Source organism: Aaosphaeria arxii (genome assembly GCF_010015735.1).
Source record: "Aaosphaeria arxii CBS 175.79 unplaced genomic scaffold BU24scaffold_2, whole genome shotgun sequence".
Classification (NCBI taxonomy): Eukaryota; Fungi; Ascomycota; class Dothideomycetes; order Pleosporales; genus Aaosphaeria; species Aaosphaeria arxii.
In genome coordinates, this window is record NW_022983475.1 from 1,496,497 (window position 1) to 1,560,107 (window position 63,611).

General features: G+C 48.9%; 23 protein-coding genes and 1 non-coding gene across 24 annotated transcripts; 12 read left to right on the plus strand and 12 right to left on the minus strand.

Moving 5' to 3' along the window:
* Positions 1 to 2,898: 2,898 nt before the first annotated feature.
* On the plus strand, positions 2,899 to 3,568 carry BU24DRAFT_111233 (uncharacterized protein). The gene has a single exon (XM_033520798.1). The coding sequence runs from the start codon at positions 2,961 to 2,963 to the stop codon at positions 3,396 to 3,398; it is 438 nt and encodes a 145-aa protein (XP_033387382.1). The 5' UTR covers positions 2,899 to 2,960; the 3' UTR covers positions 3,399 to 3,568.
* On the minus strand, positions 3,569 to 4,296 carry BU24DRAFT_111234 (uncharacterized protein). The gene has a single exon (XM_033520799.1). The coding sequence runs from the start codon at positions 4,152 to 4,154 to the stop codon at positions 3,738 to 3,740; it is 417 nt and encodes a 138-aa protein (XP_033387383.1). The 5' UTR covers positions 4,155 to 4,296; the 3' UTR covers positions 3,569 to 3,737.
* Positions 4,297 to 9,170: 4,874 nt separating this feature from the next.
* BU24DRAFT_111276 (uncharacterized protein) lies at positions 9,171 to 9,966 on the minus strand. The gene has a single exon (XM_033520800.1). The coding sequence runs from the start codon at positions 9,798 to 9,800 to the stop codon at positions 9,279 to 9,281; it is 522 nt and encodes a 173-aa protein (XP_033387384.1). The 5' UTR covers positions 9,801 to 9,966; the 3' UTR covers positions 9,171 to 9,278.
* A 1,047-nt stretch (positions 9,967 to 11,013) lies between these two features.
* On the minus strand, positions 11,014 to 12,732 carry BU24DRAFT_111321 (uncharacterized protein). The gene is made up of 2 exons (XM_033520801.1): positions 12,576 to 12,732; positions 11,014 to 12,521 (listed from the first exon to the last, which is right to left on the minus strand). The coding sequence occupies exon 2, from the start codon at positions 12,406 to 12,408 to the stop codon at positions 11,191 to 11,193; it is 1,218 nt and encodes a 405-aa protein (XP_033387385.1). The 5' UTR covers positions 12,409 to 12,521; positions 12,576 to 12,732; the 3' UTR covers positions 11,014 to 11,190.
* A 2,017-nt stretch (positions 12,733 to 14,749) lies between these two features.
* On the plus strand, positions 14,750 to 15,721 carry BU24DRAFT_111331 (uncharacterized protein). Its single transcript, XM_033520802.1, has one exon. The coding sequence runs from the start codon at positions 14,900 to 14,902 to the stop codon at positions 15,389 to 15,391; it is 492 nt and encodes a 163-aa protein (XP_033387386.1). The 5' UTR covers positions 14,750 to 14,899; the 3' UTR covers positions 15,392 to 15,721.
* A 4,742-nt stretch (positions 15,722 to 20,463) lies between these two features.
* On the minus strand, positions 20,464 to 23,815 carry BU24DRAFT_341301 (uncharacterized protein; the record flags this gene model as incomplete). Its single annotated transcript, XM_033523268.1, has 14 exons — positions 20,464 to 20,728; positions 20,777 to 20,815; positions 20,870 to 20,987; positions 21,037 to 21,575; positions 21,627 to 21,716; positions 21,766 to 21,939; positions 21,996 to 22,279; positions 22,330 to 22,389; positions 22,453 to 22,530; positions 22,583 to 22,991; positions 23,041 to 23,171; positions 23,218 to 23,459; positions 23,513 to 23,623; positions 23,674 to 23,815. 14 exons carry the CDS (start codon positions 23,813 to 23,815, stop codon positions 20,464 to 20,466), a joined length of 2,682 nt encoding a protein of 893 aa, XP_033387387.1.
* A 758-nt stretch (positions 23,816 to 24,573) lies between these two features.
* On the minus strand, positions 24,574 to 26,748 carry BU24DRAFT_340846 (P-loop containing nucleoside triphosphate hydrolase protein; the record flags this gene model as incomplete). The annotated part of the gene is made up of 1 exon (XM_033523247.1): positions 24,574 to 26,748. One exon carries the CDS (start codon positions 26,746 to 26,748, stop codon positions 24,574 to 24,576), a length of 2,175 nt encoding a protein of 724 aa, XP_033387388.1.
* Positions 26,749 to 27,658: 910 nt separating this feature from the next.
* Positions 27,659 to 28,705, plus strand: BU24DRAFT_458763 (elongation factor 1 beta subunit; the record flags this gene model as incomplete). Its single annotated transcript, XM_033531668.1, has 4 exons — positions 27,659 to 27,738; positions 27,979 to 28,364; positions 28,421 to 28,629; positions 28,685 to 28,705. The coding sequence occupies 4 exons, from the start codon at positions 27,659 to 27,661 to the stop codon at positions 28,703 to 28,705; spliced, it is 696 nt and encodes a 231-aa protein (XP_033387389.1).
* Positions 28,706 to 29,542: 837 nt separating this feature from the next.
* BU24DRAFT_458764 (uncharacterized protein) lies at positions 29,543 to 29,826 on the plus strand (the record flags this gene model as incomplete). The annotated part of the gene is made up of 2 exons (XM_033531669.1): positions 29,543 to 29,604; positions 29,673 to 29,826. The coding sequence occupies 2 exons, from the start codon at positions 29,543 to 29,545 to the stop codon at positions 29,824 to 29,826; spliced, it is 216 nt and encodes a 71-aa protein (XP_033387391.1).
* BU24DRAFT_489090 (uncharacterized protein) lies at positions 29,543 to 30,482 on the plus strand. The gene is made up of 3 exons (XM_033533602.1): positions 29,543 to 29,604; positions 29,673 to 29,772; positions 29,840 to 30,482. The coding sequence occupies exon 3, from the start codon at positions 30,010 to 30,012 to the stop codon at positions 30,307 to 30,309; it is 300 nt and encodes a 99-aa protein (XP_033387390.1). The 5' UTR covers positions 29,543 to 29,604; positions 29,673 to 29,772; positions 29,840 to 30,009; the 3' UTR covers positions 30,310 to 30,482.
* Positions 30,483 to 32,120: 1,638 nt separating this feature from the next.
* On the plus strand, positions 32,121 to 34,694 carry BU24DRAFT_364436 (major facilitator superfamily). The gene is made up of 3 exons (XM_033524245.1): positions 32,121 to 33,928; positions 33,985 to 34,102; positions 34,161 to 34,694. The coding sequence occupies exons 1-3, from the start codon at positions 32,481 to 32,483 to the stop codon at positions 34,395 to 34,397; spliced, it is 1,803 nt and encodes a 600-aa protein (XP_033387392.1). The 5' UTR covers positions 32,121 to 32,480; the 3' UTR covers positions 34,398 to 34,694.
* Positions 34,695 to 34,801: 107 nt separating this feature from the next.
* On the minus strand, positions 34,802 to 36,561 carry BU24DRAFT_385858 (uncharacterized protein; the record flags this gene model as incomplete). Its single annotated transcript, XM_033524892.1, has 3 exons — positions 34,802 to 34,889; positions 34,943 to 35,511; positions 35,560 to 36,561. 3 exons carry the CDS (start codon positions 36,559 to 36,561, stop codon positions 34,802 to 34,804), a joined length of 1,659 nt encoding a protein of 552 aa, XP_033387393.1.
* Positions 36,562 to 37,089: 528 nt separating this feature from the next.
* Positions 37,090 to 39,380, minus strand: BU24DRAFT_364442 (general substrate transporter). Its single transcript, XM_033524246.1, has 8 exons — positions 39,026 to 39,380; positions 38,626 to 38,967; positions 38,435 to 38,573; positions 38,350 to 38,384; positions 37,874 to 38,301; positions 37,628 to 37,821; positions 37,448 to 37,573; positions 37,090 to 37,397 (listed from the first exon to the last, which is right to left on the minus strand). Exons 1-8 carry the CDS (start codon positions 39,145 to 39,147, stop codon positions 37,197 to 37,199), a joined length of 1,587 nt encoding a protein of 528 aa, XP_033387394.1. The 5' UTR covers positions 39,148 to 39,380; the 3' UTR covers positions 37,090 to 37,196.
* A 1,329-nt stretch (positions 39,381 to 40,709) lies between these two features.
* BU24DRAFT_489093 (NAD(P)-binding protein) lies at positions 40,710 to 42,300 on the plus strand. Its single transcript, XM_033533603.1, has 3 exons — positions 40,710 to 41,100; positions 41,160 to 41,254; positions 41,647 to 42,300. The coding sequence occupies exons 1-3, from the start codon at positions 40,801 to 40,803 to the stop codon at positions 42,038 to 42,040; spliced, it is 789 nt and encodes a 262-aa protein (XP_033387395.1). The 5' UTR covers positions 40,710 to 40,800; the 3' UTR covers positions 42,041 to 42,300.
* A 310-nt stretch (positions 42,301 to 42,610) lies between these two features.
* Positions 42,611 to 42,696, plus strand: BU24DRAFT_t8. The gene has a single exon. It is a non-coding gene; the product is annotated as a tRNA-Pro (tRNA).
* Positions 42,697 to 43,468: 772 nt separating this feature from the next.
* Positions 43,469 to 45,085, plus strand: BU24DRAFT_489094 (alkaline phytoceramidase). The gene is made up of 6 exons (XM_033533604.1): positions 43,469 to 43,641; positions 43,707 to 43,719; positions 43,771 to 43,831; positions 43,894 to 44,043; positions 44,223 to 44,504; positions 44,617 to 45,085. The coding sequence occupies exons 1-6, from the start codon at positions 43,568 to 43,570 to the stop codon at positions 44,916 to 44,918; spliced, it is 882 nt and encodes a 293-aa protein (XP_033387396.1). The 5' UTR covers positions 43,469 to 43,567; the 3' UTR covers positions 44,919 to 45,085.
* Positions 45,086 to 45,244: 159 nt separating this feature from the next.
* On the plus strand, positions 45,245 to 46,686 carry BU24DRAFT_476092 (uncharacterized protein; the record flags this gene model as incomplete). Its single annotated transcript, XM_033532918.1, has 1 exon — positions 45,245 to 46,686. The coding sequence occupies exon 1, from the start codon at positions 45,331 to 45,333 to the stop codon at positions 46,684 to 46,686; it is 1,356 nt and encodes a 451-aa protein (XP_033387397.1). The 5' UTR covers positions 45,245 to 45,330.
* A 934-nt stretch (positions 46,687 to 47,620) lies between these two features.
* On the plus strand, positions 47,621 to 49,054 carry BU24DRAFT_418655 (Aldo/keto reductase). Its single transcript, XM_033527025.1, has 3 exons — positions 47,621 to 47,941; positions 47,998 to 48,572; positions 48,626 to 49,054. The coding sequence occupies exons 1-3, from the start codon at positions 47,890 to 47,892 to the stop codon at positions 48,989 to 48,991; spliced, it is 993 nt and encodes a 330-aa protein (XP_033387398.1). The 5' UTR covers positions 47,621 to 47,889; the 3' UTR covers positions 48,992 to 49,054.
* Positions 49,055 to 49,364: 310 nt separating this feature from the next.
* On the plus strand, positions 49,365 to 51,158 carry BU24DRAFT_447645 (uncharacterized protein). The gene is made up of 2 exons (XM_033530836.1): positions 49,365 to 49,972; positions 50,023 to 51,158. Exons 1-2 carry the CDS (start codon positions 49,468 to 49,470, stop codon positions 50,847 to 50,849), a joined length of 1,332 nt encoding a protein of 443 aa, XP_033387399.1. The 5' UTR covers positions 49,365 to 49,467; the 3' UTR covers positions 50,850 to 51,158.
* Positions 51,159 to 51,293: 135 nt separating this feature from the next.
* Positions 51,294 to 52,243, minus strand: BU24DRAFT_111725 (uncharacterized protein). The gene is made up of 5 exons (XM_033520803.1): positions 52,136 to 52,243; positions 52,031 to 52,070; positions 51,888 to 51,965; positions 51,718 to 51,828; positions 51,294 to 51,642 (listed from the first exon to the last, which is right to left on the minus strand). Exons 1-5 carry the CDS (start codon positions 52,139 to 52,141, stop codon positions 51,338 to 51,340), a joined length of 540 nt encoding a protein of 179 aa, XP_033387400.1. The 5' UTR covers positions 52,142 to 52,243; the 3' UTR covers positions 51,294 to 51,337.
* A 604-nt stretch (positions 52,244 to 52,847) lies between these two features.
* Positions 52,848 to 54,870, minus strand: BU24DRAFT_111794 (uncharacterized protein). The gene is made up of 6 exons (XM_033520804.1): positions 54,350 to 54,870; positions 54,191 to 54,295; positions 53,963 to 54,135; positions 53,797 to 53,913; positions 53,596 to 53,747; positions 52,848 to 53,529 (listed from the first exon to the last, which is right to left on the minus strand). Exons 1-6 carry the CDS (start codon positions 54,545 to 54,547, stop codon positions 53,009 to 53,011), a joined length of 1,266 nt encoding a protein of 421 aa, XP_033387401.1. The 5' UTR covers positions 54,548 to 54,870; the 3' UTR covers positions 52,848 to 53,008.
* A 1,428-nt stretch (positions 54,871 to 56,298) lies between these two features.
* Positions 56,299 to 58,839, minus strand: BU24DRAFT_312481 (uncharacterized protein; the record flags this gene model as incomplete). Its single annotated transcript, XM_033522839.1, has 3 exons — positions 56,299 to 57,141; positions 57,244 to 57,942; positions 58,024 to 58,839. Coding segments are annotated over 3 exons (2,358 nt in total), but the record flags the coding sequence as incomplete, so codon positions are not given.
* Positions 58,840 to 59,161: 322 nt separating this feature from the next.
* On the minus strand, positions 59,162 to 60,904 carry BU24DRAFT_405778 (uncharacterized protein; the record flags this gene model as incomplete). Its single annotated transcript, XM_033525725.1, has 2 exons — positions 59,162 to 60,719; positions 60,804 to 60,904. The coding sequence occupies 2 exons, from the start codon at positions 60,902 to 60,904 to the stop codon at positions 59,162 to 59,164; spliced, it is 1,659 nt and encodes a 552-aa protein (XP_033387403.1).
* Positions 60,905 to 61,808: 904 nt separating this feature from the next.
* Positions 61,809 to 62,838, minus strand: BU24DRAFT_418663 (uncharacterized protein). The gene has a single exon (XM_033527026.1). The coding sequence runs from the start codon at positions 62,755 to 62,757 to the stop codon at positions 62,263 to 62,265; it is 495 nt and encodes a 164-aa protein (XP_033387404.1). The 5' UTR covers positions 62,758 to 62,838; the 3' UTR covers positions 61,809 to 62,262.
* Positions 62,839 to 63,611: the final 773 nt, after the last annotated feature.

Genomic DNA, 63,611 nt, shown 5'->3' on the forward strand with positions numbered 1-63,611 from the left:
GTTCTTTGCTTACACCTCCGACCTCCGAAGGCCGCCACTTCTCCACAGATGGGCCTCCGAGGCCACTGGCGGCATGACTACCCCCGTTCCGTCATCAGGCGCCCGAGATCCCTTTAGGCCTCCCGTAGCCACAGCCGCATCGGCCCTCAAGCCATGAATGCTTGCTTGCTTCCACTTACCCCGCCCGGTTAGATCCTTCGTATGTACACCTACGTAGGTGTATCATTAATTCAAGACGACCGTTTCCATAGGAGGATCACAGCGCCGTGGTCAAGGCCTCCGATCTTCGCTTGGTGAGCTTACCTGTCCACATGGTGATGACGAACGACGCTCGACGCACGACGAACGACGGCCACCCTGCATATAGGCTGGCACACCCTGGATATCAGCACTAAAACGGTTAAAGTCATGCACATCACTTCGTTACATGGGTGCGTAACTTTTATCGTTATTCCACCGAGTAATGACCTTCCGACCTGCTGAGATTCCCGAGATTCATATCCCAGCGCGAACGTTTATTGACATTGGCAGATACCGTTATGCACAGAGACGGGTAGTGAATAGTATCGAGTGTGGCTTTCATGGGTTCGGCGCGAATCAAGTTTCTGGGCTCTTCTGTGAAAGGCTACTCATGCAGATATGGGCATCCTCATTTGTTATGTTTTGTTAGATTGACCCACGGATCTACCACAGAGGACCAGTGGAGACCACACGAAGTCGGTGTTTTCAGGGTCTATTGCTGCCTGCTTACTGGCTATGTCACTATTTGCATGAAGAACCACGAGGACGAAGGCGGCCCCGCCTCTGACCTGGCATGGACTCCACCTCCGATACCGCGAAAAAGAGAGGAACTTCCAGTTACTCCATTCGAGATTGCAGCGACCCCACTACTCAATTTGGTGAGGTGCTGATTGTTGAGCCCAATAAGGCTGAGAGGCTTTTGTTTCGGGCACTGGTACACCGAGTACAGATTTATCGTCTAACAGTGGAACGCCCGCGACCGCCATTTTCAGGGTGGGAAAACTGGGGATGTAAGCAGTAGAAAATGCAGGGCAAGTCTGACCTCCGACATGCAAGTCCTGGCTCGCACAAGCTCGGAGGCTGTTCCTACGGTGAAGACGAGTTACTGGTGTCGTACATGGCTTCTTAGGGCTTGCTTACACCAATTTACACGCTTTCGACAGGCTGTGGTGCCAGCGTGGAAACGTGAACAAGCGCGGATCCGTTCCGAATTCAGGTGGAGCTCATAGTTTCAGCTCACCTCCGATGCATCCAGTACGCTGTATGGATGGACGAGGGATCCCACAATGGCGGAGTGAGCCCTGAATTCTGAGGCATGCGGACTGGACGAGGGTTGGAGATGACAAGGGTGCACGATAGGGCCCCAGTGTAAGCCCAGTTCCAGCGTCAACAGACCCTTGCAAATCAATACCATATGCAGCATTCTTGCGAGTTTCCTCGCTCTTATGCCTGCCTTGAGCTCACATGTGGCAATACGGTGTGTTTAGAAAGCGAGAAACACGGCAATGCAGGACCCTTTGTAGTACAAACGGTAGAGGCAGTCATCAGCTAATTACCCCACCGACACAAAGGAAGGGTCCTCGTGAACAATTAGTTACACGACATATACACCATTTTCCAGAAGGGCAGTTGGAATTGACAGCTGTATGATTGACGATTACACTGGAGCTTCCGACTTTCGCAAAGGCTCTCTTCTCCAGTCTGCGACGGATGAAGCCGAGATTGGATCTATCTTACGCAGCAAAGCTATAGTTAGCATGCCCGAAGTCAGCGCACCCTGATCTTCATAATAGGACGATCAGTCATCTCGAATTGGTCAAAATCTCGAGAAGTCTTCCAATCGCAGGCATAGCCCGAATGTGCTCGTAGTCCTCCAAGCGTGGCTAGCTTAATCGCCTATCGTCTACATCTCTCGCTTACCCCGTTCCTCCCGCCCCAAAACAGGCACTACGAGAGCTACATTCGTGCCAAATCCGGCAATAATTGACTTCCCCTCCCCGACAGACAGACCCAAAACTGTGTCTGTATGCTTCCTTCTCGCTCTAGTGCAGCGATAATCACCAAGGTGAGGCGAAGCAGGATAGTAGCCCACCACTAAACAGAGAGCTGGATGTTGCATGTACGCTTGTGCCTAGTTTCGAACTTCGCCCAAGCGGCTACAGGTGCACACATACGTGATCATGTGGCACAGTCAGATGCAATTGCTACACTAGCTCGGAGATCTCACAGTGATGTTTCAAAGAGTGTGGTATACAGCCTTATATGCTAGAGATAGTCTACATCCTCTGCAAATAGAATGAGGCTGAGGTATCGGATGTGATCGAGTCATTGCATTTGATCTCCGCGCTCAAAGTCAGCCTTGTAAGGTATCAGAAGAGGCTGGCAATATCAGCGATACAAATTCGAAGCTGTATAGAGAGCTAATGTGGAAATGGTAATGACCTATCATTCTTTTACCTCATCTATAATTAGGATAAGCTTGTTCTTTTGATGCGCCTTGACAAAAGCATTTGATTAATGTATGGGAGTTCCATAACACTGGATATCTAAATGGGGTATCTGCAGGACTTCTTCTTCATTCGTTAGATGTAGGGTGAATTAATAATCTGATACCCTATTATCATTATTATTAGGCTACTTCTCATGAAGTACGCATTCCGCAGCATCCACGCATCTTCCATCTGTTGGCCTATGCAAAGAGGAAAGATGAAGGTAAAGTAGCAATCGACCAGATATAATAAGGTGAACGATCGGACTGGCTGAGCATGTCACAAAGGAACATAATCAACAAGGACCCAGATATTGACCATTGATAGCGGCGGTACTTCAGAATATAAACTATCCGTTCATAGTATTCTTCATACAAGCATAATATCCAATTAAACTGTCCTCGACTTGAATCTTACCATCTGGTTGTAGAAAACATTCTCTCATAAAACATGTGCATATGCAAATACAGAGAATTGGGTATTCTGAGTACAAGCCCTCTGCAGTATCCCACATATGTCGAGCCGTTGAACACGCAGTCGCATGAACCCTACCGTTACACAACATCCATCGATAGCTCGCAGTCAGCCCTACCCGTATATACATGTACGCACATACATCCATACATGAAAACAAACACACAAAACAAACAATATTTCCCGTCTTGCTTTTTTCCTTTCCCTGGTATACCTTACCTTACCGCGTTTATTTTCTTTTGTTGTAGTTCCCTTAAACGCGATATGCGGTTCCGTTCGTATTTGTGGGCGGTGTGGGTGGGGGTGGTTACAGGCGTCAAAACCTCAATAAACCTCGTATCGTACCGCGGCTTGCCACCCAACAATATTATCATCAAAAACCTGTTCTTTGCTCCTGCAGGGACTTTTCGCTAATGCGTCTCCTCAACGAATTCGCGATGACGATGGCAATCATTTCACGAGAGAGATGGGGAAAATCTATTAACACGGCTATAGAGAGATTCTAAAGAAGTAAGAGAGTAAGATGATCACCTAGAAGTCAGTGGAGAGGGTACGTACCTATCAGGTCAACTTGCGAAACACGTGCTCTCACCTACGCTCCCAAAACACATTTTATTTTAAAAACAGAACACAAAACTCGTATATGCAATTGAAGAAACTACCAAAATCCTTTTTCTTTTTCTTCTTCCTCAGCTCTCATCCAGTCGAAAATGCACGTCATCGATTGTGCCATCCCGTCCATGTGCAATTGAATCAATTCTCATGCCCTTCCCGTCCGGATTCGACGGCACAGAGCGAACCAGAGAATACGCACAGCCAACGTGGCTTAAACGACAGATGCAAAGAGACACAAGGAGAATAGAGAGAGCACTGGACTGGAAAAGATCTGCAATCCAAGTAGCTGTATGAGGGTTTACGAGAGCAGAGGATAATAGAACAGCTAACTATGATGATTGTGCACATATACGAATTCAACGAGTGGTTGAAGACACACAGACAGATACATGTGAGGGGGAGAAGAGAGAAGTGCGAGTCAGGTATCTTGATCGGCAATCGTTCATACAGTTGGGTGCGCTGGGGGGCACGTTCGAAGTCACACCATTTTTCGGTGCAGAAAGATGGCCCAATGTAGGTATGGGCATGTACAATGAAGTAATTGCAACACCACATTTCAAATGAATTCGTGTAGCTCCTTTCCGTGTCAGAGCTTCAAGTTATTGGGAAGATGTTGGAATGTGTCCACTGTTGGTTACAGATCTAGGTTATACTTCCCACTCCACTTGATGATGGGGGTGTTGTAGTTACAGAGATTAAAGTTCGGCAAGCCGGGATACGGCAAGACTATGAAATGGTTTCCGGGGATTTGATTTGAAAAGAGAGGAAACAAGATCAAAAAGGAGAATTAACTAGAAAAAGGTAGATAATTTCAAGTCTAATTGGAGAAAGGTGATTAGTCAATGCCATGAATGAAGCAGCAAAATATCGTCATTTGCTGGAGAAAGCATGTACTGTGTACAGTGTGCCACAGGAAGAATACGAGGTCTGGCCGTGATCGACAGAGATACATAGGATAGGATGGGATGGTATTCTTCATTGACAAATCGATTGTTGGGGAATAATCTGTACGAACGACGATCTTTGCGCTCAGACTTCGACCCAAGAGCCGCCTTCAACAAACGTGCCCCCGTGAACGATTGCGATGGGCACGACGAGCGCGATGGGCGCGATGGGACTTGAAAGCAAGTGGGAGTGGGAGTAACTGGAATTGGGATGGGAGAGGGTGGAAGTGGATTTCTGTTGCTCTCTTTAGAGACAACGGCTCCCGCCTCGGAAAGTTTAATGCCTTAACCGCATTGGGAAGGCCAAAAAGATAAGCTAGTCTCGACTTGTAAAGAACGTGGTTGGTCAACCAGCCAATACAGATCCATGGACTATCCCGTCACCCTAGATGGGACTAGTCTATTGGGAACGTACAAGGGATCTAATCTCTACCGTATACAGTATCTGGTCAGTTTAGTCGTTGAACGGAGGCATCAATAATCCTACGAGCACTACTCGTAACACTCTATGTAGGTACTTGTACAGTACTACAGTAGTTAGCAGTAGCGTGTAGTAAGTACAATGTACCTGTTTCTTTTTACTTCGGCATGGACCTCTCCCTCGTTCGTGCGCTCAGGAGACTTTTAATTCATTGATTAATTATAGGTACGGAGTATCTAAGTATTCACTATGACTAAATACTCGTAAGAGCAGAAAAATAAAGAGCATTGCTGGGATTCAAACGGCTCTCTCCGTGTATGATGGTATGAGACCGGCTACATGGCGATAGCTTAGTCTACTTTGTAGAAATACGAGGTAATAGTGGAGACCTCTCTCTCTCGTGTCGCCATTGTAGCGCCGCCGTGCGGAGCATTTCATCTTGCACACCAGAGCACGATGGGGTAGTTACGGCCCCGCTTGAGGGATTCAACCGCCGCCGTACCCTCCCATCCCCTCGACCCATATGAATGAACTGGCGGTGGATCGGATGAGACAAGGAAGACCCGTATCTCTCCTTTGGTTTCGTCATCGGCGAGATGGAAGAGGGCTAGGAAACCTTACTCCTGTTGTAGGAGAGATCAGGTGATTCCTGCAATGGTCGCGAGGAGGGTAGAACAGAGCGGATGAATCGGCGCAGACAGTGTGGAGGACTTGCAGAGATCACCAATGTAGATACACCTCGACAAGCGAATTTCTTGTCAATCTTATCGTGTTCATTCGAGGACCTACTCGAGGGGGTAAAGTTTGGTCGGAGGGCATTGCGTGGCAGCGCATGCTTGAAGGTCTTCGGTCTCGCTGGGCACTGTGATGGCTTTTCTTGTCTTGTCGAACTAGGCCATCGGTATTGGAAGTGTACTGTATGTACGGAGTAGTTATCTTCCAGTACTGCGAGACTTTTGGGTTTACGAGCAGATAATCCAAGTTCTTGCAGGTAAGGTGTTGTCGCCCTGCGCGCCACCGACGATGCTCGCGTAATCATCCAACTGTTGAGATACAACTCCCTCCTACCCAAGTTCCCTTTTGGTCCCTTCTCGAAGCGCCATTCAGTGCTTTCTCCTCAAATGTCGTACAAGGGGATCTGGTAAGTTAAGTGGGTGGGCATCGATTGGCGCTGCCTGTTGATCCCAACAACCCGTCCATACCTACACTGCATGAAGGTAAAACGGCCATCTCATCTCATTATTATTATTATTGCCGATGTCACTGGCGGAATGAGATAGGCACTTGTACCTGTCCGTAGCTTTTGAGATAAAAATTCCTATCCATACACCACACAGCATACACGCACGCCATCTAGCCTTTATTCTAAGCTACGGGTATGTAAACCTGATAATCTCCTAATACGGGGAAGAGACAGTTTGAGAGGGGCCGGGCAAGGTGCTTGGTGGCGGCGACGGCGGGCGGCGATAACTAGAGGGGACGGGGGTGGAGGGGTGTGTGGCTAACTACGTCGCTTACTTGGGAACGCATGTACAAGTCGAGCTAGTGTTAAGTAACAACAACATCAGGATGCTCACGAGGAGAGCAGCCGGCAGATGTATTGGGTACAATAAGTTTACAAGTTAATGGGGTCTCTGGCAGGGAATCATGCTGGGATGCATGGCTTACTTAGCAGAGGCACAGTGCCAAAACCAAAGCAGAACGAACGGCGATCAACTGGGTAGACGAAAAGCCACACAGTGCGTGACATAGTTAAAAACCTACGATGCGACGCACTAGTGTAGGCGCAAGATGATAAGTTGAATACTTGTGAGTATGATAAGTACCAGGTACTCGTAGTAGGCATAGCATAGTTAGAGCCAGAGATCAAATACGAGAGAGTAGCTGCCGTTTGTAGTCCGTGGTGTATCGACTTGGTATGGTCTGTTGTCGGTGGTAAGGCCGCAATCTGCTCCATCCTGTGTGCCTCGGCGTAGATCCCTTCCTTTAGTTACAATTTCCAAATACCTATCTACGAGTACCCCGAATCCACACCTAACCACACATGCAGTAGCAATGCATACTCCTCCTCTTAACTTCCCCTGTGGCCGACCAGAGTACCCTGCGTTCCCCCCTCCACCGTCATCGACCCAAAGGCCTAGCCACGCGAGGATCTGGTCCTGGACCGTCACCATCTAGGTGGAGATAGTGTCAACATAGCACATACAGCACCTTGTATGTATGTGTAAAACCATACACTGGGAGCACCTTGGGGTCTAGGCTTGGTCACTTGCCAATGCGAAGGCTTGCAGCAGTGATGGCTGGGACTGCACTGTATACTTGATCCGTAGGCAGGTAACTAGCCGCTGCGACCGTCTGTTCTCCTGCGCCGAACGGCCTCTATTCCTAAGCAAACTGCTACCACCAGTGGCTTGAGATCTGATGATATAGAGCCCCAAGAGGGTGGATTTAGTAGTGCATATTCTTAAGGCTGTAGAGCCGTCTCAGTAGCATACTCCGAAGCGCGTTGATATACTTTCGTATTCATAGTGGTTATCTCGAAAGTTTGAGTAGAGGAGGTGCAATTGCCGACTGTGTATTTGAATTTACCTCTATTATCTTTTCGTCTTGGGGGCCATAGCCGTTGGCCAAGCGGTTGGCGCGGGTAGGGCTCTTCGAATCAGTGCCGGGGCCATTGTCTGCCCTCCGTGTTTGCTATCAGTATCTCCTCACTCAGATGTCGAATAACCATGCATGAATCATGGGCGGGCGGCTACCACAATCGCAGCCGACGTCGACATCAACTTTCAGAACGATGAGCACGATGCGGGCGCGACGAATGATGACGACGTGAGAAAATGGAGTATTGTGTGGATGCTATGTCGTCCCGAAACAGTACAGCAGTGAGCGCATATGTAGTAGTACTGATGCACTGCGCTGCACTGCACTGTACTGCGCTCCACCGGATCGGAGGTGGGCAAGCAGGCCTGCATCGGAACCTCCAATCGCATTCGCAGGAGAGTCGCCAGTGTAGATGCCCTCAGATGTTGGCAAAGGACAAGGCAAAGACGGCAGCCTTCTCTCTCTTCGTGCATACTATGACGCCGAATGTCTCTGAATCCGTCTAAGTCAGAACGAACCCACCGTAATCATCAGCATACCCTATCTCTCCCCAGTTCTGAGACCCTCTCTCTTCTCAGCACGGCGACGTCTTGCCCGTCCAGTGCGCGCACAGAACGCAGTTGGATGGCGTCATGGAGCATGGGTCCCTAATCAGAAACCAACAGCCTCGTAAATTGCGAGTCCCTGCATTCACCCAAATGCGCTCACCCCATACGTAGGTACCAAGCGCACAGCATCGAGAGGAGGAATTTTCTCTCTCTGCTGCTACCTCCCCAGGATGGTATGAGATCTCTTTTTTTTTTTTCATTCTCAAACATTAGTCTTGTCCGATGCAGCGAGCAAAGTACCCACGCGAGAAAGACCGCATCGCTAACTAGCTGGGGGCAGTATACCAGCAATGCACATGCTGCATTTCACCCTCATTCAACACCCATATCCTTGATACCTACATACAAAACGGCCGCTCCGTACTGTACGTAGGCGCGTAGATTGAAAATTGAGAAAAGTGTGTGTGCGTATGTAATTCGTTTATGCGAGTGTGCGTGACATTTACAAAATCCATGGTCACCTTCCTAATTTCCCAAAGTTCGCCCTCAAGAATAATAGGAGGAGATGAAGGGAGAAAAAAAAAAGCCATCCAACAGACCGTGGTTTGCCCCAGAAAGGCTTTCTTCGGTGTTGCAAATCTAGAGAATTGCTGTATAGGGAACCTGAACGTTGGGTTGGGGCGAAAGGTTAAGGTGGTGGTAGATGGTGGTGGTGGTGTGAGGGAAAGAAGAGGCCGAGGTACATGCTCGTCGTAGGAGATGCCTACTGTGTAGTGTGTACTGCGTGTGTGTGTGTGTGTGTGTGTGTGTGTGCCTGGCTACTACCACCCACCCAAGGGCCAAATCCCCACCCCAACTTTGGTGCTGTTTCGCCGTCTGCCCTCTTCGAAATCGCCTCCGCGGGAGATGCCGCACCTGTCAACCACTCTTCTTCCAACCCACCCGCTAAATTACTCCTACATCTTATCCACTACTACATTCATCCATCCCCATACACCAATTGTTCCCCTACCCTGCCTTTGCCCTGCCCCTACTATATCCATACCATACTCTAGGGTACACATATACTATCCAATGCCATGGGAAAGGCCCAGGGCACCAAAGGACAAACCTCAGGGGGTTCGATGCCCCATGAGAACGGGGGGCATGAATGAGATAGATTAATTCACCACGAGTCCGTTGGATCCTTATTTTTACATACTTCCTTGTAAGGCAGGCAGGCAAACAAACATACATACACTGTACAGATGGACAGACAGCCAGACATACGTACCGACAGGCCAGGCATGTAGTAGGCAAGGTAGGTAAATGATGATCGATCTATTTCCCCTCTCCTCTCTACTTCTCCCCCAATAAATCGCCCTTTTATCTGTATCCGAGTCTGGGGTTGCGTCCGAAATAGAAGAGGCACAAGTGGCCAACCCCAACCCTTTCTCGCTGCATGCCAGCCAACACTTTCTGTAAATGCCGTTGATGCTATTGCTGTCAATTGGTCCTCAAGGTACAGAGTACCTTGTATGCCGTGCTGTGTATGTAGGCATCTATGTAGATGGATGATGCAGTTCGCATGGAGTCCGGCGCAAAAAGTAAAGTCGTCCCCCCCGCGCGTGGTCCTCCACTGAGTCGAAATGCTGGGTCGGACACGGCTGGTCCCGCCCGCATCACGCCCACCAACCACCACCACCATCACATTGGCCTACCACAGGCAAACAGACAGACACCACTTGGGAAGGTTACAATCAATGCCATGGAGAAATAAGACGCCTATTGCGTAGACGTGAAAAAACAGGACGGAAGCGAGCTTGTTCAATTCCCAAGGAGAAACGCCACAGAAAAGCAAATTGCGATGTTTGGTAAGATCTGCCTGGGAATAAGAGGGGGATATGGGTGTAGTTTGAATCCGATGGATGGAGGTCCAGTAGTTAGTCACTTGGTAAGTTGGTGGTAGTTAGTTACTCCGTAGACAGAGGGCGGTGGTGGTAAGGGTAAGGTGGTGGTGGTAACGGTAAGGTGATCGTGGCTAAGAAGAAGAGGAGACTTGGTGGTGGTGGTGGTGGTGGGGTGAGTAGCAATCAGTTACCACTAACAGCAACGCTACGCCCTCCTGCCTGTCCCCTTCGCCCCCATCACCCTCCCAAGATCCAGACAGGCCTGTTACCCCAGGCGCACAAGGGACTATCGAACGGACTTTCAAATTGCGATCGTTGGTTTCTGTATGCACCATGGTAGGTAGGTATGCTGCGAGCGAAAGTGATGATGTTTTGAAGTGCGACACACAGATTGCAGGAGGGAGAGGAAGAAGGATTCGTCAACAAGTATTCAAATAATCTTTCATTAATCGTCTGTTCCAACTATTGGGCGAAAAGTCCGGCTGCCTCTGCTGCCCGGATGCGAGCAATCCGCCTCTATGGTAAGACCGTTCATTGCACACGTGAATGCCTTGCCCTTGCCTGGGCCTTGCCTTCCTGGCCCCAAAGAATCCCTTGCATAGCCTATATTGGCCCTGTAGTCGTTGCTTCACTGCCTCGTGCAAACATCCCAGACATGTCAGCTTGTTCCCTGTCCGTTGGCCTCCCACCTACCCAGGTACTTGCCGATTAACAGAAAAACAAGAGTACCTCCCATTTGTTCCAACAATATTTACACACCCTTGGCAGAAGAATAAAAGCAAAGACAAAAGGAACAGTAGGCGCGATGAACAGGAAAAAAATGTCGAAGAGTAGACGTCCGAGAATTCGCGGTTGGGTAAAGAGCAACAAGGGATAACAAATGTAGACCCAAACTAGCCTACGGGACATTGCAATGTCCCAGAGAATTAAAAAAAACCATCCCCCTAGAACAAGTTTTGATCACGAAGATCCAAATCTATAATGCGATGGAAGACGTTGAAAAACGTTGGGGCGACAAACGTTGATAGCGTAAACGCGCAAGACATACGAAAAGGTATCGGTCAAAAGAAGTGATGAGCGGGCTCAACAGGCGGTGCATGAAGAAAATAAAACGGATGAATAAATTGTCGTCGACGAATGTACAGAATGGTATAATGGGTTGTCGCTGAAACGCAGCAGAGAAGAAAATTAGACAGTGTTGGTGCGTAGGCGGTGCTGCTGTTGCTGGGTCTTGTAGGCGATCTGCCTCTTGCACTCTTCAGGTGCGGTCTTCATTGTGACCTTGAAAGTGTCTCGTACGCGAGTGCGGAGCAGAGCCTCGAGCGAGGTGTAGACACCGGTGTCGATGCCGTTCTCTCCCTGGCTGTTCTTGCAGTAGCGCTCGGAGAACTTGTCAATGAGCTTCTCAACCTTGCGAAGCTCCCCGAGGACAAGCTGGGTGCGGAAGGTGTCCTCGTCGTCAGACTCGAGACGGAAGTCACCCACGGACATGGGTGTGTGGATGAAGTTCTCCAATTGAGTGTTCGAGGTGTCGTTGGTGCTCACACCAGCGACGGCTTGGTACCAGGACAGAACCTTGGTAATGGTGAAGGCAATGGTGGTGGAGAAGTGGGGGTTCGACGAGCAAGGGCAGGCAAGCAAGACGAATAGCTTCTCAATCGCGGACTTGGTAGTGGAGAGGACGGTGTCCAAGGTGGGAAGACCGTTGGGGTTACCGCTGAAGTCGCCCGCACAGGGTTGGGAAGCTGGTGGTGAGTAGAGGCTGTTCAGTGTCTCGAAGGCGAACTTGGTGCAGTGATCGTGGTTCTGAGTAGTAGCAGAGGAGGGAGGAGTGGGGAGAGGAGCGGGAACCATCGGTGGCGGCGAAGCCATCATCTTCTCTGGGTTGAACACTTGAAGGCTGGGCTGCTCAGGCATGCCGAAGAATTGCGGGCTTGCCATGGGAGGCGAGTGCAAACCCTCCATGGGAGCGAACATCTCAGGCTGGCTCTGCAGGCTCGTCGATCGGCCATGAGCAGGAGCGTGCGTATGCGGGTGGTATGGTGCTTGAGGGAACTGGGGGACGCTGGTGAACAGATCGGAAGGGCTCTGGAACATGAGCTGCTCGTCGTTCGACCAGCCGCTAACGAATGAGTTGGTGTCGGAGTAGGGAGACTGGCTACCGTCAAAGCCATTGTTCATGAAGGCATCTTGGTAGTGGAATTCAGGAGTAGCAGGGCCGAAGAAGAATGGGTCCGTTGGCTCGGGAGAACTCTCCACGTTGTAGGTGGTGGTAGTAGCAGTGCGAGGGATCATATCGACCGGCCTGGGACCGAGTGGGCCAACGGAGCTTGCTGGAGACACATCACGCATGATGGTGCCATCAGGGTTCCTGTTCTTGCGAGGCTTGCCCAATCTGAATCTCATATGAGTTTCCTGAACATTGGAAGTTGACCCAGATAAGGAAATACATACCTCATGGAGGGCGAGTAGTTGCAGCAGATACCCATGTTGCCACAGCGGTGGCAGGTTGGGCGTACCTGTAGGACTCGATTAGATCTTGCAATTGCTTGCCAGGAAGGTTTGAAGCATACCTTATCGCACTTGACCTTGGCTCGAGAGCAAGCATCGCAGGAAGCTCGTAGCTTTCGAGGCTTCGCCTCACCGTTGGCATTGGTGACCATGGTGGTGTTGGGGGGGAGGCTGGCAGACATTCTGCAGTCAATTGGTGGTGAATGAGGTTGTTGATTTGGGATTTGTTGGGGAAGAGCTTGGAACATGATCAAGGAGGACGATAGAACGGTCGAGTGAGCTTTGTGGGGGGTTCAGAAGGAAGCTGGAAGGTGAGTAGGAAATATATATGGCGAGCAACAAGTTGCAGCAGTACAGGAATCCAGGATGATGCAGACTCCCCCAAAACGACTAGCGTTCAAACGGAAGGGATCTGTGGATCCTACCACGCCCACGACGCCTACGCCTAGTTACAGCAACCCACACCTACTCATCCTAACCACAAGCATCCATGAGCATCATACCTCGTAAAAATGTGGAAAAGGGAAGGGAGGGGAGGGGGAGGGGTGTGTGTGTGTGTGGGAACATCCTGGCAGCATTCAGAGGGCTTACACCCACCGGCGAAAGCATCCTAGCAGGCCTGCACAGCAGCGCGTTGTTGGCTGGGGCTGAGGCCAAGTCTTACACTTTCGTATCCTCCATTCGGGATAGCAGTAGCACTCGTTGGCTGCAGGGTGGGTGGTAAGCATATGGCTGCCGCTAAGAGATGCCTGCTTGAAGCATGAGCCAGGAGTGAATGGATTGTGGACGTGTAATGTGTGTCTGTGTGTTTGTGTGTGGATGTGGACGTCAATGTGGATATGGGTGCGGATGTGGGTGAGCACAGATCTTATCGCTCCTCTCCTTCTAACTAACTAAACTACACCACACTACCGTACTCCGTACTCATGTATGTACTTGTGTTCTATGCTACTAGACTCTATACTCTAGAAAGATAGAGAGTAATTTGAGGAGCAGAACACGAGCGCGCAGGATTCGGTGCTTCTGTAGATCAGTTCAACGGATACAATCCTCCACTGGCTTGTCTGGTCTGATTTGGTCACAGGGAAGCAAGCCCCAAGGGCAGGCCAGGTAGGGTAGGGCAAGACATAGAACGGGGCAAGACAAGGCAGCGCAGGACGTATAGGCAGGCAGAGAGCAACACAGAAACAGAGTGGTTGGAGCAAAGCAGGGCAAGTCAGCGCAGTGGGATGACGAACCAGCGACATGGGGGGTTTGGTTGTCTCGAAGTTGCTGTGGGCTCGTGGCGGGCTCCCAATACTGTGAATGATCGCCAGTCGCTGGGAATTCGCCCTCTTCATGACGAATATGCACCAGGAGAGTAAAGTACTGTGTAGGAAACTGTTGTGGATTCTCGCTGCGTTAATTATTTCTCAAGTTGGATTTTCTTGGAGTTGTCTTTTAATTGGGCTATGGGCTGGACCGTGGACCATGAGGTCTATGGGTCTGTGGATAGCAACAATGTGCCTTTTCTTTCCCTCCCAGTCGTTCGGTCTGGGTGTTGAGCCGGTTGATTGAGGTAGATTGGTATCCACGAGGGCTCTGGGAGAAGCTCCAGTGGCTCGGGACATTGTTCGTACCCTCGTACCCACTCAACTCGTGTAGTTGCAAGTCCAAGGGCAAACTTCAATGACGCTGTCCTTGCGCTGCCGCTGTCAACGCCTCCTCTAGGCTGGAAAGGTGAAAGAAAGAAAGATCCATCCCCGTGAGAACAATAATAATTTATCATTCGAGTATTGAAATTGGAACAAGCGAAATTGAAGTATACGAGGTGCGAAAGATTACAGTCAGTAGTAAGCTGTTTTCTAGCATCTCTCTTTCGGACATCGTTACAGTCCCAAAAGGGAATCTTCGGTCGTGCTCTAGCGCTGACGGACCTTTTCGAAGCAGAAGCGTCTTCTCCCTTTCGGCCCTCATCGTTAAACTTATCTGGACTCTGGAGGTGTAAGCGGCCAATGCAAGTCAACCTGCCACAAAGTGGCACTATAGTGCGTTGCCTTAGCATGCCTATAATCATAATCAGCAGCATCATCGTCATCATCATCATCGCTGCGTCCACCACTTCACCTTTTAGTTGACAGCGGTGTCATCAGAATTGTTTCCTCCTTGTGGGTAGGGCGCACATAAGACAACGCAAGGGTGAGGCCCTTGCGGTTGGAAGACAATGCCGCCGCGCCTGTGCAGTAGATAATTTAAATACTGAACCACACAATGGTACGGTATCGCAATACTGGAGTGCGTGGTGCGAGGGTCTGTATTCAGGAATGGAATATGCCGGTGAGACGCTGCGTGCATTCTCCAAGTATCATTGGTCCTGTTTGTGGCAACATGAACGGATAGGAATACAATGAGCACACGAGTCCTTCGAGAAACTCGTCAGCGTGATGGCTGTCATACACCGGCATTGCGATACTGGGTTCTTGCTGGACAGCCCTTGAGGACGTTTCTCGCCTTGACACACTGTCAAACCGCCGATGGCACCATATGGCCCTCCAGTTTTTCCCACGAAGAGCAACAGTATATTTGCAGCTTTGATTACTCCCATCCGACAGCATCCCGAAGCGACGCAAAGTGGTCACAAATCGTTTACAGGAGCCATGCTAGCTGCAATAGCGAACCCTCGTGCTGCAAAAGCCAGATGAAGAGCTTGCTGGAATTTGATCCTCTTGTTGTAGCAAGGCTGCGGGGACTGCATCGTCAAGTTGCCGTGCCGCCTTGTCGCTGCTTGATTCGCCTATGTCAAATTGACCGCTATCAGGGCATTATTCGAGGGATGCGATGGATGGATGCTTCATGTCGGGAGTGGATGAATTGGCCCGATGCCCGAAGCAGAGGATGACAAAGTAATAATGAACTGGTAAAATTCACCACCACAACCCTCCGACTGGTCTCCAACACCTCAATTCCATGTGGCTTACTTCCCAAACACTAGCAAGATGAGTATTTCTTGGTTTGCAGCGGCCAACGGTCGCTGGCTCCGAAACGTCCCCAGATGGTAAGAACTTATCGTCCGAATGTGTAGATTCTGGCGCCGAACCGACGCCAATCCAATTGCATTGCACCTCTTCGACCACAAAACTCCCACTTTTCCTTTCTCTTTGTCCTCATGCTCGTAAATGACGTATCCATTTCAGATAGAGAGCATAGCTCTGGGTAAGAGATCTCCACGAATTGCGTGCGTACTGCAAGTGCATGCCTCCATACTGGTTGGGTGACGGCACCGCTGATCACCTGAATGAAGGTGGATGACAACCTTGTCTATCCTGCGCGCATTAGATCAATTGGTCGGCAACACTTGACCGTACGATACCCGATCAACACTGATTCCATACTGTATGTATACTACGCCTGGGAGCTCGTGTGCGCCACGATACAATACGAGGTACTCGGTCTTCTCTGCCGTCGTAGGCGCCCACACACACTCGCGCACTCGCGCACACATACACACGATGGAGTCTTTAGCCACGCTTGGCCAGACTACCAATCGCCTCGGATCTCGAGTACATGTGCTGCTGATACGAAAGCTTTCAATGAGTCTCAATAGGGCAAAGGAACTCTGAAACGGATAACTAGCCGCAACTAACTGTTGCGATACTGATAGACGGCGTGCGCAATGAGTCCGAGATCGCCGACCGGCTTGCTTGTAACTCGCTACTCACCCTAACGCCGCATACAAAGTAAGCTTGCACATAACAATGGCCGGATTGGCTTCGCGCATACTCGAAGGTCTCCCTCAAGGTATTATTACGTACCATACCGCCTGTTTCCTGTATAGATTCGATCGATACGAATACCAATGGATAATGGAAACAAGACGTCGAATGGAAAGTGCGGCACATGAGCACCCAAGACTCGCCCTATTTGGAAGCTGGACGGGGAATGGAAAACCATAGCGGTCCACGCGCTCAAGAGTGCTTGAGAGCAGTAGTGGCAAGTGCCGTTCCATAGGGCCTGCATTTGGGTTTGGATTGGAACTGTACGCAGTATCATAAACTTGCAAGCATTCTATTACGCACCTATTTGGTCGTCCTTCCCAGGGTCCTCTACATTTGATGTATGCACACTGATGACCTCTCATCTAAAACTTTCACGTACTGCATTTCGACGCAGGGTCCAGCGGGTACCGTGATGAGGTGACTACGAGCTTGTGGATATCCTGGATGTAGGCGAGGCCAGACTGATCCCCGACATGGAACTTGTCGTGCTTGTATAGAGAGAGAGAGAGGAAGGCAGGAATGCAGGAAGGCAGTCGGGCCTATCAATTTCCGCGTGGCTTGTTACAGGGTGTGTTGGTCTCCAGATCTTTTCGGTTAGTTAGTCACCTTCCAAGAGGCTTCATTCAATTAGTTGTTGCTCATAGCGCCACTCCGGACTTGTATGTAGGTCTGATCTCGTTGAGGATTGAGCAGGCACTGGCAGGATCAATAGCATACACTACGTCCCCGTGCGCAACCGTTCACAGGACTGTTGATCATACCCGGATGATCGTGATAGCCACATTGCGTGTTCGAACTGCATCGCAAATCCAAACTGCTTTTTGATTGAGGGACATGATGTCATGTCTATCTTGCTGCTTGAGTTGTAGACGCGAATGAGGGCGATTACAGAAGATCCCTTTTCGTGTTGTCTCTTGCCCTGCAGCTACAGTTGCCCTGCATCTGTTTCCCGCAGTGGCAAACGCCAATTCCTCTCGCCCTGTCGTAACTGCCACATGGGTATCTAGGGTGAGGGAGAGGCAGCAGGATGAGAATACGCTGGACTTGTTGCGCGACACTTTGCGGGGTGAAGGGTCCAGTCAGGGTCTCCGAAGGACGCATGGCACACAAGAAGCCACAAACTAGATAAGGATGCGATGCATCGTCACCCACGGTAAATCCTGGCTCAATTGTAGCAGGCTGTTGTGTTGGTATGTGCAGGGACATGGCTTCAACATGCGGGGGCATCTCCCTCCCGCTTGCACCCACCGTCTCTTGCGGCATAGATCCAATAACATATGATGCAATGAGAACGTATGGTAGAGCGCATGCTCAAAGCGAGGTATACCGAACGGTCCGTTTGTATGTTGCTAATTGATGCAGAGCCGCAGGAGATATGGGTCGGTGTAGCATTGCTTCGGGTATCGTGGTAAGGGCCAACGGGAGCAGAGACCTCTTCGTATTTTCGGTAACCGAAAGTTACGATGTACATACAAGTACATACAGATCCTGTACAGTCTGTCAGTGTCTGTGTGGGCCGCGGGGACCAGGGGCAATTAAATGGCGTAGCGGCTAAGCCGGTAGAATGCAGGGCATCTCAAACATCTGTATCCGTTCGATTCCACGTGGTATGGAGTTGTCGCGATGTTGGATGTATCGTATACGCACAACATTAAACGGCGATGTGGCGCAACATAGTAAGGATGTTGAGATATTATCAACAACGTGGAAATTCCAATCCTAGATCTCGGTGACATTTTGTCGGCTTCGTTCTCAGGATGTCGGATGCAAATCAACCCGTAGAGACCAGGACCTTTGGATTCGATGACGGATCACCACGCAGCGATGCGATGGCATTTCGTACGAACGCCTCACAGGCCAGGCTGCCTGTGAACGGACCCTCAAATGCGCAATTCTTTGTAGCTCATGGCAACAGTCTGTGCTGGTAGTTCCCGCAATGGTCAAGCCGCCGTTAAGAGTACCTATGCTCTCGCTCTTCTGTTACAGTGGTGTCGTATTCATAATCGCCGCATAGTATCCAAGCCCTGTATAATCGTGATTGACCCCTTGACTAGAAGCGCTCCTCTTCGGATCCAACATCTTTTCGTTGGAATGTGTCACCGAGGCGATAGCACAGTGAGAGAGATAGGACGGAACAATCAATGGCTATATCCCTTCAAGATGGCATGTGTACCTGTGCAGGTCATTGAAATGAGATGCGGTATCTGCGGTCAGATTGGAATAGCTGCGGCTCAGCCCTACCAGTAGCAATGATTCATGGACGTTGGGTTGGAAATGCAGGGGGAAGGGGGAGTCTACCCACATAGAGAACGTCAACTCAGTGTCAGCAACGTCAGACAGATTGCTTATTACAGAGGTGATTTCTTGCCAGTCTCTAATATTTGAATCTCTCGAACCCTTGTTTTCCAAAATCGCAGGATATATAATCGATCGACGTGAAGCCTTGACAGAAGACTGCAATGTGGAGTATCGTCGTCGCCGTGGCCCAATCATGAGCTAATGCCGACAAGATAGATTGAACGTTTCCCGAAGCCAATCGCCATTACCGAAGCCAAAGTACACGCGTTAATAGAAGTCATATAGCAGGTAATGACAACAGCCTATTGTGTCGACAGAGCCTCGGTACTCGTGGTATTGGGCCGTGGGGAACTCATTCCATGCTCCAAGTCGTTTGTCCGTTTCGGGAACTTGTGTTACAACGACATGAGGGCCGACGAATGAGGGCCGCCAGCCAGCACTAGCCAGCTTGCCATAGGAGCTTCGGTCTTCGAGCCTGCAATGAGTGTTTCAGAAAGACAATCAAGTAATGTTCGCTCTTTCGCGACATTCCACCTTTGTTAAGGATGTCCGAAATGTTGAACACCGAGCCGAGAGAATGCCGCACCTCAGGATACAGTGCTAGCAGCATAACTCAACCGAGTCGTGGAGCGAGAGAGAGCTTGTGTGCGTGTGGAAGAGAGAGGTATGGAGAGTAAGTGTGAGGAAAGAACGAAGCGTTAGGAGGTATGAAGGCATTCGCGGTGATATATGGTGGGATGCTCTATCATGGACGAATATTCAAAGGTGACGGCATAAGTGGGCTGTCGCCACAAGGCGGGGGAGTAGCGAAACGAGCGAAAATGCGGCAGGGCGGAGGTAGGTACATATACTACTCACCATAATCGTAGGCCTGCGACAAATGATGGATGTGCTTCTTCAAATCCCGTCGCGGCGTCGGTCTAACTACCAGGTACGACATATCATCATGCGTTGTGATCGGAGATGGTCACTTTCTAAGTGCATTTCACAGCATTCAGAGGGTTTGTCCCACCAAAATCCAGCGATCTCAAACCCATCCGCGGACGAATTACTATCTTCCTCCACAGCACTCCCTATACTTGTGTATATATGTCCCGTCGCAATCCGAAAACGGTCATGGCCTACCGGGTGCCAACGGGCGCCCGACGAATAGAAATTCGGATAGCACAGTAGATCGTCACCTCCGCAACTTCAATCAAAGGCTGAACTCCAGGTGGGCAATACTCTGGCTCACAGTCGATCTCCCGGGATGAAGTGTATCCAGGGTGTGCTAAGTAAAGCGCAACCTCCACTCACACTAGGCTTACCTCAGACATCCATACATTTTGCATACTACCACGACATCCTTTCTACACTACGTCAATCAATCACAGCCGGCCTTAAACGGTCTCTTGCATTCCCCATGCTAGATTTGATCCGTGAATGGTCCATATTCCATATCACACTGTGCCTACCGGCTAGCTCTCCTCTCGGCGCCTACGGACCATTAAACGAATGGTGGGGACATACTGGGACACAAAAGCAATGCCTGAGAGATGAAATCCTTATCACATCATCTCGAACTATTTTCAAGAACCAATCCACATAGCTGCTAGGTTCACATGTCCGGACATTCGAATCTGTCACAAAGAATGCGAGACTAGATCACCTAGGGAGCGGTAACTGTCCGTCCGTACACCGCCAGTAGATGTTCTGCTATTTTCGTATCCCACCTCATCCATTCCATCCGAGCAATGGTAGCTGTGGAGACATCACCTGTGCCTTGGTCGCCCTTCTGACGAGCGTGAACAGATTCAATGGAGCAGCAGACGAAGAAAGATAGCCGTCAGACTCAAGGAGATCTCTATCGCCCAATTGTCATAATGCTAGAACTCAGCACCAGCATGCTCACAGTCCCCTAGAACTTTATGCAGTAGGTCATGTGCATCATGGTTCGCTTCGGCCTGCAGAAAGGCTCGCGCAATCTTCTCCTAGTCTCTCTGTGTTGAGCAGTAAGATAACAGCAAGCTGGGAGGATACTCACTGCCGCTTCTAGCTCTGCCACCTCTGACTCCGGCATTGTAGAGCATGCAGTAACAAGGTCTTCCCCTCTGGCCGAAAGAGTGGTAAGATCTGCAGCACGTTGAACAATCTCTGAAGGAACCCCATTTGCAGCAGCACACCTAGAAGACCATTAATGTGAGCCTAAAGAATATAGATACTGAAATTACCAAGTGCCAAAGCTTGAATTGCTCCTTCCTTTACGAAAACTAATGTTCCTCTAATTAGTCCTTTAAGCCCTAATACGCTCCGGGTTTCCTTACTTGTATAGGTGCGTGACTTGATCTTCAGTAACCCGAGCCTCCGGATTCACACGCACTTCCATGTGTCCGAAAGAAACCTTATGCCTGGGTTGAAATATGCCGCTTTCGAATATCTCTACTGCCGATCAGCTATCAGGACTTTTCAGATATCTGTTTGGCGCTCTCACCATGAAAGTGTGTTGCTGCGACCACCTTTGGACGTTCTAGTCCTAGACTCGTAAGATGCTCAAGGACCGCACAAGCGAGCCCTGCCCCATCGCTTGAATCAGTTCCTTTTCCGATTTCGTCTAACACAAGCAGACTCCTTCTTGTAGCAAGACTCAAAGCAAGCGAGATCTGCTGAAGATCAATCATGAAGGTGCTTCCAGTTCGGGAGACTGTCTCACGAGTGGTGACTCGTGATAGTATTTTATCAGTGAGCCCGATCTCCGCAGATTCTGCAGGAACGAAGGACCCAACGTGTGACATGAAGACAATCAAAGCAACCTGCTTGAGATACACACTTTTTCCGGAGTAGTTAGGGCCTGTCAAAATGACCATATTTGCTTCACTGTCCTCTGAGTTTGACCAGCGGGCAGAAGCAGGACAATTAGAAGCAATCGAAGTAGGCCGTCCTTCAGATCCCAGACCTTCATCTCCCTCGCCCCCAGACAGTTGAGTATCATTCGGTACGAAAGAGGGTACTGTGAGCTCTTGTAGTATGTGGCTAACAGGTGTAAATAAAATGCGGGTAATGAATGTCATGCGGATACCCTACCGGCCATTCCTAATGCGTATACTATTATCCATCGACACATCAGGTCTACAAAGACTGTACAATTTGGCTCCACGTGCTAGTGCAATAAGGCTGTAAAATTAGTGGAACAGTCGTTGGAACTATCAAGTTTTCACTGTACCTATCCAGCTCACTGCAGATATCTGACGTCGTGGTCAACAAACCCTCATATTTCAGAGTATACTGAGTAAGCTCATGGCAAATTTCAATCTCGCGATCAGAGATGAGTCCAAATAGGTCGCCGAAATGGTCATCCATCTCACGCATTTGGCTGTTCTTGAAATAGCACTGGTCCCTATGTTTGTCAATTAAGTGATGTCCATGAGTAAGAGTGTTCAGTTGAGCTCTTACTCTGTAGCAAACATTCGTTCCCAAGGGTTCTCAAACCCACCCTCATATACTACCTCGCGGGTTTCGGGATCTATAGGGGTCGTCGTCAAGAATCCAATTTGAGGGAAGTATATCACATTGAGAGTCTGGCGAAGATTGTGAGGTATGTCTTCGGCCAATTTCCGTTCAACCTCGGCCAGCAAAGATCCTAGGCCATCAAATGTCCGCTTCATATGGTCGAGCTCTTCATCGACACCCGCGCGAATGATGGTGCGTGATTCATCTTCGGACCTATCAAAATCGATCTTTGCATGTTAGTGAAGGCACTGACTACTTTTTCCCTATGCGAACGTACAATATCGTTGATGCGCTTCCCAAGTTGACACAGTTGAGGCCCAACAAAATGTTCAAGAACCTGGCAATGGTATCAACAAAGAATCATATAGAGTTGGACCTGACTGCTTGGACTCATTTTTACCTTTCTTCTGATGGGTAGCGTCTCGCTTTCGAGCATGGCATTGAAGGTGTCTTTGATCTTGAGTGTTCGAAAAGCGAACTAAAAACGTTACTGAGCACTTGTGGCTTACAATAGAACAGTCACGACAAACCTCACGAACATTGATCCAAAGAGTTTTCGACAAAATGTTACTCTTTCCACCACCAGTTGTTGCACTGCCCACTCCCTTTTTCAAGTTGATTAGGATAGTGCGTATGTTCTTGATAGGCCGCAGATCTCGAATGAGGCTATCCAGTATCGCATCATTATCCGGTCTGACGAAGGTGGCGATGGCGTCGAGTCTCTCGTTGATGATATCGATGTTGAGACTAGGTCGAAGGAAGTACTGCCGAAGGAGGCACTTGCCTTGAGGTGTGCATGCTAGATTTCGGAACAGCCCATACACTGACAACCCTTCCTTAGAGCCAGATGTAGCTTGCGTCGGACCTTGGTTGTGAGAGTTTGGGTGGGCCTCGGAGCCAAGAATTTGCAAAGAGTGAAGAGTATCAGTATTGACAAACCTAAATGCAGTCAGCTATATTCCAGCGTCGGAATCAGTAACAAAAATACATGATATCGCGAAGACTAAACATCTCTAGACTCGAAATTCGGAACATTGCATTTGCCGCTACATCTCCAGGTAAGTATGCTATCGCACGCCTGCGTTGAACGTATGCAAGCAAAGCCCCTGCACATCCAACCTTGACAGGTCAGCGAGGATTTGTCATTTAGACAGAATCAACTTACCGAAAGATGACTATCGAGACTAATCCAACTAGCAAGACGAAGCAATTGCCGCTGTCGAAATGACGATGAATCGTCTGCGATATTCGCCGTTGCGGGCACAACGTCACCAGGGACGATGAAAGTGACTCCTGGACCGTCACCGCTCAAGATGTTCAGACTTGCGAGCTTACTCTGACCAAAATCATGGCTAAACTCATTGGAGGGACGAAATTCGATAAAAAACGGCAGATCCAAACGACCATCTGCGTTCACGTTAGCATCAGGTTCAAAGCCCCCGTTGTCCAGTGGAATATACTGCTCCCTCCTTCAGATATCGCGATGCCATGGTCAGGATCGATCTTTTCCAGCATTTCGTCGCTCATCTTATTGGACACGATAACAACGGTTGGCTCGATGTATACTTTCACTAAATAACGAATGAGCTCCTGGCAACGAAAACACTGACGGAGCACTTACAAGCATCAACCATATCAATACCGCCGAATTTCGCGTCCTCCATGAAGAGAAGCCTTTCCTCTCGTGCAACATAATAGCAGCATCCCACTGTGCTTACTCCGTCTGTATTGATAGCCATGATGACCTCATTGAGTTGGTCCATGGCCTCGCTATCTAGCTCTTCAGGAATATTCTGGGGTAACGAATCCGATGAAGGTTCCATCCTAGCGTTTGCCCCAGGGTCGATATCGGGAAACTGATACTGATTCTCATGGCTCCGAGTTGCATCAATGGCCAATATTTGAGGCGAGGATCGCGTCGGTGATGAAGTTCCTTGTTGGGTACTGCTTCCACGCAGCGCTCTTTCTCCCACAAGTCGTGCGAGTGATCGATTGCTCGTTTTCCTACGCATGTAGCTTTTGGGTTTCTTGTGTGGAGCCATGTCAGCATAGAATGGATTATGATGTGGCTGGTAGCCTGTGGATGAATGGTATGTGAGGTTGGAGGTTGTGAGGTTGTAGGCTGTAAGTCATAGAAATGACGAAGTGAGGCACAGAGTTAGGAAGGCGCAAACCAGACGGTACGAAACAGGGAGCACCTTACCGTTTGAAGTCGAACACATTTCTTCCAGCCAGGAAGCAATACCACCAGTGTCATTACAATTGAAAAATCATACGTGAGACGAGAGTCTGTATTTCACTTCTATCTAGTATTCCCATGCTCATGAGAGAAGGTGTGCTAATTCGTCCAACGAGTCCACATAATAATACATTATTCATCAAAAAAGTATAAATACAAGGTAGCCAGTAAGTATTCAAACTTACAATCATATCATCATTAATCTGAAAGAATGAAGGAACGCAGTGCGAATCATTTTTGAGAACAGCTTTTTCGACAACAGACTGTTCAATCGGCTGTAGCTCAACTATTTTGTAGTTTCACCACGAGCCCGCTGTCATCTTCCAAGATTGATACCTCAGCAACGTCACCTCCTTTGATTTCTCCTCTGATAATCTTGTCGGCAAGACCGTTGCCGATCTGTCTTGCAATGAGTCTGTTGAGCGGCCTTGCGCCGAATTTGGGATCGTAACCGCGATCGCAAAGCCATTGTTTAGCTTCGTTTGGTACTTCGAGCTTGATGCGTCGATCGTCGAGCTTTTCTTGGAGCTCTTTTAGGCGGATATCAACAATATCTCTGAGTGCTTCGCGCGATAGTCGTCGAAACACAATAAACTCGTCTATGCGGTTCAGGAACTCAGGGGGATAAGAAGAGCTGACAACATCCATGACCGCCTCGCGAGTGCTCGCAGAGATTTCACCGGACTTGTTTTCGTGTTGGTCAAGCGCGCTGTCTCCGACAATGATATCAGCGCCCAAGTTCGATGTAAGAACGATGATAGTGTTTCGGAAATCAACTTTGTGGCCTTGTGCGTCAGTCAAGAACCCTTCATCCAACACTTGAAGGAGTAGCGTCGAGATGTCTTTATGCGCCTTTTCCCACTCATCAAAGAGCAAAACAGCGTAAGGCTTGCGGCGCACCGCCTCAGTCAGCTGTCCTGCGTCCTCGTATCCAACATATCCTGCTGGAGAGCCTATGAGCCGAGACACGGTGTGCTTTTCGCTGAATTCGGACATATCGAATCGAATAACAGCCTGGGATGTGGAGAAAAGGAACTCTGCCAGTCGCTTGCACACTTCGGTCTTGCCTACACCTGTAGGTCCGAGCATCATGAACGACGCAATGGGTCGATTGTCGCCCGAAAGACCCGCTCTCTGCAGACGTATGGCGTTTGCAACTGCGGTGAGTGCCTCATCCTGTCCGCGGACGTGCTGTCGAAGGGCATCCTCCATGTGGATCAACTTCTCGCTCTCACCCCTCATCAATTTCGACACCGGAATTCCAGTTGTCTTGGAGACTACGTTGGCGATGTCGTCAGCTGTCACTGACTCATGAAGCAGGGAGTCAGCGCTCCGTCCAGCGGCAGACAAGTTTTCGTCCTCATTCGGTAATTTCTGCTCTAACGCTGGGATCTTAGAGTATCTCAATTCACCAGCCTTGGCGAAATTGCCTTCTCTTTGGGCTTGCTCAAGTTCCAGTCTTGCTTGCTCAAGCTGTTCCTTGATGCTCTTCAATTCCTGCAATTCACTGCGCTCCTTGTCCCACTTCTCCATCAAAACCTTGACCTCCTCTTGCTTTGTTTTGAGTGTTTCTTCGAGCTTCTCTCGCCTCTCTTTGCTAGCGATATCTGTTTCCTTTCGAAGGGATTCCAGCTCGATCTGGAGAGTCATGATTTGTCGATCTAGTTGCTGGATCGCATCGGGCTTACTCTCTTGCTGCAACCGTAGGGCGCTGGCGGCCTCATCCACTAGATCTATTGCCTTGTCGGGTAGATAACGGTCGGTGATGTAGCGATTACTGTAAGTCGCAGCGGCAACAAGTGCGCCATCGGTGATTTGGACACCATGGTGGATAGAGTAGCGGTCACGGATACCTCTGAGGATGGAAATTGTATCCTGCACGCTAGGCTCACCCACCTGGATCGGCTGGAATCTTCGTGCCAAAGCAACATCCTTTTCTATTTGCCGGTACTCGTTGAGGGTTGTCGCTCCACAGCATTGAAGCTCACCTCGTGACAGAGCCGGCTTCAACAAATTACTCGCATCGATACTGCCTTCTGCTTTCCCCAATCCTAGAAGGGTGTGCAATTCGTCGACGAAGAGAATCACACCGCCTTTCGCGTCTTCGACCTCTTTCAAGACCTTTTTTAGTCGCTCCTCGAAATCTCCACGAAATTTGGCGCCCGCAATAAGCTGACCAAGGTCTAATGATATGACACGTTTCTCTTTGATAGACTCTGGCACATCTCCTTGGATGATACGTTGAGCAAGTCCTTCAAGGATGGCGGTCTTGCCTGTGCCAGCAGCACCGATCAAGACTGGATTGTTCTTCGTTCGTCTTGAAAGGATCTGGATTGTTCGGTGTATTTCGGCATCTCTTCCAATGACCGGATCAAGTTTTCCATCACGGGCTCGCGCGGTCAGATCGACACCGTATTGTTCGAGGGCGGGCTTCTCGGGCTCGCCGCCCAAATTCATGCGATGCGTTCCGCCAGGCGGGTGTGGTCGGCCATTGGAGTAGTTGCGAAGGCTTGCTGTGAATGAACGATTCGCCAGCGATTGGCTGAATCCAAGTGGGTACTGAGGGTTTACATGAGTAGCTGTTAGGGGACGGGTAGCAAGGGCGCGGGACAGGTCTCTCGAAGAGATGCGCCTTGCGGCGAGACGCGCTCTATTGATGAGCATTATTACAACAGGATACTACTTCGGTAGCTGTCTGGAAACGGGCAGTTGTGTTCACAGGGAAAGCATTGTTATATATTGATTGAGTGGCGCGCCAGTGAGGTGACTCCACTAAGATCGAAGGTCCGCGATGCTTCGAGGGGATTCGACCAACTACGTCGCGTTAGGGACCGGACCAGTCGGCCTAGGAGCCTAGGATGGTACAACCTAGGTAACGTACGGGAGTACGACGATTGAAAAGGAACAACAAACAGGAAACAATTTTTTTTTAACTTGTGTAATCACATTGTAACGCACAGATGCCAACATGAATCGAACACAAGACGCGGCGGTCAGTCAGTAAGAGGAGGACACTGGGCGCGGATAGGTCCCGACTCCTTTTCAGGAGTAAATATATAAACAAGAGGAAAGTCGGACGACTCGCATTCGTTCATTCATTAATATTATTATTCCATCGAACATAAGATTGAAAAAGGGAAAGGATGGGAAGACGCGACGGCTCAGGTCACGTGGCTGGGACGTTAGCCCGCCACTTTCCGCCAAGGCCCCCATAGAATTTTTCCGAACCCAACGAACACGAACACTCATCTAAAACCACCTTCTTTGAACATTTTACCTGCCCCTCCTCCTTCTTCTACCACTCCCCTTCCTTCCATTATACCCACCCCCCAAACCGCCTTTCCCACGCATATCAATTCTTGCAACAATGGGTTTCACCGATCTCGTCTCCGACGCTGGCTTGACCCTCCTTAACAACTGGGTCAAGACTCGCAGCTACATCGTTGGGTAAGTTTGTACCCCTCCATATATAATAGCAAAATCGCTCCCTTTCGCGCATCTCGCTTTACCCGCGCAACCACCCTCGATATCCTGATGAGAAACTTTGGTCCGTGTTAATGAGGCGGCTTAAGACCCCGCTATCTGAATACAAACCCAAGCGCTTGTCGCACCTCTGAATTTTCCTTATCTTGTTTTGCCACTGTTTCTACTGCTTCATGAGTCGAACCAGGACTAATAGGCATCTAGCTACACCCCCAGCCAGGCCGACGTCAAGGTCTTCCAGCAGCTCAAGAACATCCCCGCCCCCGAGACCTACCCCTACGCATGGCGCTGGTACAACCACATCCTCACCTTCGAGTCCGAGTTCTCCTCGCTCCCTGGTGACCCCACCAAGGAGTACACCGCCTATGGTCCCGAGTCTGCTGAGCTCACCGTCAACCCCGCCAAGGCCCCCGAGGCCGCCGCTGAGGACGATGATGATGAGGTCGACCTTTTCGGCAGCGACGATGAGGAGGAGGATGCTGAGGCTGAGAGGATAAAGGCCGAGCGCCTTGCTGAGTACAACAAGAAGAAGGCTGGCAAGGTTAAGCCTGCTGCCAAGTCTATCGTCACCTTGGACATCAAGCCCTGGGGTAAGGAATTCTGCCAGCTACGAATTATGTTGATCCAGTGTATTAACTCTGCTTAGACGATGAGACCAACATGGACGAGCTTACCGCTAACGTCTTGGCCATTGAGAAGGATGGTCTTGTCTGGGGAGCCCACAAGTTGCAAGCTGTCGGTTTCGGTATCAAGAAGCTCCAGATCAACTTGGTCGTCGAGGACGAGAAGGTTTCTCTCGATGAGCTCCAGCAGCAGATTGAGGAGGATGAGGACCACGTCCAGTCCACCGATGTTGTAAGTTTTAAACCCCAATCTTCAATGAAGGTTGAGATCGCTAACACACTCTTAGGTTGCTATGCAAAAGTTGTAGACCAAGCGATCTGTCTATTTTCCCTTCTCTCCACCTTTAGGAAGTTGATATTGCAAAACAGCCGAGTCAGTGCTGGGCTACGACAATCATGGGTTTTCAAGCATGGGTAACGGATGTGATGCGACACGAGCGGCGGCAGACTAGATGAATGATAAAAAAACAAACTTGGCATAAAACGACCAAGAATATCCTCGCGATCTGGCAGGACCCCACACATTACCGCATCTCCATAATCATACGTGACCATACTATCGGCTTTTCTACAGTGCAAGTAGAAGCCTAAAGGATGCCATCAAGAAACAATTAATTTTCGGAATTGATTTTGATTCGCAACTGTGTACTATACATGACTGCACAAGGTCCGTGGGGATACATGTGTCAGAAGAAGTCCACAGACCTATTAGGTCATACTTCAAATGATCTCTTGTAACCATAGAACACAATGAATGGTAGAAACTGCGGACCGTATATCGAAGGACCATTTTCGGAATTGTGATTGCTATTTTGTCCGGAAGCCTTCTCGGTCATGAGAAAAGTGTAACTAAATCAACGATGGTACAAGTCTTGGCTGATTCGCAAATTCATTCGGTATTTCATGACTGACCAATATGTTGATACTCTACAATTGGATACGACCGGCTCTCAAGGTTAAAGGGTGCTCCAGATGTGAGACGGGGTTTTAAATCACGTGATCATATTAGGTAATCTGCTCCAACAGCCACCACAGCTAAGCGAGCCCACGCAAGCAATTCTAGTCCCCACCAGAAAAAGAGACACCACGACAAGACACATTTCGCGCCGGAGTCCAACCTACGACCTTCTCGCACATCCAACATCATGTCGCACGAATCAATCTGGTACTCGCGCCCGCGCACCTACGGAAAGGGCAGCCGCTCCTGGTACGTCCCCAATGGCATAAGAAGTTGTGTTGAGAAAGGACCCCTTGCTAATCTTCAATGAACAACAGCCGTGTCTGCACCCACAGCGCTGGTCTCATCCGAAAGTACGGCCTCAACATCTGCCGTCAGTGCTTCCGCGAGAAGAGCGCTGACATCGGCTTCAAGAAGGCGCGTTATAAATACCCATCCGAAAAGGATCGACAATTAGGGCATGCAAACTAACGAATTCCTACAGCACCGATGAACGCTTACTCCACAACGAATCGAAAAGCTTGAAGCGAGGATGAGGGAATCAGGAAAACCCGGGGCTAGCTCGAGAGCACAATGATGGACAATACGGCTACTCGGACGGACGATGGAGGGTAATGGTAGAATCGGTGGAAGGCAGGCATTGAAGGCGACTTGATGCAGGCAAGGAATGTGTTATACCATGTGCACTACATGCACGAAGTGCGCCCGAATTCTACCATCTTTCTTCTCGCACCGCTCGCGGCTCTTTTTTATGTGTGCTGTTTCACCAGGACTCCAGGCTTACCGACCGGGAACAAGATGAGTACAACCGCGATTTACATACAGGTCGACATACAATTACCCCATGGACCAGGTGTTATGCAACTAACTACAAGCCTCAGGTGGAGAACTAACCGGCCGCTCCAGATGCTAGGTGGAGTGATTGTCCATCAAGGTATGCCAACAGGGTACTGAATGTGCGGCCATTCACACCAGCCCAGGAAGTCAAGTTCGTCTGGGGTGCAGACTGTAACTCTCGGAAATTCCACCGATGTGTCGATAAGAAGGCAGCGTGATCGGACAATGTACTGGATTATTCACACCTTGCACTACCTATGACTCTTCATCCCGTTCATACTTTAACAACTTCAAATGGACACCACTTACCAATCGTCTAGCCAAGTGTCAACCCAGTCAGGTCACATTCCAGCTCATATATTCCCTCGCAGCCAAATGCTAACTGGCACAAATACTGCCAATTCCAATTTAACTCTCCGCTCAGCGCCAAACGGTGCCCCTCGATAACGCAGAAGGAAAATACCATAGTAGGCCCCTGACACAGAGAATATGACCGATGGAATGACTGGTGAACCTCCATAAGGTACATAACTATGGCAGCAAGACTACCACCATAGTCCTGTTCGAGAAGGAATCAGGGTCCTCCATCTCTCCAGCCTAGATGTGATTGCCTTCGCTGTCTTCATTATACGCTGAAAGAGGCCGAGACTTACGATGTGAGCAGGTAGTGGTATACACGTCGACTGGTTTCAGGATACACCAATCGAGAGAGATCGATTGCTTCCCGGTCAAGAGCAATGAACCCGATTGAACACCCAAGATCGTCATATTGACCATACCCTATGAAGGGGGGAAAAGTCGTGACCACCAGCATCAGACACGCAGCCGCATACGCCTCCTAGCCTAGGCGCAACTCTGCCACCAGCCTGCATCGAAAGTGACACGGCAGAAAGCCTCCACGTCAAAAGTCAAAAGCCATTTCCTGGACCCAGCACCAAGACAGTCGGTGGCCATGGGACGTTGTCCTGACAGAAGCTTACTAGCATCAAGCATGTTGGCTGGTAGGGACAAAGGCTGGCTTGCTGTGTAGCATGATCGGCCGTTGAACATCCTTAACTTGGACATGAGAACATTGTGACTGCTGCACGACCTGTCAAGCTGACGAGCTGTCACCACAGGAGCTATGATGTCTCATATGAGCCATTCCGTCTTTCACAGAGTGTGATCGGTGGGGAGCCGCCGACAAGGGAACTTGCGTGTGTGAATCAGTGTGCCAATTTCAAATGATACCGCAAGAGGATCGTGCTCCTCCAATTTGAAGAAGTTGAGTCGATTGGTTTCGGTGGAAACAGGTTTCTGTCACATCGGCGACTGGGGTTTTCTTTGTTCGTAGATGCAGAGCTGACGCACGGTTTTAGTTTGAGGGACCAGAAGGGGTGATGATGTCTCAATCCACAGCTGGAACCAAATGCAATAAAACTTGTACTCTAAACTAAACAAGGAAACGTGGATTGGGGGACTGATTTGGTGCTGATCGGAGGGTCGCCTCCTACTTCCACTGTTTGTAGTAGAGTCATGGTCAATAGTTAGAAGTGAGCGTCCGCTGAACACGCGACGGTCCGCTCCAGTGTACCGAGACCGAGAATACCGGTAGCAGATCTGGAAATACGAATGTTCGGGGTCCAGGACAGATCTCTGGAAGAACTCTAATTCTAGAAATAGATCTCATGATTTTCGTCTGCATTGCAATTAGTCATGACCACGCGTAGTTAGTTAAGGTATTAGTTATGTACAATACATTAGGCCGTTAGTTTGTGAATTGTTGTGCCGAAGTGGAAAGGGGCGTGCCGAGGATCTTCAAAATGGAAAAAGCTTGTATACGATGCGACGCTATTGTTTCCTCCTACGTCACCGTCACCGGCAGATCCTGCGAGGCGTTTCTAGAAAATGAGAAAAAACCCTTTCGCTCAACATTATCAAAAGAAATATCCAACTTGGCTGTACATATTTGCTTGTAAATACCCTGTGCCTGTTTCCAAGGCGCATGCGTGTCGATTATCAAAGGAATCTCGTCCCTCGGCCGACCACTGCGACGCTCTGTTACCTCCGTCTCACCTTCGCTTTATTCCATCCCAATCCCAATCCCAAAGCCGCGTCCAAGCGTTGTCTCCGTTGACCCCATCGGAATTAAAAAAGGCGAAGACGCGAAGGTCAATCAACAGGGATATATTCTCCTTTCAATAAAAACTCTTTAGGGGACACTCAATTGTTATTTTTCATTTTTCAACTCCCATCATTGACTTGACTTGATCTGCTCCCTAACTCTTCCACATAGTCCATTCTTCGACATGGACCCCGTCGACAAATACGTCTCGGGCGCAGAGGAGGACGCGCGCCGTGACCATTTCCCCCAAACAAACGATCCAGAGAAGGGAGACCACCACCAGGAAGAAATTGTACGAACCGAAACTGGATCCACATCATCCTCTTCCTCTTCGTCCTCAGGTGCATCAGAATTAGAGCGCGGCGACACCGTCTCCCGGCTGCCAACACAACGCGACGAAGTGGTCGATCTTGAGCGCCACCCAACCGCCTTGAGTCGCATACAGACTGCGCGATCCCAACACAGCCAGACAGTCGGCTCAACACTGTCCAGCCGCAAATCGAAGAAGCCACTGCCTGCCTTTGGCGCTGGAAAGCCATTTCCCCCGCCTTTGCCTGAGAGAGAGGAATACGTTGTCGAATTCGACGGACCTAATGATCCGTTGCACGCACAAAACTGGTCATTGCGAAAGAAGCTTATAACAGCTGCTATTCTTGGATTTACCACCCTCACCTCTGCATTCGGCTCTTCCATCTTTTCTGCCGCCACTCGTGTCGTCGCCAGAGATTATGGCGTTGGCACTACCGTTGGAGTCTTGGGAACCAGTCTCTACGTTCTTGGTTTTGCGACTGGACCAATCTTTTGGGCGCCGTTTTCTGAGCTGAAGGGTCGAAGATTGCCATTGGTGATTGCATCCTTTGGATTCTCCGTCTTCAGTATTGCAGTTGCGACAGGAAAAGACCTACAGACAATTCTGATCTGCAGGTTCTTCTCAGGTTTCTTCGGCGCATGTCCTTTGACTTGTGTCGCCGCCGTCTTCTCCGACATGTTCGACAACCGGACCCGTGGAATGGCCATCACCATCTTCTCCATGACCGTCTTCACAGGCCCACTCCTTGCTCCTTTCGTTGGCGGCTTTATCATCATATCTGACCTTGGATGGCGCTGGACGGAGTATATCATCGCCATCATGGGATTCACTGCCTTTGGCCTCAACCTCTTCTTCATTAACGAATCGTATCCGCCTGAAATCCTCGTTGCCAAAGCCGCCGAGCTGCGCCGCCGAACCAAGAACTGGGGCATTCACGCCAAACAAGAAGAAATCGAAATCGACTTCCGCGAGTTGCTCCAGAAGAATTTCAGCAGACCGCTCCGCATGCTCGTGTCCGAACCCATCGTCCTGCTACTCTCCATTTATATGGCCTTCATCTACGGCCTTCTCTACCTCTTCTTGACCGCCTACCCACTCGTCTTCCAGGGCGTGCACCGCATGAATCCTGGCGTCGGTGGTCTCCCCTTCTTCGGCATGATCACTGGACAGCTCCTTGCCGGAACCTTGATCTTCATCCGCCAACCGTCGTACCAAAAGAAACTCGCGGCCAACAACAACCAGCCCATTCCCGAATGGCGTCTCCCAGAGGTGATCGCGGGCGGTGCCTGCTTCGCTGTCGGCATCTTCTGGTTCGGATGGACGTAAGTTATCTCGCTTTCCCACCAACCCCAAAAATATTGACTAATCTATTCTATAGTGGTTACAACCCCAACATCCACTGGATCGTCCCCACCCTCTCAGGAATCCTAATCGGCTTCGGTCTTCTTAGCATCTTCCTTCAAGCCCTCAACTACCTCGTCGACGCATACCTCATGGTAAGCCCTCCTCCCCTTCAGTAATTCACAGACAAACAACTGACCGCCTCCACTACAGTTCGCCGCCTCCGCCATCGCAGCAAACACCTTCCTCCGCTCCCTCTGCGGCGCCGCCTTCCCCCTCTTTGCCCAGCAGATGTTCACGGGCATGGGCATTCAGTGGGCAGCCACGCTGCTCGGATGCATCGCCGCTGTGCTCGTCCCCGTGCCTGTGTGGTTCTACCTCCGCGGCGCGAAGATCAGGGAGAAGAGCAAGTTTGCGCCGACGCCTAAGCCCATCGGCGCTGCTGAGTAGTAAATAAACGTCCGTGTAAATCGTTTCCATGTAGTCTTGGTTCTGGATTTTGGGTTTTGTACATCCCCCATCGTTCGGTCCGTCGCGTTGGCGAAGTGAGTCCCCCCCTTTCTAAGAAGGAGCGTGGATGAAACCAGGGGATGAAGGGAGTCTTTTCACACAACAAAAAAAAGTGCAGCGAATTTGGGTTTTTTTCCTTCGAATGATACCAACACCATCTTACACGATGGGTATATTTTTAGTATATACATATACCAAACATAGTAGTCCTAATTAGTAATTCAAAATCAATAAAGCAAGCAGACATGATTTATCATAACATGTGAAGTTGAATCTTGAGTTTTTCTGTGATGTGTCTTCTTTTTCTAAACAATGTATCCGGGCGACTGAAGCATCCATCATGTTTAAGAGAGTTCAAGATGAAGGCGGATACTCGGCTTCTCTTCGCTGTTCTGCGGCATCGAGTAGGTGAAGTTCCAGAACTCAAACTCGCTGCATATAATTAGCTGTCGCCCAACTACTCAGGTGGTTTATTGCAGACTTACTTGATCACATCTCCCGCACCACCTACAAGCCCATTGAAAGTCACCTCGTACTCCGGATCGACAGTTCCATCAACCACAACTTCCAAGCCCTCAACATCATCCCAGCTACTAACATCCCTCTTTCCATCCTTGGAATTAGTCCCAACGAGGAACACAAACGTGCTACTGCTATTCCCCTTAGGATACGTGAGTTCCAATGAATTCGGTTCGACTTTCCCTTCCAGCGCCGGAACCTGCGCATACAGAGTGATGAATCCCACAGTGCCGTCCTTTCTCGCCCACTGCACGACCGCAGGGTTGAACTGCTTGGGGTTGATCGACGGGCCACCGATGACATTTTCGGAAAAGGTGACAGCGCCGATGGTGAAGTTGGGAGATAGCCAGGTTGAGATGTTGCGGGGGTATGTGTCGTATGGCGGAGAGAATGCAGAGGTTGTGACGTTGTGAGTGCCGGGGAAGTCGAGTAGGGAGGATACGGTCGAATTCGAGACCAGTTCGTTATGGAAGGGTGCTAGGATTGCGATGAGTGGGCCGATGGCAAAGTCGTTTTTGTGGCCCATAACGTATGGCTTTAATATGTCAGAAGGACGTGTGGATTTCTTGAGTGATCAACATACCTTAGAGTTGACAGGAGCATTTTCCTTTCCTACCAAAGTCCAGATCTGTAGTGCGAGGATGCTGAGATACCTCTGCATATCGAAACCATAAGCTCTATCCCAGGGACCAGCCACATTCTTCAAGTTAGCATTGTAAAGACTACCCAGACTATTCCAGGTCTCTTTGATCATACGACCACCGTTCTGTCCCATGATCGACGACTCTGGCATATACTTCGCCCACAACGTAAGCGCGTACAAAGATACGCCCGCATACGTTCCAGAATTGAACTCAGACAACGTATTCGCGCGATTGAAGAGCTCCACGATCTGTTTCGCGTCGTGCTCGCCCGCTGCCGTCATGTTGGCGTCGCTTATACGACGACCGACCCAACCACTAACGAAAGCACGCATGATGAACGGATTGCTATATGCCGGGTACAAATTGTCATCGTCCACGCCTCCGACACGGTAGCTGTCGCCGATCGTCGTATTTTTAAGACTCTCGACCATGAGTGCTTCAAGTTCGGGCGACAGGAGATCCTTGAACTCTTCAAGAATAAGCACAAACGTAGTCCCCACGAACCCACGCCAATTCGGGTCCCAGGAATTATAGATCTTCGCGGGATACTGGGCTGTGCCGACTGTAGGCTCCTCGGGGTAGACCTGGTAATCGCCGTACCATTGCTCGCTGACGTTGCTGAACTGCCATCTTTGGCCCTCGATGATGTTACTGATGATCTTGGATGCTTGCTCTGCGTCGTCGCCGGCATTTCTTGCGAGTAACCCGGCGGAGTACCAGGCACTGGCTCGTGTCTCGTGTGTCAGGGCTGACGAGTCGAGGCTGTAGAGGTATCCGGCTGATTCGTCGTAGAACATATCAAGCCAATTCATTGACTCTTCCAATAGGTTGCGCGAGTAATCTTCGGTGGTGTTGTCGCGCTTCCGATGCGTGCTCGGGGCGCCGAGTACGCAACCTTGGAGGGCGAACCATAGCAGCCCTAAGTTGGAGTACCTGCACATTGTAAACAACGGTATCACGTAAAACGAGAGGATGGCCTTTGTGTGTTTTCAAATTAGGACATCGAGAAACAATGCGTCTTCAAACAAGAGCGTCGAGAAACAACGTCCTATTAAATAAGTCAACCTACAGATTAGATCATAAAAAAATGACGATCAAAACCTTGCTTGCGACTCTGCATTATCAAGGTCATTGGCTCCGAAGTTATAGACGGTTACGATAAGGGAACCCTAGGCAATAGCGGCGGGCTTGGGACACATTAAAAGCATTTTCTCCGCAACTATGTAGGCACTCTTATTGCGGAGCTGCATAGTGTGGGGATCGGGGAGACTTTTCAAGATGATCGCCATATAATTACGCCGAAACGGAGAATATTGACCTCGGCTTGCAACGCCAAATGCGTGCGCATTACATGGTTCAATGAAACTAATTCTTTTGGGGTAATTAGAGATGATAGCTAGAACAAAAAATGAGTATATGGTTTATTTGCCAATTCATTGTTTTTGAAGTACTGTCAATATGTTTTACGCCCATTATCTGCTATCACATACTTGGAATTGTATAGCCTCTGCTCGTGCAAACATAGTCGACAACACACCAATCATCAAACTTGGATTACTTCAAGCTTCTGAGCACATCAAACCTTCTCTGAAATATTCTCCTGTGCAATAACACCTTCGCCGCTAGTTCTCTTCTTCAATTTCTCATCATCGACTTGCGCGTGGGAGACGGCAACTACCTCATCTTCGAGCCTCGAATGGCCCTTCTTGGTCTTCCAAGGGCGTGGTCCATCAGGACTAAACAAGACTTCAATCTCTTCCAGGGTCTTTCCGCATGTCTGATAAATTATTAGCGATTAATTCTCATCGGGGAGACTAGGAATCTTACCTCAGGGTATGTGAACCAGAACTGGATTGCGCCAGCCAAGCAAAGAGTACCGAAGACGATGAATACCCTCCATCGAATGTTGAGGAACGCTGGAGGGATGAAAATTCCAATGGCGAAATTGAAAATCTGTTGTCTTGTTAGATCAATGAATCAATTGGTGTGTGCTAGGTTCAACAATACCCAATTGCCAATCGCAGCAATACCCATGCCATGTGCACGAGTTCCCAAGGACCAGACTTCGGCAGCGTAGACCCAGCAAATAGGCGCCAGAGTCATGGCATAGATGATAATGAGTAGATAAGAGAATGCGATGACAGTGTGAGACGCCGCGCCTGAGACCCTCATCACGACGTTTGTGTCTCCTGCAACACCCTCTGTAAACTGTGTTAGCCTAGTCCAATCCTCAACAGAGGAAGACAATCATACCAGGAACGTATTCATAGTGGAAGCCCAAAACACCACCAACAACGAAGTGACAGAAGGCCATGGTAACAGCTCCCCAGAAAAGTAGAGTCCGTCGGCCGATCTTGTCGACAAAGAAGAACATGATGCTGGAGAAGATGATGAATAGGGCATACTGAACTCCCGCGGAGATCAAGTTAACGTCGCCCTCGAGTCCGGCCATGTAGAAAATGAAAACAACGTAGTACGTCATGATGTTGGCACCACTCAGTTGCTGCCAGGCCTGAACACTGAAACCAGCCAGTGTTCTGCGCCACATGCCGTTGTAAACGAACTTCCTCCAACCTTTCGGAGCTTCACGCTCTGCAGTCAGAGTAGCCATGATCTCCTCATACTCCGCAATGACATAGGGGTCGTCGATGTTTCCGTTTGCCTGGATTTGGGCAAGTATGCTACAAGCTGTGAGATAAATAGGCAAGTGAAAAAGGCGTGTAACCTACCGGATAGATTCCTCTGGACGATCTTGAGCTGCCAACTGGTGCGTGGATTAGTATTAGAAATAGAGCCGAAGCTTAGTAAACTCACCCAACGAGGCGACTCGGGTAGGAATGGAAGTCCGAGCATGAACATAACGCATGGGACGAACTGTATTCCCCAAGCTGTTCTGAACGATGCCGTGGAATTATCGTCGCCAATAAATTTGCAGCCGTAGCCAATGAAATACCTGTTCCCACGTTAGACACAATGAATAAGAGACATCCGAGAAGAACAAGTACATTATGAGAATACCCCATTCAATGGCCAATTGCTGAATGACAAGAATGGCGCCACGCTGGGTATGTTTCGCGATCTCGGCCAAGTACACAGGAACTTGAGAGGAAGTGATGCCGACGGTGACTCCGTTGAGCACACGGCCTGCGATCAGCATCGAACGACCATTGCAAGCAACCTGCAGAGAGGTTCCCAGAAGCCACCAGAGGCAAGCAAAGAAGAGCGCTTTGCGACGACCGAACTTATCGGATACAAAGCCAGATATTATGGATCCAACGACTGAGCCAGCAGCCAATGAGGACCCAATGACTCCTTGAATTAGACCGTTGGGATTATCGAAGTAGTTCCTATTGAATTATCAGAAGAAATCTTATTCCAATCGTGGACTACTTCGACGCAGCGTACCGGTATTGATTGGTTCCAATAATCGCACTCATGGACGAGATATCGAACCCGAAGAGCATTCCTCCCATCGTCGCCACGCAGGCTAAGAAATAAACATTATAGATCTTTGGTAATGAAACCATGATGGTGGTTGCCTTGAAGTCAACACTGAAGGTCAAATGTTCTACTACGAGACACGCGTATTTGAGAACCGCTTGTGTCTTTATATAATCAGCAACATAACCTAAAGAAACATGCCGCGCGATATGGTCACTATGCTACGAGTGCCCCATCCAGTACAACTCAATCAATTGACGTCGATACTTTCCAGACAGGGTGATGATGAGCGCAAGCCCCCACAAAGCCGATAACTGGCAATTCACTAACCCAGGTTCTGAAAGCTTGCAAGCGGAGGATCCATCATCACGAACTGACATCAACATTGTAGCACCCAGTCGGGCGTCGGGTTAAATTGAAGCTGATTGGTGGGTAATCGCAATTCAAACCTGGGGAACGCGGCTCTTGACAATGTGGAGCTCCTCGCGATGTGATTGGTTTGCTTCTGGCGATATTTCGTCATTCAACTTGATGTGGATCATTTTGAGAGCAATGTTGACTTGCGCTATTTTCTGACGTTACAATTGGGTGGGGATCCCTCGTGAAAAAAAGGTAACCTGAAGATGGCAAAGCTTCGGCACCACGTACCGAGTTATCGAGTATGTAGTAATGTACATACACAGTACAAGCAAACCATCTGTCCCATTGGCAGTGCTTATTGGGGACTGCTTTCATTCATTGCAAGTGCATGTGAAAATTCGTATCCGATGCAATGGTATCGCGAAAACCGATTGCAGCTTGCAACCGGTTTTCTTTAACATGAAGCTTGCATAGTGACTCTTACTCCTACTTGTTACCTGTTTTCCTTCGGCCAGTCAGGAGACCATGGCCCCAGCGTTGCTCTGACTTACCCAACGCTGGGATCCTCGTTGCTTGAATCCCATTCATGCCACCCTCTCCACATAGGAAGCTTGCAAAATTCGGATTCATATCAAATATCCCTAGTGATTCTTGTTGAATCAGCAGTACTCCACAAGCATACGGGTCCAGTTCCATGTTCGATATCAACAGTAGTAAGCACTTGCGCGCTTGAGATTACATGGAAGCAGTGTTGAATACCTTCGAGAACAATTAGCAAGATCAATTAAAGCTTCGATAGCGCCGTGAGCACACGGGCAGGATGTACCGAAGTCTGGGCAAACGGGAGCTAATGTACGGAGTTGTTGGCATCTGTACAACATATCCGACACCAGCATTCAGTGCGGGAAGGGGAAAGGCGCCTTTATGCAATCAATCAGCGCAAACCTCAGTCCAATTTCGTCCAACAATGGCTTCTGCATCAGATATCTTGAACAATTGTTTAGCTCCAGAGCTGTTGACGGATCTGGTCAGTTAAGGACGGGGCCATTGGAAGGGGTTTCGCTTGCTTTCAGCAACGCGGGGAGGATTTTAGTCTCCGTTGTACCTACAATGATGGTAGCTGGTGCTGTGACTTTTTGCAGTAATTATGATACATTGCGCGTAGTATACATAGTAAGAACAGTCGTAATTAGCTATTGTTGTAGCTGTTGTTGTCATATCAGTAATACTTGAAGCTTTGAGAATACCCGCTTAGAAATCAAACACGTTCGTCCGCTATTGGTACGAAAAATGTCAAGGTGCAAATAATAGTATCGAGAAGTTAAGTACGCGTCAAAACGTATCGCAGTGTACCGATTTTCTGTCATTCTTACGGCAATATGACGCTGAAGTATCTCATTACAGGCGCAACCGGAGGCCTTGGGAAGCACGTCCTTGGCCATTTCATCGAAAACGTACCCTTATCTGAATTCGCTGCTGCATCATCTAAATCTTCGAATAAGGCTATATTTGAGGACCGTGGAATCGCCTTCCGTCACGTTGATTACGATGACACTGAATCACTTGATACGAGACTACGCGATGTTGAGAACCTTCTGTTTCTCAGTTCCAGCAGCAAAGAGCGAATCGGCCAGCATATCAACTTAATCAATGCCGCTAAGAAAGCAGGCGTGAAGCATGTATGCTTCATTGTCTCAGACGCTTTGTAGTTCGAAATCTATGCGCTAATCGTACCTAGGTTTGGTATACATCCCTCGCCTTTGGTGGCTTTGAAAACAACTCGAGGTCCCCCATTCAAGCAGAGCATGTGCTCACTGAGAAGCTTCTCAAAGAGTGAGTTATCAATAGCCCGCTGAACCCCTGAAACATTTTATTGATGAAGCTAACCATTACAGGTCTGGACTTACATACACTTCCATTCGGGAGGGTGTATATACCGAGGCGTTCACAGTATTTCTTGATTGGACCCCCGAGAAAACAGATATCATTCTGCCTGCTAAAGGAGAGGTAGCCTATACTCTCCGTGCCGAGTGTTAGAACAAGGGGCAATTCCTGCCACCTATACTGGCTAGAGGCCTGAGTGGCCCAGATTAGCTTAGTATGATTACATAATGCTCCCTATAACACTGGCTGAGAAACAATAAGTTTCCTCAGCGATTCGTCTCTATCATTTGGGGATAATAGAATTGACTCGATCTCACTATTGCTAATTGCCAACTTCTAAGTGCCCTGCAAACCAATCCTAACACCGAGCTTGGTGAGGCCACCGCCCGAATCATGGTCCGTGGTGGGTACGAAAACCAGATTGTGCTGTTTACATCGGAGGAGACCATCACAGCGCAGGAAACGGTGCATGTCATCAATGAGACCACCAATCGACAGATCAAGTTTCAATCCGTCTCCCGGGAGGAGTATATTCGTGCAAGCCTTGTGCGGGATGCGAGTGGCAAGTCCCAGCAGCATTTCGAGATCATTGCTGGCATATGGGATGATATCAACGACGGAGCGTTGTGTACAACCCATCCGTTGATGCACGAGATTCTGGGGAGAGAGCCCACTAAACCTCAAGATGCGCTGAAGCAGTTATTAACGGAGAATAGAGACTTTAGGTACCCTTAAGATCAGATGTAATATTAGGATTGACTTCGCTCAGTCGTTGCTGAGCCTGAACATTAGAGGCAAGTGTTCTGAAGTTGTCTTGTAGAAAGATACCAAGGTTGAAGAGCTCATGAGAGCAATCCCTTATTAAGTACGTGCAAGCAACCCTCCGTTAAGATTGAAAAAAAGGGGAAATCCCAATACTGTGGGAGACGCTGGCATATGATATGAGGAAGGTTGAGCCAGCCAGACTATCAATTCCTATTAGAAGCTTAGGGGTTTAACTTATCTTGATTATAAGATGCACTGGAGAGCACTCACTTCATCTCATTTGACAATTTGTATGGCAAGACAACAACCACAAGTACACAGTAGGAGTTGTTACGCTGGCACAGTCGGCTGGCCAGGATTGTGACTAGAGGCGGTCGCTAAGCCGGTGGCGTCACACAGGCCATTCTCGCCCCTTTTTATCCGCTTCAGATCGAAGACACGACGAGTTGCGAACTCTCTGCAAAATAAATTTGTGCTTCTATATAGTTTTAACAATTTCGGAAATTAACATCAAAGTCATCAAGACGATCAAAGGATTACGGTCTTATGGTCTAGTGGTATGATTCTCGCTTAGGGTATCTAAGCATGCTTGCGAGAGGCCCCGCGTTCGAATCGCGGTAAGACCCCTTTTTTTGCTCTTTTTGCAGGCTTAGGAAGTCAGTTAAGTCAGTTGATTGTCTTCCTAGAAGGTATGATGGTATCGTTACTGTGGCAAGACAGTCCCTTGCGGGATCAGGGGTCATGCCATTTTTTTTCCTAGTTGTATCACATTGGCTATTAGTTGGTGGCAATATTCTTATATGCGCACAGGATTTCAGTGTGCGGGAATAATTATTTTTGAATTTACGATGGGTGTATTTAGTGAACACGTAGTGTTTCTGCATTGGTACACATCAGCAAAGTTATATTCAAGAAGTCAAGAAGAATGGGCAATAGGGTATCGATTGTTAGGGGTTAGAATGAATTCAATTATTCAAAATTCAGGGCTGTCTTCTACTGGAAGGCATCATCAAGCCGTGAAAAGATTATTGAAAGACAGATTACCCTCGAATCTGTCTGCTATCTTTATCTAGTCGTTACTGCCAGTGGAAGTTGCTAATTCTAAACCAGTAACTAGGTACATCTTCACTGTTCAGATATTGTGTGAATGAGCACTTGACTGCATCATTTTGTGCCAGAAATCGTTCAATTCTTGCCGTGAAAGAACAATCATTAATTTTCATGGATATTGAAACCAAACTTATCAATATCTGCCACTTCTTTCTCCCGGACCCTAGAGGGATCGAGCTACCAAACCAGTAAGCAAGTCTAGTAGGCCTAGCACCATTGTGATCAAATTCCTGAGCCTGATTGGCCGGATTGGCCAAAGCTCCCCTAGCTTGGGTCCACCTCCCTCAAACTTCCAGCGAACAACTCTACATCGATATTGATACAATTGACACAATTTAGTTGCCTGCTTCTCGTTCAGCAAGTCTGTATCCGAAACTGGTCGTGTAAATGTCTCTTTTTCGCTGGCCGTACGCGGAAAGCCCTATTTCCGGTGCTTGGGGCACACCGAACTCAAATCACAAGTGAGTCCGAAAATGCCGCGGTTGTATACTTGACCGACGAACTCAAAATACTAATATCTCTGTAGTTTCTGTGAAGAGGTACTTATGGTTCCTTTTCGTATGATTGCATGAAGTATTGACACCGAGAAGGACTATGTGATCACGGAATACGTGGCAGAGTTCATCAATACACTTACCAACCTAACATACGGTACGTCATGAATGAACTCTTACCATCCCCGTTCTCATGAACAGCGAGTTAACGTCTAGTAGTAATCTATGGTGCATATGGAATTCGAAGGGTCTGGCCACGTGAAGATGGTGGTCTCTTTTCTACCCTAGCGTTCCCGTACTGGGGACTTGTAGGAGTGGGATTGCTGTCAGCCTGGTTCCATGTCACGCTCAAATACCACAGCCAGATGGGTAAGCTGTTATCACACCTTGTATAGTTGTTTCAGTATTTGCTCGATTTGCAATTGAAGAGGCTGGGTTTATGAGTCCACCTCTTTAACGGCATCATACCGCCTTCACTGTTCTATGCCTTGGCTCTAACTTGATCGCTCAACTCTGTCCTTTTAATCCTGTGACTAACTCGATACTAGGTGACGACTTGTCAATGTTTCTTGCCGTTGGTGCTGTCCTCAACCAAGTCTTGACATTTGATGCTCCTCCTCACAAACGCGTCGGTATCACACTCGCTATCCTTGGAGTAGTTGTACCCGCTTCTGTCTACCATTGCTGGACTGATGAAATCATACTCCACGAGATCGTGTTTGGTGTCATGGTCTTCATGACTGGAAAGAAGATTAGAAAGCTTATCCGCGAACGCGTTAAGAATCCCGAAGCTCAGAAGCGACTCAAAAGCATGGCATCGCTAGGGACAGGTACGTTCATCAAATTCTTTCCCTTCAGTCAATTCGTTCGCATACATGGAAGATGCATGCTATCTTTGAGATATGATCAACTATCTTGGATCGCCCACTGAAATTTGATTAGCATCCGGCCTCTTCGGCTACTTCCTCTGGAGCATCGATTTTCACCTATGCTCCTACGTGACGGCATTTAAACGCAGTCTTGGTCTACCCTGGGGCTTGATTTTCGAACTGCACGGCTGGTGGCACATTTTCACCGGCATAGGCGCTTATGTCGGCATGGCTCTCGCCGAGTATCTGGTCACCATCGATGAAGGCAACACTTCTAAGATCGAAGAAGGATTTGTTTGGCCTGTTCGAGCTGTCTTGAGGGATATTGAAGGCACAAAGGATGCGAACGGAAGCTCTGGCAAGAAGCAGAGATAGGTGATCAATTCACTTAGATGGATATTAGGTCAGGGCATACAGTGTGATCGATCGTCGGGCGTTGGAGGGTGTCTGTACCGTGTTAGTCGTTGTACGATGACATACATTATGAATACTAGAATTAGATTATCTGATTGGTAGTCCAATGAATTGCAAGTATACTGAGGCGAGACTTTGGTCTATTCGTTTTGTCCTGTCGAGGGATGCCAGAGTCTAGACTAGCACCCAACTTGCGTCCGTGCCCGATGATTCATGAAATACGAGATGGAACCTATTCTAGCTACTTTGATAATTTGTTATGACTGTGCGGTCAAGAATAATATATAATTGTTTACTAGAGCTCATACATCTCCTCCTGTGTTATAGTCATTTCTATCTTCTTTGAAGGAATCCAATATCTCTGCTGTTTATCATGGCACACCAAGCGTATGCCCTCCCGTGGCAAACCCTCGCTGACAACTTCAAATTCGTCCATGCGAATGCGAGCTACGGACGCAAGACGAATCTATATCCTCGTGGTAAACCTGGCCAAGGAGGGCAGCTCCAGTATTTCGCGAAATCCTTCGCGCGTGTGATGGACGAATACTCGTCCATAGAACGAAAGAAATACCCTGCAGAATGTCCCCCACCAGAATGGAACGGCGAGATAATAATCTCCGACGCGATAATGAGCAAAATTCAGAACGTCGTTTTGGAATACACGAAGCAGTTTTTGGCGTTGGCGGGATATGAGGGCCGGGATCCCATGTCCTTTGTGGACAGGACGATATATTCGTGCATCGATGTTTCGACTGATACTGGTTGTCAACCCTTCGATGAGCTCTACGAGACAGATGAGCTGCTCCGAACGCTGATTTTGTATGGGGAAATGGAACCACTATTCCGCATCGCGGCTCATCCTCAAGTGAATCTTGTCAAAATGTGGACGGATATGGGAGGCTATGGCGACTTAGCCGGCCGGGGCATCTCTCAATTGAAAGAGGCAGCCCTTCTAGCATATGTCTGTTTGAACGTGTTCTATCTCAAGCCAGAGCTCTACGACCCTACAATGCGGAGACAAATGCTCAAGGAGAAGTCTAAAAGACACGCACAAACGTTGCCATTAGAAGTATACGAACAAGAAGTGTACGACTACCGCCTAACAACAGCATACCAACAGATGCTGGTTTTTTGCACCGGGACCGGAGGTACCTATCCTCACCAAGGCGCCCACAAGATCCCGCACCGCGAGTTCTACGGCGTCCCGTTCGGGATGTACAATGCTTCGTACATTCCCTGGAACATTGTTACACCCAGATACCACTTCAATCATTTTGGAACGGTGCCCCTCAGGGACTTGGTTGACAAGAAATTTCCGCAGAAATACGTCCCTAGCAAAAACGACATTCCAGTCGTTCACAAAATCTTCCGGAAACTCCCCACAGAAATCGTCCTAATGATTCTTGAGTTCGCAGACTACACTCCTAAAGGTCGTCTTAATGCTCACGCTGACCCTCTTCACATCGACAATGCCTCGGAGCTGAAGAAGTATCTTGCCTACTGCTGGAAGTTGCTCGTAAGGGTAGATATGCTTATGAAAGCAAATGGGACCCTATTAGACTGGGAGTACGAGGTTGCAGAGGTGATCCATAAGCTGTTCGGTGTGCCCTATCCGCCGATGTCGAAACTTGTCGAGAGGGAGGAGGAAGAGTGGACTAAGTTTGATGGTGAAAGGTATAATATGCGTGGTTGGATCTTCTCATACTACAAGAAGAGGGTGTTTACATGATGCTCTTCGTCTCCTATATTAGTGTCAAGTTTCCAGTCAATCAACACAGCATTTTCATTCCATGTCTACCGAGATACGAACAGCCATGGATCAGTCGAGGTTCTGTCAGAATCTTGTTTCGGCCATGGAGGCATTGCATGGAGATACCGCAGTAGCTGAATATTGGACGCTTTGTGCAAGGAACAACGCATTCGATACCCTACCATCTTTCGTGACAATGTTGATTAATGCAAAACAGCCATGATTCAACGGATGCGGTGATGCTACAGACATTGTAATCCCTAGCTCCTGAACTGCCGTCATTTATCACCTGAAGACCGAAGCGCACATATGATGAAGTCAACGCTATATTGCCGATGAATGCCAGACTTCTTGATATCAGCATTTGAGGAAGAAACGAGGAGCTAAGGTGGAGTAGACATGCACTTCAGGCTGAAACAGATATACGAGTACAGCACCAATTGAAGCAGAGCTTTAGCTTTCTCACCAGGGCAAATATGCGTAGGGAGAAAAAAGCTGTACAAAAACTGTTATCAGTTATGAGCATTGATTAGCTGTACGGTAAATATTACGAAGTAAATCTGTTGGCATCATTGATGGGAATGTCGGGTTTGTGGCCCGTCTCCATCCTCGTACAACCTGCGACAATTGCTAGGCTGTTGCAAGAAATCTATTTCCTTCGGACCAGACACATCGTACATCTTTACATAAGGCCTCCATGATACGATCACTGTGCGGACTTAAGATAGCGGACAATGTGAAGATGAATGGAGATACGACGTTGTTGACGTATATGCTGGAGGCTCTGAACGGCCTTGAGAAGTACTTTTCATCTCCGGGTTGGCCCTAACGTATTAGTACTAACGCGCTTTTGGTTGAGTGGTGGCATCATTGGTTGTTGTCCTCGGAGCCTTGCGGAGTTACACAAAAAGTACTGCCGATTAATGCCACACGATACAGGAAGACATTGAATGGACATCGTGAGTGCTTCACTTTAAGGCCGTTATCCTCGGGGCCAACAGGGTCAAGGGATATTGCAAGGCCGAACATATATATATGATCAAATGGGTATGCAAGATTGGAAGATTCATTCATCACTCTACTCGGTACAGTTTCGACTACATAAACGCACAGAGCAACTCTACTCTCAACCTCTCAATTACAACAACTTTTTGACCCAAGTCAATCTCAATCAATTGAAAAATGGTTCAGCTACTCGGCAAGGAAGTGGGCGAAATTGGTTATGGCATGATGGGTATGTTCATCGCTCAAGATCGTGTTGAACGTGTTAACAGTACTGACGACATCAAGGTCTTACCTGGCGTGCGCAACCGCCCTCACAAGAACAATCTTTTGAAGCTATGCGCAAAGCCGTTGCCAAAGGCGCATTTGCTTGGAATGGCGGCGAGTTTTACGGCTCGCCAGAGCGAAACTCGCTCCACCTACTCAATGAATATTTCACAAAGTATCCAGAGGATGCCGAAAAAATTGTCATTTCCATCAAGGGTGGTGGAAAACCTCCAAACTACTACCCTGATGGCAGCCAGGAAAACGTCAGACGTTCTATCGACGAGTGCTTGAAAGTTCTCGACGGAAAGAAATTTCTTGACATCTTTGAATGCGCTCGCGTGGATCCCAAGATACCCATCGAGGACACAATCAGCTACATTGCTGAGTACGTCAAGGCTGGAAAGATTGGAGGAATTAGTTTGTCCGAAGTGAACGCCAGCTCGATTCGCAGAGCACACAAGGTGCATCCAATTTGCGCAGTGGAGATTGAGTTCTCATTGTTCTCAACCGAAGCATTGGAGAATGGTGTCGCGCAGACCTGTGGAGAGCTCGGGATCCCTATTATCGCCTACTCACCGCTTGGTCGAGGATTTTTGGTAGGTTTCAACTTCCTCATGTAATTGGCAACTTGAAACTGACGTATCAAAAGACTGGCCAATGGAAATCTCTCGATGACCTTCCCCAAGACTCAATCCTCAGGCACTTTCCACGCTTCCAACCTGGAGTATTCGATGAGAATTTGAAACTTGCAAAGGCCGTCGAGAAAATCGCCGAGCAGAAGGGTGTCACGCCGGCACAGATTGCTACAGGGTGGGTGCTGGCTCAGAGTGGCAGGAATGGCAATGGCGTGATCATTCCTATCCCCGGTGCTACGACTGCAGAACGTGTTGAGGAGAATACGCAAGTGGTGAAGCTCAGTGACGAAGATCTGGCTGTGCTGGATGAAATCTTGAGCAAGTTCCCGCCGATTGGGACTCGCTACCCTGCGGAAGGCATGCATCTTTCAGACCAGTAGTGGCTGACATCTATCGTAAAAAGCGTTGTTAGCCTTTGTAAATATGAATAGATAATTATAACCATATTGATAATCAAAGAAACGATTGTCAGATCAAGTGTAGTGTATGAGCAATCCGCATTCGCAGTTCCATGAGTTACCTCAAGGAACGCGTTGGCATTGCAGAACTCAATAGCGTCATCATGAAGCTTTGAATAGAGTGCGAGATCTATTACTTACCTAGAAAGCATTTCGTGGAGCGCGACAACAATGAGGAAGAGCCCATTGGTGTCGCTGAAGAGAAGATAAGTGAAGAAGTGAATCTGACTTTGAGAAACTCAAATTATACGGCGGGAAGCTAGTTCCCAGAGTCTGTGCGTACCTCGCTCGCTCACGCCGTTTCGCGACTTCCCTCGTTCAACCACCGTTGCGCCAGGAGCTTTCAAACAACTCTATCCCTTTGAACATCCACACTCGCCCATCTTCATCTTTTGATCATGGACTCTCCTAACAGCGATCTCTCGGACTACGCGTCTGATTACTTTCCTGAAGATGTAAAGGGCCGACGGGCCAGCTACGAACACACTCCCGACCATGATGGTAGCGGTCGTCCTAGCAAACGGCCGCGACTCCATCTGCGCGCACATTCAGATCCTCCTGTGCCGCAACTGCCTCCTATTGAGGATTATGGAGAGATATCAGAGGATACAGATGGCTCAGTACCTGCATCACCGCATCATCCGGGGATGTCTGCGGAGGACGACTACGGCCAGGAACAGGTGTCCGCCTGCAAATGGGAAGGCTGCGAAGCCGGCGATCTAGGCGACATGGACAAGCTGGTCGATCACCTCCATGAGGATCACATCGGAACAAGACAAAAACGATACAGCTGTGAATGGAGCGATTGTAGTCGCAAGGGCATACCACATGCCTCAGGATACGCCCTTAGAGCTCACATGCGAAGCCATACACGAGAGAAGCCTTTTTACTGCACACTTCCAGGTCAGCATGTTTTCGGAAATTATGATTGACCCAAACTAACAACCAAACAGAATGCGATCGCTCCTTCACTCGTTCTGATGCTTTGGCTAAGCACATGCGCACCGTCCACGAAACCGAAGCCCTACGGCCATCAGACCCCGTGCCGAAACACCATTCCTCAAACCCCTCCAACAAAGTCCAACGCCTGCGTCTAGTTTTGAACAACGACTCTCGCAAACACGACAAAGGCTCAGCTTCCCCTTCCCATGCTGCGAACAGCGCCGCAGCAATTGTCGCGGACGCCGAGTACGCGCACAACAACGCCGTCTACGTGCAAGAGACCGGCAACACACAAACGATGGTGCAATTCCCCGAAGACATGAACTTCAGCGATCGTGAACTTGCCCTCCCTGCGCCAGAACTCTTCCACCTCCTTAACCGACAACTTCGCTGGGCAACACACGAGAGCGAGCAACTGCGCGCCGATGTGGAACTTCTCGAGAAAAAGCGCAAGAACGAGTGGGTCGCGAAGGAGCTGCTCATGGAAAATTACATGGAAGCGTCGCTTTCGCATGCGAGGCGTAGGCGGATGGATGCTGGGTTGCTAGATGAGCCCGAGAGCTTCCAACATCTCGACGAGGACGCATCAGCGGCGAAGACGCTGAAGGTCGAGGCCAAAGAAGGCAGACTGCCGTGGTGGAGGGAGGCTGGCTGGCTTCAGAAACTCACGGAGGCCGAAAAGACGAGAGAGAAGCTGCTGGAAAGGGAGGAACCTGCGCCCGAGGAGACACAAGAGGGAACGCAGGACGAAATTCAAGAAGGTACACAAGAGGAAACCCAGGAGGATACGCAGGAAGTGGCCAAGCCTGTGGAGTCTACTGAAGAAGTAGCCGCATAGCGAATTCCCAGCATTCCATGCCAGACATATAACCTGGTGAGCGCGCATGATCCATGCTGCGTAAATATTCTACTGCTCAAATTTCGTGCGCCCGGCGACTGTTTTGTTTTTTTATTTGATCATGTCCAAGGAGTTATTAAAGGAAGAGGTTTCCGAGGGACTGCAAATACCCCAATTGGTCGGAAAGGAAAGTTGACTTGGTAATGCGAATTCATTGCCGGATACACTATAATACAAATAACCCATTCAGTGATTTATTTTTCCAACGAGAATGCTCTGTGGTGTGGGCGAATCCGAAAATAGAAAATCCCTCTTCTTCTAGCAATTGCGGCAAGACCGTACGATGCATGCTTGATGTCGCGGCCATGCACCCTGTCTTCCGTTCCATCGGATGCCTTTAATCCTTCGGTATATACCTGGAGGTCTAGAGCACTGACTGGCAGCGCCGGTTGCGCCTATGCAACCAACGTAGTATTCTATCTCGTTACTCAGATGGCCTTCTTTCCCTTCCTCTTATCGGCCTCAACGTTCTTGAAAGGAAACCCGCTCGTCCTCTTATCGGCACCGGTCTTCCTGCTGATGCGGCCATCTGAGCTAGCGAACAGGACGCACCACAGCGCAACGGCAGTGAAGAATCCGCTGCCGATCGTTCCGAGACTGAATGACAGGACCCCTGTCTCGGTCCACATGGCATATCCGTAGAAGGCGAGTGCGGCGTGGAAGAATGCGGTGATTGTGAGGGTGGGAAGCGCGTACGGAGCTTTGGGGTCCGTGGCGTCGGTGCTGGCGCCGGCTGCTGTTATGATGTAATTAGCATCGTCTGGAGGGATTCTGGAGCGAGTGGGGGATTGTGCAAGGGAAACCGTACTTTCTTCGGTTAACCGGCTTGATAATGGCACGGAGCCTGTAAGTAGAATGCTTAAGAGGCCTATGATTATGAGGGAGAAGCCCAGCGACCGGGAGAAGTACACTTCGAGAGCTGGAAGGGCAAATGTCAGTTTGTGGTGCACCGTTCGTGAAAGTAAGGCTGATGCTTACTCGATGCTTCTCGGACCTCTGGAGAGAGAAGGGCAACGATCATAGTAGGGGAGATAATCATGGGTGCGGCTTGTAGTGCTGGAAATTCATATGTTAGCAATGGTCTCTGGGATTGTTCCCAGCGTTGAGACAGGTGGACATACTCAACCATGCTGCCGACCCGTAGCTGTAGAAGTAGTAGACCTGCGCAATTCATTGTCAGCACGCCGTTCTCTTCATTCGACTACTACCAATGGGTCCTAACTTACATCCATTGTGAATCTTTCGAGTTGTCAATTGGGCGTTTGAAGCTTGCAGAGTGTGCTGGCGCGTTGTGGTGATGTGTGTGAATGGAATATGCGGAGGATTTGTTCGTGGAAGAAGTAGGAAGAATGTGAGGGTGCGAAGCACGTATTTAAACGCGTGAGGAAAGCTGGTAAGGAAGCGTAATGGAGTGGAGTACGGTGGAGTTAAAGTGAATGGCTTGTGTACCTGGCATGAACTGTGATGTACCCGTAGGCCGTAGGAATCGATATGATCAAATCGACGTCATTCCATGCTCCCAATGTAGATTAGCGCGAACTGTGAGACCGCGCAATCCGGAAAGAGGGGTGTGCATCGTGTTCCCTGATTTGGATCTTGGGAAATCAAAAGAAATTGAATTGGGCGGGAAGGGCGTGGCAGATCGGACTCCTATTGTGCTCGCTTTTAATATGTGCAAAGACTGCTGTTCCCGCAAGAGATCATTTAGGTGTCCGGGTTCCAGGAGGAGGAAACCATAGCCCTGTCGTTTTATCCGTCGCTTATTACAGATGACCATCAATGTTCAAACTGTGATCATCATGGCAGTCCACTCTTTAAACACCTGTTTCTATACCATTACTATACTGGATCACGGCATTTATTCAATGTTATAAGCACCTAAAGAGATCGAGAGCCTAGTCTATGGTCTAGTGCAAATGAGGGATGTATCTGACAGTGTGGTGACACAATACTCGATGAATTACAACGCTTTAACAGCAGCCTCCCTTTGAAATCAAATCACCGTCCCAGGATGTCTTAAACAAAGATCCTCCAAACGCCAGGTCCGCTGAAGCCGCATACAAGATGGAAAGAAATTGTGAAGTCCTTCTTCAGCATTTTTAATTCTTCGTCCTCGCTGGTGGCGGCGCGTTAGGAAACTCCTCCATAATCCACTCTTCACTTCCATTATCGCCCTTTGTGCTCCTCTCCAAAGGTGTAGGAGAGCTTCCATCGACTTCTCGTTCCTCTTCTCTGATTGTGACTACCTGGTTCACTGCTATCTGTCCAGGTGGCACGACATGACTGTCATCAACATCTTCCGCTGCCGTCGAAGCCGCCCACGCATAGTTCCTCTGATCGGTGTGTCTACCGTCTTCTGGATTCAAAGCCTCTATGTGAACCTCCCCCTTCTTAGTCCTCGTGGAAGCGTCCGTCAGGGGCTGGAAAGCGAAGCTCTCGCCACCTGGTCTTGTCGTCCGGCCATAGGTTGGGTACGTGGGTCGAGAGTTGGACTTGTACGACGAAGCGAAGAGACGAGGGAAAACGACGGCGAGGACGGGCTTGACTCCAGAGAGGCATCCACAAATGATTCCGAGGTTCATTTCAACGGACATTACCAGCCAGATTATGGCTCCCACCCCTGTCCTTTTGTTAGATTCGACCGCTCGATGAGAATGATGTAGTCTAAGTTTGCTGTGGTACTTACACAACAGATCATAGGAGTCAAAATATTGTTCGAGGTAATACATTCTACAGATTCCTGCTATGCAGACCGTGCATCCGACCGCGAAGATCATGATCAGGCTAATGCGCTGCTTCATGGGGAGGTGGAGGCTCCACAGGGGTTTCGCAGGCCATCTGTCTCTCAATTAGTGCGAGCACCACATGTTTACTCATGCCTACTTACAGGAAAATGAGAAAGTCGCTTAGACTGTTCAGCGCGGCGACGACAACTAATGTCACACGGGTGTTTATACAGGACTGTTTGGCGCTGGGGTCCCAGTACCCACGGATGGGTGTGCATCTATGATGGTCAGCGCCCGAACTTCACCCAAGCATACAATTATACTCACTGGAAGAGCATGAGAAAGATGCAGACGACTGTATAGATCGTTACGAAAATCATCAGGGTGTAGTTGAAGATCTTGTCGGCCTTGCCAGGGAAGAGTCGAAGATACGTCAAACATAGTGACACTTTGGTTAGTGAACAAGAAATAGGGAACAAGATATCTGCAATAAAGCCGATCTACACAAGGTAATCAGTACAATCAGAACAAAGCAAGCATGTTGAAAATGCTCACCTTAGCGTAGGGTTCTGCCCATTCTGGCTTCAAATCCCATATGTGTCGACCCAAACCGAAATTGAGAGAAACCATTGGGAATATCGATACTGGAATGGATATGATCTAGACGTACAGTCAGTCGAGCAAAAGATCAACTGGCTTTGCCCATCGTCTTACCGTAGCCGCAAGCATGATCCAGTCATCGAGCCACAAAGCCTGCCTGAGGATGCCCTTTCCATAGAACCGAGCCATGGTGAAGATGATCGCCAAAGCCATAGTCGGCGCAGTGAACCCAGTCACCAAAGCCCCTCGACTGTCAGGATTGTCGAAGTTGGGCGGCGGCCAACTGGCCCTCTGCTCTGGCGTGGCCTCCATGCGGACAATGAGGAAGCAGAAAGTTGAACAAAGAACGACAAGAGGCCCGACAACAAGGGGTTCAGCAATAGATACGTTCTGCGATGATCCTGACTACATGAGGTACAGAGAGGTTCTTTCTCGCATTCAAGTACTCCTATGCAAAAGGAACAGTGGAGCACAGAGGGAGCATAACCTGAGAACGCTGGGGTAAGCGTATCCTTTTGCATTACTGCGAGCTTTCTTTGTCTTCATTGGATGCGGAACTCTCTCCAGTGTTCCTAATGCCATTGTGAGCCGTCAATACGGGACGCGGGTGCGTAGTGTAGGATTCGTAGTAGTGCACCAAGGCTAACAGAGACAGTTTGGAAGTTGGTCCACCCGGTTGCGAAAAAGTTCAGGGGAAACTATGTCAATGCCAGCGTCGATTATTTCCCCCATGGGGTGAAGCGACGCTAGCACTCGCGCAATTTGCTTACTAGTACGCCACAGGATAGAACGAAACTTTGCCCAGCTCCTGCTCATAATTCCCTCCAGTACGGGCTAATCTGAATGAAAATAATGAAGCGCGTAATGACTCGACTCTACTACGGAGCACTCGTCCCTGTGAAGCTCTTTGGTATCTTTCTCTTCTAATGGGTGCTGCTGAAACGCAAGAAACTGGAGGACGCACCGAAACATCTGAACAGAGTTAAGAAGATGATTCTGATTTTGATTTTGATTCCAAAGACCATCGCATGCGGCCTGTGTCAGTAAAATTTTCTGGAAGGCCTATCTCCAGCCGTGTTGGCTGCTGCTTGTACGAGCGGCTTTGCACTATGGCGCGCCTTGCTCGAAGTATCCAGATTGCTGGGAACATCGGCCAATGGAGAAGGCTTCTGAGAAAGATACTAATGGGCCGATTAGGGAATTGAGACGACAATTCACATGGATCACCCAAGTGAAATCTTGGACTAAAAAGGGCCGAGTAAGTTGTGAGGGTTCAATTGTCTCGGACGCAACCGTCCCGGCCGTTATAGTGTACATTATTGTAACGCTGTGACATACACATCTAGGTTGAGGTGATGGTACGGGCTTTCGTAGTCTATCCTGAGTCTCACGATGATCGATCATTTCGTTCCATTGTAAAGTTGCAGAATGAATGAAGCTGTTGGGCCCAGGAGGGTGGAGAAAGGATGTGCCTGGGTTCGCGGAAAGTTATCCGATCGCAGCCAGGGATGCATACTTGCATATGGCTGGACGCCACGGGCGCCACAAAAATGATCCTCGAGGGACGGCCTACAAATCCGCGAGCCCACAACATTGCGGACGATTTCAAGTGGCTTCCCTTCGATTGTCAAGATTAGGAGAGGTTGAGATTTCTCTGCGGCATGCAGCCACCTTCCCCGCTTAGCACGTTTTAAGATACGGTAAGGGCCACACTCACCAGGGATAGATATCAAATCCGAGTTTCTATTGTTGCTCTACTTTCTGACCCTTTTTACGATCTACATGGACAATTTGATGCAACATATCGTATTCACCAAAGTCTTCAGTACTACATACACCATACGTGGGAACAATCTGCTTGGGCCTGCTATATAAGGAAAAGTCCCGCTAGCTAAGGTTGGGATTTCCGAAAAAGTGCTCTAGGTAAAGAGAGCATGTGAATCCTCCACATGTGCCATTGGGAGCGGGAGCTGAAGCGATCTTGGCCACTTCCAAGCAATTGCAACATTCCCGAGCTTTCCCTTTAAACCCTGATTCTACCAAACTCCTACACATCAAGCGGGAACAATCTTTTCGCTTGGCGGCAATCTTGCTTCGTACTCCAGCTTCAACAAGCAACCTTGTCCCTTTTCCAGGTTGACCGTCCAATCTATCTCGCCATTCTTCTTCAGTTTCGCTTTCGCGTTGCCCCATGCTTCGCCCTTCTTCTCTGCTACAGCGCCACTACTGCCTTCTTTGGCGCTAGTGCCAGCTTTGACCTCATCCCCTTCCTTAGAAAGGCCTCTTGGTGTCGTTATGAGAATCCTCAATCGCTCGTCCTCGGAAACTGGGACTTGATCCAGGACAAGTATATTTACTGGCTGCGATTTCGTGTTGTTTAACCAGACTGATCGAGAGAATACCTGAGCGCTCTCCTTGTTGAACACGAGGCCTTGTGTGCTACGGTGCAGGCTGGGTTTCGGATAATTAATATGAATTGCTGGATCTACGCCGAGACTGAGATCGAAGACCTGGTTCGGGGACACTCGTGGGATGTTCATGTTTCCTAAGAACGACCCATCCAGGGTAACACCGGCCGAGCCCTTCAGCAGAGTGATCGAAGATGACGGATTGCGAATCTTCGCACGCAAGAAAGCTGCAGAGCGAAGCTTCGGAACACAAATATGAGAAAGGTGAATGTTGGTTGCGTTCAGAGTGGCGAGCTTGTGGCGTCGAGTGAGAGACGATGGCGCAAGCGTGCGAGTTCCAGGGACATCGTAGCTGGCCGTCAAACCATTGTCCTCCCAAGTTGTCTCCTCAATATCTGATGACTCGTCATATTCGGATCCAGCAGGCTCACTCGCAATCTCCCCTGATTCCTCTTCGGCGTATGATAAAGCTGTGTCTGCGTTGTTGGCCGAAGGTTTCTTGCGGAAGATGGATGCATTCAGTGCATTTCCAAAGCCTCTGGATCGCCGAGAACTCTGAATAGCAGTGCCCAGCTCCGCTTCGTTAGCATTGTCGATGACTGGTCCGAATGCAGCGGCTGCTCTTGGTTGCTCTAGCGGAGCGATAGCTCCAGGTGCATTGTTGTCAGTTTGTGGTGCGGCGTTGCTGTTGTTGTTGCTGCCGAAGCCACCGAAAAGGCCACCAGCAGGTCTGTTGTTATCGTTGCCGACGCTTCCGAATAGGCCACCTGTAGAAGTAGCGTTCGCGTTTGTATTGCCGAACAAGCTACCACCCCCCGAAGAAGTATTGGCATTGGTGCTGCCAAACAGGCCGACCCCGGCAGAAGTACTATGAACGCCTCCGCGAGAGGTACCAAACAAGCCGCCTGGCTTGGTTGCTTTTTGGACCTGAAGAAGTCGGTTGGATTGCCACGCGGGAATGAATGCATCATCAAGGCCGAAGAGATCGGATCGATTGAATGTATCGAAGCCGACTCGGTGGACACGGGACTTTGAAGCTTCTTCAGTGCTTAGTAGGCCACCGTTTCCATTGTCATATCGAGACAATTTGATGCGCCAGGCATGCATGAAAGGCACAACGTCGCTCAAACCTTGATACGAAGTTTGAGACGTGGAGAAAGACAGTTTGGCATCTTTCCACGTTTCCGATGTGCGATTCAGAAACTCTGTTCGGTAGATGATTGTTGCTGTTTTTTGAATGGTTGAAATGCGCACATCGTAACGCGGGTTCCATCCTGCCTCCCTTGTCACGTAAGAAAGCTTGAGGGATGTCGAAGATGTTGCTGTTGACTTCGCATCAAGCGCCGTGGAGTGTGGTCGGGGCGAAGAGGCCAACGTTACTGAGTCCATAGATCCTCGTCGTGACGAATTTGGCGTATCCAGCGAAGAGATCTCGAGCATCAATGTGACTCTGTAGACCTTCTTTGGCCAATACCGAAGGCGCTCTTGTCTGAGATAGCGGGCTTGCTTTGTTTTCTCAGCTCGTTGCCTGGCCTTCCGTAATCTTTCCTTCTCTTTCTGCCGATCCTCCCGTTCTCTTTGTTTCATGGACTCCTTTCCGGCTTTCGATCTTTCATATTCTTTTCTTTTGATTTGCTTCCTCAACTTGGTCAATTGTTGGGTGGCTGTTGAGTAGGCATCGTACGCTTCCGACCTGTTCTCCTTGTACGTAGTTGAAAGTCTCGTCATGTCGTTCGGGTTCACATGTTCGGAATCTGCAGATTTTGCATACTTGTCCCATATCGCGAGACGTTCATTGGCTTCCTTTTGGGACTCCTTAGCATGCTCGGCTAGAAGATTCAAATCCTTCAGCTCCTTGGAGATGCGCCGTACAGCCTCGTCTTCATCATCGCTATCGCGATATTCGATTTCAAAATCTTCTTCTTCAGATTCCGTGTCTTCTTCATAGAAGTCTTCGAAAGAGAGGTGGTTTGGGACGAGTTGCACTGTCATATCGGCGACTGTCACATCGCTTCGGCCTTCAACCTGAATTGAGTGCTCATCGACGGTTGGCGACAATCCATAGATCTCCACTTCATTTGAGCCGGATTTCAGTGTGACATGATTGATTTCCCGGGTAATGTGTGCCCGGGTTGGATAGAGGATGACGGAGTTCGTGGATAGGTCGTGAATGTTGAAGGTCTGTTTGTAGCCATCCGAGGGGACATTTGCGTCAAGATCGACCTCTGGAATTCTTCCGAACATTTTGATGCAAAAGTTGGGAAAGTGAATTAGATAGATAGCGACAGATGGTCGCAAAGAACAGTATTTATGGTTCAGTTGTTTGCATCAGGCAACAAACTAGGTGGAAACGAGGCTACACCCCAGCCGCAGCCTAAAGCAGCCTAAAAGTGGGGATGCGCCGGGCTGACATCGCTGGTTTCCAGCTCCCTGAGCTCCCAAGATTGCTGAACTGGCACGCCTGCGTGCAAACTGCAAGACTTCCTGAAGATTTTTTTATCCCAATGGGTACCTTGCCTCACCACCTACAGGTAGTCTGTATCCCGCGCTCATTGCGTAGTACTTGTCTTAGATTTCGAATATCTGTCACAGCTTGTCGCGGCCCATCATACCGCACTACAATATCTGCGCATCGGAGATATTCTAGCTCTTGTGAGTGTGCCTCATCTAATTCTGAGGGCATTATCCCTAGTTCTTCCCTCGCACTTGTCTCCTCGAATTCAAGTATTGCTTTGGCGATTTGGCCGACAGATGGCGCATCCCACAGCCCTTCCCTACGTGGATTGTTCAGAAGCATGTTGATTGCCTTCCGCCGCAAGTTGAAACTCTTAGCTCTAACAGACACCATCCATAGAGCTGCGACTGAGCCATAGCCTGCAGAAAATACCGGTCGGACCGAAGGACATCCATCAACTTGTCGTGGTGTAGCAGTCAACTCCAGGAGCTCTGACGCGAGGTCGAATAGACGATAAAAAGGTTCGTCGCTTGCTGAATGCCTGTCAGACATATCGTTACACGCTTGAGCTATACGTGTCCGCCGCTCAACTATGTTTATGAATACTTCCGCCGTTGTCTGTAGCATGCGTAGCGCTATGAACGCCCGCCGTTGCGCCGTATCATTCTCAGCGTATAACTGGGCTTCAATATCATCTACCATGGTGCGTCCAAACATAATCTGCTCCTTGAACAAGCTGAGCGTAGTCATTATGGTTGTTGGATTCCACTTTTCTGGCTTGTAGAGGCTTTGTAAGTAGCACAGGATGTGATTCAGGAGTGCCTCTAGGTACACCTGAGCTTGGCATATTGCCGTGTACGAGTCGGCATAAGTGTGATACTGGCCATGGCCTGGTGGCAGTTCCCAATCCAGAAGATCCGGTACACTCATCTGTGTCCGGGCTTGAACATCGAAGCTGACCATGATGGATCTCAAGCAATCAATCGTTATCGGCTGGTCCCGAGCCATCTCTTGTATGTTTGGGTATTGTTCATCTATCTCTTGCAGTAGCTTGAGACCGCTACGCAAATGACTCAATGCGTTCATCTGGAGTCCTTGAATACAAGCCATACTGTGGAAAAGGACACAGCTTGTCAAGATCGTAATCTTATCCGCTGGGCTGGCAGCACGAGCTGGCTTGACAAGCTCTTGAATCGCCCGATTCGACTGTTGTAGGGCGAAACGAATCTGATTGTCTGTCGGATCATCCGGAACGTTTGAGGCGGTTCCAGAAGCAAGTTTCCTATACATTGCACCGAGTGCAACAACTGAATATCGGATGACCGGGTGAATCTGTGCAGCTTGCAACAGCTGACGCTGCCAGAATTTACTGTTGAATGGACCGCATAGCTCCAAGCTTGCGTGTTGTTCGAAGAAACTGAGACTTGCTCTTTCTTCTGCGGTATCAAGTCGAAGACCAGGAATCAAGTTTATTGATAGAGGATGTGCGATGAATCTGAATCGATCATGCGTGATGATGCGTTGGTTCTGCGTGGGCTCGGTGCCATATTCGCAAGTACGGCCTGTGGAAGAACATCGCTCACAGCTCGGTTTAGCTTCATCACATTTGACCCGACGAATCCTATTTTGATTAGAAAATGACAATTTCATAGAACTGGGATGATGCTGTGTCCCTCTGACGTATCATGGAAGTTCTAATACCTACTTGCATGTTAAACATCCTCTTCGGGATTTAGGGGCCCACTGCCTCTTTCGTTCTTTGGCTGGTTTGGGACCTGTCACTTTCTTCGCTGAGCTCGGCGGCATCTTAGTATCAAGCAATTGTTATACGAGTAAACGAACTGACACTACTGATCCCTTTTATCCTACTGATCATTGCAGGTGTATTACTCGGTCCCAGCAACGATCACGTGCCTGTCAAATCCATCTATACGAGCCGACGAATAGAGAGCCAGGAAAGCCCCGAAGTCAGCCAATCAACATTGTTTCGGTGGATTTTCGGGCTGCGCCTCCAGCGGCTGTTCACTATCTCAGCCTCACCATGGCAATAAGCTGATAAACCTTGTATCCAAGCGAAGCCGCAATGCTAAATGACCCAGGCTTACTTTTAAGAGTTACGACTCCCGGCTTGCATATGGTTCCAAGAACTGCTCCACTACCTACGAGAGCTGGACGAAAACAAGATCCGCCTTGTGAATGTATTGATGTTGACTACGAATCTCCTAGCGTGAATGGAACTCTGAAGCTGAGTTGTTATCGCGGCAACCAACATTTGTGAGTCTTACTGTGCTTCTCCTTGGCAACTGTCTGATTATGTTTCAAGGTGGCTCATGGCTGGACCAGAAGTATGATTCATTACATCGTCTTTTGTCCTCTTACTGAAAAGGTCGATTTTTTGCGTAGAGATATAAACTATGACGCGTGGTTTCAGCCTCGCATAACGAAAAAAGCAGTCCACCCGGCCGTAAAGCTAGTAATCTTACATACTTGCCCAATCAACACACAAGCAATCGTTACTCATACGGGTGTCTGTCTGGGCTAGGTGAGCATTCTAGTCCACTGTCAGGGAACATAGTCGAAGTTGCAATGTTCTCTATTTACTTCGCAAAACATTCCTGAAACGCTTATGCGATTTATGATCTCCCTCTTTCGGACCTACCCAAAAATATGCAAAATTATATTACACTTCGGAAATGGAACACAAGAGAATGGCCATCTGCAGTATCGAAAGGCATCTCCTATATCCATAACATTCATCACATCTAGCACTGCCCAGTCATTCTTGGCGGTGCATGCATACTCGCACCATGTAATACGGAGGGATTCATTAATTTGACAGGTGAGCAGCGAGAGCACCTTCTATGATTGTTTCCGTAAGTACAAATCCGAAAAATCTCGGGATTTACCATTGTTTGTTGCAACGCTGTCATCATATAGCCCCATCAACCTCGCCGAATGGAAACGAGCCAGGGACGCCTCTTAATTTGTCATAGACTTGATATTGTCAAAAGAGCCCACGAACGACTCAAAATTGGAGAGAAGTAATGCTAAGCATGACATGTGGCGAGAATGCATGTGCTGTGCAGAATATCGTCTACAACAAAATCAATCGGCTACCAAAGGCATGCAATGGTGCACAATCCTCGGTACAACAATTGCGGTAACTAGAACCACATCTTCTTACTGCTACCCAATGCCTTCGCAGACTTGATGATAATTCGCCAACACAATCCCACACCAGCCGCCCACAAACCACTTCGGACGAGCGTTAGGCCTTGCGTCTTGTTGTTGATGTAGACTGCGGTATACGCAAGACGGATGGCAAGGAACGAAGCGGCGAAACCAGTCATACCACCGAGACCATCCTTCTTCAATCCAGCTAGGTTGCCGAGCACAACTGCAACAGCGAACAGTGGGAGATTCTCCATTCCATTTGCGTGGCAAGCCTCAAGACGCTCGTAGAGCGCATACGTCTGGGAGTCGAGTCGTTCTTTGAGTTTGGACTTCATAGTGGTGGAGCGAGGGTTGCGGTTGTCCCATTTGGCGAGTTTGCCTCCGGTCGCGACAGAGAGGGCATAGCTGTGTGGAAGAACGGAGAGCATGTGCATGGCCGGGATGGCCAGAATTGAAGGGTTGTAGGTATCCAAGAAGGAAGGCATGATTGTGACTAGGTATAGCGATTGGATGTTTTTGATAGGGTTCTACCCGAGTTTGTGATGAGGCTGACGGAAGATAAGAGAGTTACACGAGACGAAACGAGACTCGTTAAAGGTATGGGGCCTCGGCCTAACCTCAATCGTGATGTCATTTCGATGTCTGGCACTATTTGCTTTACATCTCACCGATTGCATTGTAAGCCGACACAAGCATTGAATCTTCTATGGTAGATATTTTATCAAATGAGGAATGATTGATGTTGGAAAGGTTAGGTTACAACATTTCTTCGTTCGTCGCCTCGACCCGAAAAGGCTCTTCGTAAGCCGTTACACATAAAACGGGTGTGGTTGAGATGCCATTCTGCAAACAATCTCACGGATTGCCACAAGCTGCAGGCGAATTTTTACCAAGAAAATATTTAAAGTGCAGTTATATCAGATGTTCGAACAATGATGGAGGACTAGATCTAGATATGAACACGCACAAGTCGCGTACACAACTCCGCCATCCCGAACACGGCTAGAGCGATGTACGGACATCATGTCCATCTCTCAGCCTGAAGCAGGCATCATCACTTTCCCGACTTTCTCCCTCGAAAGCTGCAAAATCCCATTATCCGTTACTGCGAAGTTCTTGAGATTCATCATGTTTCAATTATGCATGTCGAGCTCTGCAGGCATCAACGAATGCGGCAGACGAAAGAAACACCTTTCTGGAAACTGTCACAGTGCCATCGCGCGCGAGAACTCTAATAGTGACCACTAGGTACCCACCCAACATGAAATCTAAGAACAAAGTTTGCTCGAGTAAATCATTGGAGATATGAATGGTCTCAAAATATGATGCATTTGTTCCA

Bases quoted from the DNA above. Each gene is read 5' to 3' on its own strand.
- BU24DRAFT_111234 (XM_033520799.1), bottom strand. From the start codon at position 4,154: ATGTGGTGTTGCAATTACTTCATTGTACATGCCCATACCTACATTGGG.
- BU24DRAFT_364436 (XM_033524245.1), top strand. From the start codon at position 32,481: ATGGACCCCGTCGACAAATACGTCTCGGGCGCAGAGGAGGACGCGCGC. The intron at 33,929-33,984 runs GTAAGTTATCTC...TCTATTCTATAG, and splicing joins ATCTTCTGGTTCGGATGGAC to TGGTTACAACCCCAACATCC. The intron at 34,103-34,160 runs GTAAGCCCTCCT...CCTCCACTACAG, and splicing joins TCGTCGACGCATACCTCATG to TTCGCCGCCTCCGCCATCGC.
- BU24DRAFT_489094 (XM_033533604.1), top strand. From the start codon at position 43,568: ATGTCTCTTTTTCGCTGGCCGTACGCGGAAAGCCCTATTTCCGGTGCT. The intron at 43,832-43,893 runs GTACGTCATGAA...AACGTCTAGTAG, and splicing joins ACTTACCAACCTAACATACG to TAATCTATGGTGCATATGGA. The intron at 44,505-44,616 runs GTACGTTCATCA...AAATTTGATTAG, and splicing joins CATGGCATCGCTAGGGACAG to CATCCGGCCTCTTCGGCTAC.
- BU24DRAFT_111725 (XM_033520803.1), bottom strand. The intron at 51,829-51,887 runs GTAAGCATCAGC...TTGCCCTTCCAG, and splicing joins AGAGGTCCGAGAAGCATCGA to CTCTCGAAGTGTACTTCTCC. The intron at 51,643-51,717 runs GTACGGTTTCCC...TCATAACAGCAG, and splicing joins AAGCCGGTTAACCGAAGAAA to CCGGCGCCAGCACCGACGCC.
- BU24DRAFT_111233 (XM_033520798.1), top strand. From the start codon at position 2,961: ATGTGCATATGCAAATACAGAGAATTGGGTATTCTGAGTACAAGCCCT.
- BU24DRAFT_489090 (XM_033533602.1), top strand. From the start codon at position 30,010: ATGCAGGCAAGGAATGTGTTATACCATGTGCACTACATGCACGAAGTG.
- BU24DRAFT_489093 (XM_033533603.1), top strand. From the start codon at position 40,801: ATGACGCTGAAGTATCTCATTACAGGCGCAACCGGAGGCCTTGGGAAG. The intron at 41,101-41,159 runs GTATGCTTCATT...AATCGTACCTAG, and splicing joins AGAAAGCAGGCGTGAAGCAT to GTTTGGTATACATCCCTCGC. The intron at 41,255-41,646 runs GTGAGTTATCAA...CCAACTTCTAAG, and splicing joins ACTGAGAAGCTTCTCAAAGA to TGCCCTGCAAACCAATCCTA.
- BU24DRAFT_447645 (XM_033530836.1), top strand. From the start codon at position 49,468: ATGGACTCTCCTAACAGCGATCTCTCGGACTACGCGTCTGATTACTTT. The intron at 49,973-50,022 runs GTCAGCATGTTT...ACAACCAAACAG, and splicing joins TTTTTACTGCACACTTCCAG to AATGCGATCGCTCCTTCACT.
- BU24DRAFT_418655 (XM_033527025.1), top strand. From the start codon at position 47,890: ATGGTTCAGCTACTCGGCAAGGAAGTGGGCGAAATTGGTTATGGCATG. The intron at 47,942-47,997 runs GTATGTTCATCG...GACGACATCAAG, and splicing joins AATTGGTTATGGCATGATGG to GTCTTACCTGGCGTGCGCAA. The intron at 48,573-48,625 runs GTAGGTTTCAAC...ACGTATCAAAAG, and splicing joins CGCTTGGTCGAGGATTTTTG to ACTGGCCAATGGAAATCTCT.
- BU24DRAFT_418663 (XM_033527026.1), bottom strand. From the start codon at position 62,757: ATGCCTTCCTTCTTGGATACCTACAACCCTTCAATTCTGGCCATCCCG.
- BU24DRAFT_111794 (XM_033520804.1), bottom strand. From the start codon at position 54,547: ATGGAGGCCACGCCAGAGCAGAGGGCCAGTTGGCCGCCGCCCAACTTC. The intron at 54,136-54,190 runs GTGAGCATTTTC...TACCTTGTGTAG, and splicing joins GGGCAGAACCCTACGCTAAG to ATCGGCTTTATTGCAGATAT. The intron at 53,530-53,595 runs GTAAGTACCACA...ACAAAAGGACAG, and splicing joins TGACTCCTATGATCTGTTGT to GGGTGGGAGCCATAATCTGG.
- BU24DRAFT_111276 (XM_033520800.1), bottom strand. From the start codon at position 9,800: ATGGTGGTGGTGGTTGGTGGGCGTGATGCGGGCGGGACCAGCCGTGTC.
- BU24DRAFT_111331 (XM_033520802.1), top strand. From the start codon at position 14,900: ATGAGCACACGAGTCCTTCGAGAAACTCGTCAGCGTGATGGCTGTCAT.
- BU24DRAFT_111321 (XM_033520801.1), bottom strand. From the start codon at position 12,408: ATGAGATTCAGATTGGGCAAGCCTCGCAAGAACAGGAACCCTGATGGC.
- BU24DRAFT_364442 (XM_033524246.1), bottom strand. From the start codon at position 39,147: ATGGTTTCATTACCAAAGATCTATAATGTTTATTTCTTAGCCTGCGTG. The intron at 37,574-37,627 runs GTATTGTTGAAC...ACAAGACAACAG, and splicing joins TTGCTGCGATTGGCAATTGG to ATTTTCAATTTCGCCATTGG. The intron at 37,398-37,447 runs GTAAGATTCCTA...ATAATTTATCAG, and splicing joins TCTGGTTCACATACCCTGAG to ACATGCGGAAAGACCCTGGA.